Genomic DNA, 69,886 nt, shown 5'->3' with positions numbered 1-69,886 from the left:
AATAGTGTCACTGCTACACTGCACGCCTTGGTCCCACCAGTTCTGTCTACTGGCCAAAACAATCCAGAGTGCACCCTGGAAGGACAGCAAATTGCTTCTCTTCAGTGACAGCGTGATTGATGTTTATACTGTTCTAGCCTCCAGATAGAATTCACCTAAGTGAGAAGAATGAATAGGAGTGAATCCCATGTGACCGTAAAACAGCAGCCTAGAAAAGCAGCAAAAGACTTTTTGCTATTGAGTTTTTTGCTTAGCCTTGTTTTGCTGTGCACTATTTCAGTGTAGCTATGTAAACTCTATGCTTGTGATTTTTGATAGCTAAGAATTCTCTTGTTGCTTTCTATTGGTGCTTCAGTAAATTATAAAAACTACCATTTATTCAATCTCTACAATGGGACAGGCACATTACTAGATATTTTATATATATTATCATATTATCTCACGAAATTACTATAATTATCTCATAGAAGACATGTTTCCGTTATAAAGACAATAAAACTGAGGCTCAGGAGGTCAGGATTCCAACCCACTTTATTTGACTCCTAAATTCAAGTTCATAGTCCTTCTACCAGTTAAACTATACATGAGTCATTGTTTTTGGAAGTCTCTTAGAGACCATCCCCCGCCTTCCCCCCACCCCCCGCCCCACACAGCGGCCTGGGGTATTGCCAAAGACCTCTTCGTTTCATAATATTCACCACATATGCCCATTTTTTCTTATCCCACAAGGCCTCTTGCTCACCCATCTTTGTTTTTTCCATCAGGCTGGATGAGTCATTGCTTCAAGTCACTGTGGCAATTCTCTATGTTCCTCCTACGGAAACTTTTATTCAGCACCTTGGGTAATTTTTTTCCCTTTTACCCAACTTGTTTGTCCTTTGTCTTCCAAGAAAATTTCTGATCCTACAATTTAGAGATTAGAGGGAGTCCAGTCTACTCTAATCTTGTTCTTGGGTTAAGACAGAGATGACAATATCTGAGAAATTTCAGAAGTCCTAGGAGTGCTTTTTAAGAAGGGAATTTACTTTCATAGTCCTTTGTCTCAACCCTATCCTCATTATCAGAGCCTTTGCCCCCTTTTAGAGGTTTCTTCCCTCTAGGTCAAATGCTAGAGGCCAAATGCTGCCTTGGGCTGCCCAACAGAAGCCTTGCTGGCATGCATACCCAGTGCTCTGGCCTCTTCCTCTACCCCACACATCCTGGTCCTATAGTCAGGTGTCTCCAGGAGGCAGCAAGTAACTTGAAGACTGTGTTTGTCAGATGGACTCTGAACAGCTCCTGGTCTTCTCCTCACCCTGAGGCCTAGAACTTTCAGGGAAAGAGAGGATGAATCTAAACTGAAATCTAAAAGCACTACCAAGAACATGATGATGGTAGAAAGTGGTGTTGACCCCATGTCTGCCCCATGGAGTGGCCCCAAAATAAGTGCTTGTGGTGAGGATGAAAGGATAAATGGCATGTTGGTGAGAACCAGGAGAATTATTGCCTTGCTGGGCACTCACTCTACAGTCCTTGCCTTGGAAGCAGGGTAGGACCTCATCTTTGGGGCCAGGCAGGAAAGAAGAGAACAGAAGATGCTTGGTTCTTGGGGATGTGGTTTAGAAGGGGCCTGGCAATCTCTCTCCGGGCCTCAGTGCTAAGGGGTTACTGTAAGAGAGGTGCTAATTAAAACAATGGAATCATTTCTGTTATGGGTTAAATTGTGTCTTCCCAAAATTCACATGTCGAAGTCCTCACTTCCTAGTACTTCATAATGTGACTGTGTTTGGAGCTAGGGTCATTGCAGGTGTAATTAGTTAAGATGAGGGCATACTGGCATAGGATGGGACCTAATCCAACATGACTGCTGATACGGTTTGGCTGTGTCCCCACTCAAATCTCATTTTGAATTGTAGCTCCCATAATTCCCATGTGCTTGTGGGAGGGACCTAGTGAGAGATAATTGAATCATGTGGGCAGTATTCCCCATACTGTTCCCATGGTAGGGAATAAGTCTCATGAGATCTGATGGTTTTATAAGGGGTTTCCCCTTCCACTTGGCTCTCATTCTTTCTTGTCTGCAGCCATGTAAGACGTGCCTTTTGCCTTCTGCCGTGATTGGGAAGCTTCCCCAGCCATGTGGAACTGTGAGTCCATTAAGCCTCTTTATCTTTATAAATAACCCAGTCTCAGGTATGTCTTTATCAGGAGCATGAAAATGGAGTAATAAAATTGGTGTCCTTAGGAAAAGAATGGAGAGACACAGTGAAGAGATACACACGCGCATGTGCGCACACACACACACACACACAGAGGGAGAACACCACGTGAGGATTTCAGTTATGCTGACGCAAGCCAAGGAACTACCAGAAGCTAGTAGAAAGGCCTGGAGCAGATCCTTCCCTGGTGCCTTCAGAGGAAGCATGGCCCTGCCAACATCTGGATCTCAGGCTTCTAGCCCCCAGAACTGTGAGGCAATATAAATGTATGTAGTCTGAGTCCCTCAGTTTGTAGTACTTTGTTAGGCAGCTGTATAGCAAATGAACACAATTCCCTTTGATGAAAATAAAAAGATGAACTAGGGTTAGTCTATTCATAGAAAGCTGAGGTTTCACAGCAAAAAGAAGCAGCAGAGTTTGGCCTAAATCTCAGTTTTTCTAGGCAATGTCCTCCCCTCCACACACTTGACAACGGTATCTTTCCACTGTCCCTGGATGGGCAGGACAGAAGAAGCCAGAAGTCGAGAAGAGGGAGTTTCCCATGCTTTCTTTTTCTGCCTTCCCCTCCCACATGCTCCGTCTTCCCACTTCAAATTTCTCCCTTTGTTTCCTACTCCATGAGTTTTTAAGATTACAGCTTTAATGAGACTGGATTGGGAGAGAAAGAACTAGGAGGCAGGACTCACTCTAGGACCTTAATTCCTCTGTTTTGCCGCTAACTCTTTATTGCCTCACTAACCAGATCAGAGCTCAAGGCGTCTTACTCTTCAGTTCAGAGAAATCCAAGCATCTGAGGTGCTGTGTCCCCTAGTTACCCCCACTTTCTTTCTGTGTCCAGACCAAAAATAACAGAGTGCCTTGACCACTCTGTGATCCAGCCAGCTACAGGTTTTCCCCAGCAGGCTTGAACCCAGCCTGGGGCCTTGAACATTCCCGGGCACTAATAAAGGTATCTAAGTTGTTGCCCAAAACACTGAAAGAAACCGGCCCCAGCCCTGAGCCAAATTCCTCATATAGACTCCATATCCTGACACCCTCGATGTGGACATACCTAGGTAGACCTTCCCTTTTCTCTCACTGTCCACCGCAAGCATTGCTGCAGGCCACTCTGTATATGTTTCCCCTAATAGATGCGTTGGACTCATCATCCTGGCGTTTAGTGCTTCTTTCTTTGGAATCCCTACCAGCCCCATCTTAGGATGGCTTGGGCCCTCCCTTGTGGGAATTCCCCTGCTGTGATGCTTGGGGCAACTCCAGCCCAGGTTTGGCCAGAAGAAACATGGGGAGAGAGACAAGCTGCCATTTCTTGTTTGAGTTGCTTGGTATCTCTGTGAGCTGATTAATTTCTCTTGCCATGCCTTCTCTCTCATGTGGGGCTCTGCCAGAACTCATGATACGTAAACTCTGGCTGGATGTGATGGCTCGTGCCTGTAATCCCAGCACTTCAGGTGAGAGAGGATTGCTTGAGTTCAGGAGTTTGAGACCAACCTGTGCAACATAGTGAGACCTCATCTTTACTAAAAATCAAAATATTAGCCTGGTGTGGTGGTACATGCCTGTAATCCCAGCTAAGTAGGCTAAAGCAGGAGGATCGCTTGAGCCCAGAAGGTTGAGGTTGCGGTAAGCCAAGATCATGCCATTGCACTCTAGCCTGTGTAACAGAGCAAGACCCTGCCTCAAAAAAACAAAACAAAACAAAACAAAACAAAAAAACAGATAGATATGTAAACTCTAAGGGAGTCTGTTCTTCATAGACCGACACCTTTGCACACTTGTTTTACCTTTGGCCTTCATCTTCATAGACTGACATCTTCATTATTGCCCAAGGCTCTACCAATAGCTTCAAAAGCAGCTTGCTTGCTTGCTTGCTTTCTTTCTTTCTTTCTTTCTTTCTTTCTTTCTTTCTTTCTTTCTTTCTTTCTTTCTTTCTTTTTTTCAGATGGAGTCTCGCTCTTTTGCCAGGCTGGAGTGCAGTGGCACAATCTTGGCTCACTGCAACCTACGCCTCCTGGGTTCAAGCGATTCTCCTGCCTCAGCCTCCCAAGTAGCTGGGACTACAGGCGTGCGCCATCATGCCCAGCTATGTTTTGTATTTTTAGTAGAGACGGGGTTTCACCAAGTTGGCCAGGATGGTCTCGATCTCTTGACCTCGTGATCTGCCCACCTCGGCCTCCAAAAGTGCTGGGATTACAGATGTGAGCCACTGTGCCCAGCCAAGCTTTCATTTTTCACTGAGGTAAGGGTGATAAGAAGGAGGGAAGAGAAAGCATGCATAAGAAATCTATTCTCATGAACATCATGCAAAGTGAAATAAGCCTCACACAAAAGGACACATATTGTATGGTTTCATGCATATGTGGTACCTAGAATAGGCAAATTCACATAGACAGAGAGTAGAATAGAGTTTACGAAGGGCTGAGTGGAGGAAGAGTTGGGGAGTTACTGTTCAAGGGGTACAGAGTGTCTGCTTGGAATGATGAAACACTTCTGGAGATGGATGGTGGTGATGGTTGTACAACATTGTGAATGCACTTAATAGCAATGAATTGTACCTGTAAAAAATGGTTAAAGAGGCAAGTTTTATGTTATGTATATTTTACCACAAATTAAAAGAAAAGAAGGGCCAGGCATGGTGGCTCATGCCTGTAGTCCCAGCACTTTGGGAGGCCGAGGTGGGCGGATCATGAGGTCGGGAGTTCGAGACCAGCCTGGCCAACATGGTGAAACCCCATCTCTACTAAAAATATGAAAATTAGCCAGGCATGGTGGTGGACGCCTGTAATCCCAGCTACTCTGGAGGCTGAGGCAGGAGAATAGCTTGAGTCCAGGAGGCGGAGGTTGCAGTGAGCCAAGATTGCACCATTGCATTCCAGCCTGGGCGACAGAGCAAGACTCTGTCTCAAAAAAAAAAAAAAAAAAAAAAGAAGAAAAGAAAATTCCAGAAATAAAATTATTATTATTATTATTGTTATTATTTTGAGACAAGGTCTCATTCTGTCACCCAGGCTGGAGTGCAGTGATGCCATCCCAGCTCACTGCAGCCTTGACCTCCCGGGCTCTAGTGATTCTCCTACCTTAGCCTCCCAAGTAGCTGGTACTATAGGTGTGCACCAACACTCTCAGCTGATTTTTTGTTTTTAGTTTTTTGTTATTGTTGTTGTTTTTTCTTGGCTTTTTTTTTTTTTTTTTTTTTTTTTTTTGTATTTTGTGTAGAGATGGGTCTCCCTAGGTTGCTCAGGCTGGTCTCAAACTCTTGGGCTCAAGTGAAAATTAGCATTATTTACTACTGATCCAACATAATTGTTATTCTGAGTTACTAAGATTAGCAACTTTGGGGCGGGCACAGTGGCTCATGCCTGTAATCCCAGCACTTTGGGAGGCTGAGGCGGGTGGATCACTTGAGGTCAGGAGTTCAAGACCAGCCTGGCCAACATGGTAAAACCCCGTCTCTGCTAAAAATACAAAACAATTAACCAGGTGTGGTGGTGCATGCCTGTAGTCCCAGCTACTCAGGAGGCTGAGGCAGAAGAATCGCTTGAACCCGGGAGGCGGAGGTTGCAGTGAGCTGAGATTTCGCTACTGCACTCCAGCCTAGAGGACAGAGATTCATCTCAAAACAAAAAAAAAGATTAGCACCTTTGGACAATCACGTTAGATAATTTGATTGATCTTTTTGTCAGTTGTTTTAAAATAGATTCTCATTTTTTCAAGAAAAAGAAGAAGCATTCCATTCTCAGACCCAGCTTCCTCCAACACCCAGAGAATTTAACTCTGTTGGATTCCAGAGCCTGTCTTTTCAGTTCCATCCCTAAAGAAAGTCAGACACACAGTGCAGGGTGGGGGTGTCCAGAGATCCAGTGCCGGAGGGGAACTGGGACTTCAGCGCACTCACTAAAGCCACCGCTTTCCCAAGTCTGCACATCCTCTTGCCCTATCTCCCCTCCTGTCACACTGCTGAGGCTCTCGGCAATGAAGGGAGCCTGGGTTGCTGACAATTATTCTCAGGCTGTGTCCCTGCAAATGCAGAGCACTGGGCAGACTGCAGGGGGGGCCACGGTGCTGACCTGGTGGGGATCAGCCAGAACCCCAGGTGACTTACCCAGGTGTCTGAGGTCAAGCAGCTCCACAGAGCTTTCTTTCCAAACAGTGGTTGAGACAATTATAATTATGCATTCAATTATAAAAGTAGGATGCTGAAGAGAAACCAGCATAGGAGGTAAAGAAAGGGTTGCCATGAAAGGTCTAAATGCTGGAGAGTGGGAGAAGGCAATACAATCAGAGAGTAAAAAGAAGTTTCCTCTAAACATTAGTGTTGGGCTGTCTTCTAGAAAAAAAAAAGAGAAATGTGGAGCAGGCCAGGGAGGGCTAACATCATTGATTTCAGGTATCGGAGACTTCAGAGAGTAAGAGCTGTTTTGATTCAGAACCAAGAAGTGAACCTGAGGAGCAGTGAAGAGGAATTGGATGAGTGAGGATTAGCGGTGGAGGAGATGCCAGCTAGACTGATAATGAAACCTGGGACAATGGTTCCTTTCAAGTGTGGCTATTGCATTCAATGGTTCCAAGCCGAAGATAGTGATGAGACTTAATTTATAATCACCTATCTTTACATAGCTTGTTCTCTGGGTAGTGTAATGCTTTTGTTGGGCTGAGTAGGTGTTGCTTTGGGGGCCTTTGTGGGCAGAGTAAAGCTGAAGAGCTCTGGATTCCTGGCAGAGCAGTAGGACCCTTATCCTTAGGGAGTGAATTTTCTTTCCCATTTCCTCCGGGTCTTGCTAAGCAATGGAATACTGAGTTTTCCTATGTGGGGCTTGACACAGCCTGATTTTCAGTGATGGCTAGAAAAAATACAGCGCCCCCTGCCACTTTAACCTAGGCCAGGCTAAGACTCCACAACCTTCAGAAAGCACATAGGCAAAGACCTGTACTATTGGTGGCTTATGCTTCTTATCCCCTTCCCTTTAAAAAATGCAAAAATTTGGGTATTTTTCTTTTCCTTTTTTTTTTTTTTTAGAGACAGGGTCTCACTCTGTCATCCAGGCTAGAGTTCCGTGGTGCAAGCATTGTTCACTGCAGCCCCGACTTCCCAGGCTCAAGGAATCCGACCTCCTCAACCTCATTGGGAGGGGAGCTGGTACTACAAGTGTGTGCCACCAATGCCTGGCTAATTTTTATAGAGATGGGTTCTCACTATGTTGCCCAGGCTGGTCTTGAACTCCTGGGCTCAAGTGATCCTCCAGTCTCAGCCTCCTAAAGTGCTGGGATTACAGGCATGAGCCACTGTGCTCAGTTATTTTTTAAAAAGCTTTACTGCAAGTAGACTGGCAAGGAGACAGGAGGCTAATGCTTAAATCTGTCTTCCTGATCTGGGGATGGGTCAAGCTTTTATGGCATTTCTAACTAGTCCAGGGTGATGCCAATGCAGCCGGTCTGCCAGGCTGCTGGTATTACAATTATCAGGGGTTTTTTGTTGTCTTCTCCTTCTCCTTCTTCTTCTTCTTCCTCCTACTCCTACTCCTCCTTCTTTTTTCTTTTCTTTTCTTTTCTTTCTAGATGGAGTCTTGCTCTGTTGCCCAGGCTGGAGTGCAGTGGCGTGATCTCGGCTCGCTGCAAGCTCCGCCTCCCGGGTTCACGCCACTCTCCTGCCTCAACCTCCCCAGTAGCTGGGACTACAGGCACCCACCACCACTCCTGGCTAATTTTTTTTGTATTTTTAGTAGAGACGGGGTTTCACCGTGTTTGCCAGGATGGTCTTGATCTCCTGACCTCGTGATCCGCCCGCCTCAGCCTCCCAAAGTGCTGGGATTACAGGCGTGAGCCACTGCGCCCAGTCTCTTTCTTTCCCTTCCCTCCTTCCTCCCTCCCTTCCTTCCTTCCTACCTTCCTTCCTTCCTTCCTTCCTACCTTCCTTTCTTCCTTCCTTCTCTCTCTCTCTCTCTCTCTCTCTCTCTCTCTCTCTCTGTGTGTCTCTCTTTTTTGAGATGGGGGTTTCTACCAAAAAACTATGTTGCCCAGGCTGGTCTCGAACTCTTGCCCTCGAACAATCCTTCTGCCATAGCCTCTTAAAATGCTGGGATTATGGGAATGAGCCACAATGCCTGTTAAAGTTTTGGTGGTTTTCAAAAGCAGCAGAAAGATAGCCACCCAACTATCTCCTAGGCAAGATAAATCTAGGCCAGAGAAGAAGTTTCATATAATAGGCTGGTGACCCCAAAGATAAAAAACGCCAACTGAAGAAGCAGAGAGACGGAAATAACAGGAGCACAGAGTAGGAGCAGGGAGGATGGCCTGGGAGTCTCCTAGACTATAACTACAGAACTCAGTCAATAGATAATAATATTAACTCCCAGTACACAATAGTAATATTAATAGTAATAACATACAACACTCATATAGAATGTTCTACATTTATTAATTTATATAACATTCACAACAGTCCTATGATGTAGCTGCTATTGTCATTTTTATTTTATACATGCAGAAAAATGAAGCACAGAAAGTTTTAAAATGTAAGCTTAAAAAAAGGATGTAGGCTCCAAGAGGGCAGAGATTTCTGTGCTTTTTATTCACAGTGCCTGGCACATGTTCAATAATTATTTGTTGAATTGACAGTTAACTGATCCAAGATCATGCAGATGGCATGACACGGCTGGGATGGGAACTGAGGTTTGATGTCTGTAGAATTCCCATTGTTAATTACTGAGCCATACTGTCCCAGATGCTGTTACAGGAGATGAACTTCATGTGTCTCTCAGCCTGAGCTACGTCTGCTTGATAAATCCTTACCCTCAAAGCTGGCTAGCTGAGGAAACACTTCCTAACTTGTTTTATGAGGCCAATATCACCCTAATACCAAGAGATAAAGACATTGCAAAAAAGGAAAACACAGACCAACATTGCTTATGAACCTGGATGCAAAAATTCTCAACAAAATATTAGCACATCAAATCCAACACTGTCTAAAAAGAATTATACAGCATGATCAAGTGGGATTTATTTCAGGTTTCTAAGCTGGTTCCACAATAAAAACCATTCAATGTAATCCACCACATCAACAAGCTAAAGAAGAAAAAAAATCATACAATCGTATCAGCTGACGTAAAAAAAGCATTTAACAAAACCCAATACCTACTCAGGATAAAAATGCTCAGCAAACTAGGAATGGAGGAGAACTTCCTCAATTTGATAAAGAAATCTACAAAAATCCCACAGCTTAAGTTCATCAGTTGTAACAAATGTACCACTCTGGTTGGGGATATTGATAACAGGGGGAGTTATGCAGGTGTGGGGCAAAGGGTAGATGGGAAATCTCTGCACCTTGCATTTAATTTTGTTGTGAACCTAAAACTGCTCTAAACAGTAAAGTCTGTTAAAAAATACATATTGCCTTGGATAGGGAGACTTGCTATTGTGAAGATGACAATTCTTTCTAAATTAATTATTATACCGTCCAATTTTTTTTTTTTTTTGAGACAGTTTCATTCTGTCGCCCAGACTGGAGCGCGGTGACATGATGATGGCTCACTGCAGTCTCAACCTCTGGGGCTCAAGTAATCCTCCCACCTCAGCCTCCTGAGTAACTGGGACTACAGGCAGGCTCCACCATGCCCTGCTAGGTTTTTTTTTTTGTATTTTTGAGAGATGGGGTTTGCCATGTTGCCCAGGCTGGTCTTTAACTCCTAGGCTCAAGCAATCCACCCACCTTGGCCTCCCAAATTTCCAGGATTACAGGTGTGAGCCACTGCTCCTGGCTCAAAGTTTTTAATTGACAAAATGATACTATTGCTCAACTGAAAAATAAACTTGAGCGGATGAATTAGAAAAGTTCTGAATAAAGAGTAATGAAAAGGGTACTAACTCTTCCAGCTATTATATTAAAATGCATCATAAGCAGAGTGTAGTGGCTTAGGCCTGTAATCTCAACATTTTGGGAGGCTGATGCGGGAAGATCACTTGAGGCCAGCAGTTTGAGATGAGCCTGACCAGTATAGTGAGACCCCCATCTCTACAAAAAATCAAAAAGAAATAAAAATAAATATAAAAAAACAAAAAGATGAAAAATTAAAAAATAAAAAACAGAAATAGGTAAAATAAAAATAAATAAGTAAATAAGAGAAAGAATAAAGAATAAAATGCATTATAGCACAATTACAAGTTTGAAAGGGCAGTAGTCACATGGAAATAAGCAACGAGCAGAATAAAATTTCCAGAAGATAAAAAAGTAAAACTAAACTAAAGCTAGCATCAGACTTGATGGTGAGTAACTGGACATTTACCCAAGATTGAGAACAAGGGAAAGATGTTCTCTCTCACCACTCCTATTCAACATCATATTGGAAGTCCTAGCTGGTGCAATAAGACAAGAAAGGGAAACGAAAGATACATAGATGGGGAAGGAAGAAATACAACTGTCGTTGTTGACATGATTGCTTATATGTAAAATTCCAAAGAACCGACCAATCGAACAAAAACCTCCAGGAATTAACAGTACTTCTCAGGATATAAGGTTAACTTATAAAAGCCAGTTGCTTTCCTTTATACCGGCAATAAACAATTGGAATTGGGATTTTTTAAATGATAGCATTTATCAAAATGAAGCACCACAAAAGTAAAATACTTAGATATAAATCTAACAAAATATATACAGGATCTTTATGGGGAAAACTATAAAACTCTGATGAAATAAATCAAAGAAGACCTAAATAAATGAAGAGATAGTTCATGTTCATGGATTGGAAAACTCGATATTATTAAAATGTCAATTCTTCCCAACTTGATCTGTAGACTCAATGAAATCCCAATCAAAATCCCAGCAAACTATTTTATAGATATTGACAAACTGATTCTAAAGTTTATATGAAAAGGCAAGGATGCAGATTCCAATACAATGTGGAAGAAGAAGTAAAGTTAGAGGACGCACTTTACCCAATTTCAAGACTTACTTTAAAGCTACGTAATCAAGACAGTATGGTGTTGGTGAAAGAACAGACACATAGATCAAAGGAACAGAATAGAGAGCCCAGAAATTGATCGACACAAATACAACCAGTTAATATTTGATAAAGGAGCAAAGGCAATTCAATGGAGAAAGGATGGTCTTTTCAACAAACGTTCAACATTTGGAACATATGCTAAGAAATGAGCTTAGACACAGACCTTGCACATTTCATAAAATTAACTCAAAATGGTTTATAAATCTAGATGTAAAATGCAAAACTATAAAAATTCTGGAAGGAAACACAGAAGAAAATCTAGATGACTTCACATTTGGTGATGAGTTTTTAGATATAAACCGAAAGCATGATGAATGAAAAAAATTGATAAATTGGACTTTATTAAAATTAAAATTTTCTGCTCTGCAAAAGACATTGTTAAGAAAATCAAAAGACAAACCACAGACTTGGAGAAAATATTTGCAAAACATATATCTGATAAAGGACTTGTATCCAAAATATACAAAGAACTCTTAAATCCATTTAAAAAGTGGGCAGGCCTGGCACGGTGGCTCACGCCTCTAATCCCAGCACTTTGGGAGGCCGAGGTGGGCGGATCATGAGGTCAGGAGATTGAGACCATCCTGGAGAACACGGTGAAACCTGTGTCTACTAAAACTACAAAAAATTAGCTGAGTGTGGTGGTGGGCGCCTGTAGTCCCAGTTACTTGGGAGGCTGAGGCAGGAGAATGGCGTCAACCCGGGAGGCGGAGCTTGCAGTGAGCTGAGATCGCGCCACAGCACTCCAGCCTGGACAACAGAGCAAGACTATGTCTAAAAAAAAAAAAAAAATGTGGGCGAAGTTGGGCACAGTGGAGTATGTACACTTGTAATCCCAGCTACCTGGGAGGCTGAGGTGGGAGGATCACTTGAGCCCAGAAGTTTGAATCCAACCTGGACAACATAGTAAGACTCCACCTCTTAAACAAAAAAATGGGTTAAAGGTCTGAACTGAAACTTCACCAGAGAATGTGTACAGATGGCAAATAAGCATATGGAAAGATGCCCAACATCATTTTTTGTTAGAGAATTACAAATTAAAACAAGAATGAAATTCCGTTATATTTATTAAGATAGCTGAAATACAAAAAACTGGCAAAACCAATTGCTGGCAAGGATGCAAAGTAACAGGAACTATCATCCATTGTGGCTAGGAATGCAAAATGGTGCAGTCACTTTGGAAAACACTTTGGCAGTTTATTTTTACTTTTACTTATTTTTATTTTTTTTAACAAAGCTACACGTAGTCTTACCATACAACACATTATGCTCCTTTGTATTTAATTGAATGGGTTGAAAATGTATGTTCACACAAAAACTTGCACACCTGCACGTAAATGTTTATAGTAAACTTATTTATAATTGCCAGAACTTGGAAGCAACCAAGGTGTCCTTCAATAGGTGAATGGATAAACTGTGGTGCGTCCATACAATAAAACATTACTCATTACTAAAAAGAAATGAACTCTCAAGCCATGAATAGACATAGATAAACTTAAACACATATTGCTAAGTGAAAGAAGCCAGTCTGGAAATGCTATATGCTCTCTAATTCCGTTATATGACGTTCTGGAAAAGGCAAAACAAAAAACAAACAAAAAAACCCAAAATATCAGCAATGGTAAAAAGATCATGGTTACCAGGTAAAGCACCAGGGTTTCTCACAATGGTGAAACTATTCTGTATGATACTATAGTGGTGGATACATAACATTATGCATTTGTCAAAAACTATAGAACTTTACAGCACAAATAGTGAACCTTAATGTATGTAAATTTTTAAAAGTCATGTTGAAGGTCAGAAATAGAATGCAGAATGTGACAAAATAATCTAATTGTATTACAAATATATGAAACCACCTAATTGAAGGGATTGGGGGTAAAGCTACTGATTTAAGTAACTTTGGGAATGAACAGAGTCTGTAAAATTAAAGGCAAAATAAATTGTGCAAAAGCATTGTACTGCAGTTGATAAAGTTGCTTCATTTTTCTATATGGTTTGTGTTAAGAATTCAGATGCCACAATAATATATACTGGAACTGGGCAATTAAGTAAATAGATGGTGGATTATCAGAGCCAGATTTCTCACTGTTGGTGTGGGAGCTTACAGATAAGCAGGGTGGAAACCAGAATGATCCATGTAATAATGGATTAGAGTTGGAGACATCAGTATGAACTCATGTTTAGTTTAATTTAGATACAGGTGGTTACATATAAAAATATTGAAGATATGTGTATATATGTGGGTCAGTATACACACATATATTTCTTTGCTCTGTCAGCCAAGAGAACAGAAAAGCACTAACACCCCAGTAGCAACAAGCATACCTAGGGTCCAGATCTTGGTTTCTCATACCATTCTTCAATAAAAGGAACCAGGACTCCTTGGAGAAATGGTTGATTCTAGGGCTGGGGCAGGGAATATACAAGATAACCTGGAGCATCTTGCAGTTGCAGAGAGTAAAGAAGTGCAAAAAAAAAAAAAAAAAAAAAAAAAATCCCCAAAAGACCCCAAACTCAAGAAACAAACAAAAAATTCAAACCCTACCATAATGGGGACATGCCAAAGGACACAGGAGTCAACTGAAAGGGTTCCCAATTGTCAAACCTGGAATAATTTGATCAACAAAATAAAGTAATATATTGTATTATAACACTCCAAAATAAAACACATTTCCTTAGAATAAAATAAGTCCATATTGATATAAATACATGAGAGAAAAAAGGGAAATCTCCCCAGCAGAAGAAATCTGAATGATTTATGCAGACACTCCACTGTCAAGTAAGTGGAGCATAACTCCTCACTCCTTAAGTGTGAGCTGTGCACAATGACTTCCTTCAGAAAAGTACCATTAGGAAAGGGGGACATAGTAATGTTAGTGGACAGATCTGAAATACACTACCTTAGCCAGGTGCTCAAGATCACCATCAACAGTGATAGATATACCATGTTGATAGTATGTACCCTTAACGTGATGTGATGACTCAGGAGTTGACCCCAAAGCCCCAGGTATGATGTGATGAAAATGGTACTTTACCTCTTCAGTCTTCTTCTCCCAAATCCATAACCCCAGCCTAATCATGAGAAAAGCATAGATCCTGGTTGAGGGACATTCCACAAATACCTGACTCCTCAAAACTGTCCAAGTCATCAAAAACAAGCAAAGTCTGAGAAACTGTCACGGCCAAGAGGAGCCCCAGACATGACGGTTAATGGAAAGCAGGCTCCTGGATGGGATCCTGGAATAGAAAAAGAACATTTGGGTAAAACAGAAAATCTGAAGATAGAATGGGCTTTAGGTAAGAATAACATATTTACCATTAGTTTATTAATTATAATAAATGTACCATACCAATGTAAGACGTTAATAATAACAGGAATCTGGTGTGGGGCATATGGGAACTGTCTGTACTATCTTTGAAGTGTCTCTGTAAATCTAAAACTCCTAAAAAATAAGATTCATTGAAATAATGTTTACTTAAAAACAAACATCCCAGAGTCAAACCATAGAGGTCTTAAAAAAAAAAAAAAAGAAAAAGAAAAAAGAAAGAAAATGAAAGAACAAACTGCAGCTGCCTCCCCAGATCTTCCACCCCATGCAAAGTGGGGCACAGTGGGGTGAGGAAAGCTTCTGGGAGCGCAGAGCTGGCAGATCTCATGGAACAGACGAACTTCAGGTTTCCAGTTTCCAGTTATCAGCGTGAGTGTGAACATTGCAGCCCTGAAGCAGCACCTTCCCCACACTGGCAGGGTTGATGCACAGGCCGACCCGAGGAGGAACTCTCCAAGGGCGGTCAGAGGTGCACGGTGGCTGCAGGTCCTGGTGGCTCTGGGCTGAACTCTGCACAGCCTGCCCTTCACTTCCCCACAGACTTCCTCCTGGCCTCCTTAGGCCCTAGGCTCTAGCCCCTGAACAACCTAGCTCTGTTGGGAGTTAGTCTGGGGAAGTGCAGATTCAACATCCCGCCTCATCTACCCTAGTCCTGAGAGAAATATGAGGCAAGATTGAGCTCAGAGTTTAGAGGCTCATGGTGAAAAAGAGGGGGAAAGGGAGGGCTCTTCTGTGCCCCCAGTTCAAAGTCACGGTTGGGAGGGTGTGCGCCTTCCTCCCTCCTTGGGGCGTTCCGAGGGAGGGATCCGGGTGCTAGCCTCCTAGAAGCTGAGCAGGAGACTGCAGGGATTTGCGGGGAGGGAGTTTTGGTGTCAGAGCAGGGGCTGGGCTGGGAGAGTAGGGTAACTGCATAAAGCTTTACGGGGGTGGCGCGACTTTAGCGTGAGGGTCTGAAGTTTAGAATTTTCAGGGAACTCGAAGATCCCCCGTGTTTTTGTAGCAAGGAAATCACTTTGACTTTAAGGTGGGAGGCACAGGCCGCCAGAGAGCTGTTTTGGACAGGTGGCGCGTGCGCTCTGGAAAGCTGAGGGCTGGCAGGAGACGGCGCTTTCCGGATACAGAGAAGGGGCCCAGGATCCCACAGCCTACGAAAATGCACCATAGGGAGGGGTGGAAACAGCCTAGAGCTGGTGTTACCTCCCACAACAGGTGCCTAGAGCCCAAGACGAGGTGTCAGACCAACGACAGCGGGTCTCTGCGCTGGCCGCGCCCAGTCCTCTCCAGCTTTACGCACGGGCTTGTCTCGCCCTCTGGTCCCTTGAGGAAGGCAGGGGAACTCCAGCCGCCTCTCCTGAGGACAGGACTTTCCCTACAGACACGGAACTTTCTACCAGGGACTCCTAAGGGCAGAAGAAGCCAGCGATCAGGGCTCTACATCAGGGCGAGGGAAAGGCTGGAATGGCCATGGCTGGCCCCGGAGAGGGGCGCACAGCCTGTTGGCGGGTGGCAAGACCTTTGAGTTAATGTATAATTGTGAGCAGATGGCGGGGGCTGGCGGCAGCCCGGGGCCTGGGCCCAGCTAATGAGGGACAATTAGCCCCAAACCCGGTGGGGGTAGTTGAGAGAGTCAGACAGTCAAGGCAGATATTTGCTCCTCAAACAGTCTAGCGCGCTGGGCAGAGGGCTGAGTGGCAGAGCCTTTGGGCTCGCTAGGCCCCCCTGCCAGGGCCCTTTACCACTTTTCCCTCCCCCATCACCTCTGGGTCGAAAGCCTCTGTTTGTTCAGACCCAAGAGCGCGTCATAAAGGCGGAGGGAGAGGGTAGTTTATGGGGTAAATCGCTGCCACCACCATCTGCCAGGGCTTGTCCCTGCTCCCCCTGATACCCCTATCTCCACCCTCATGCAGCTGTCTATAGGAATAGCCGGTCAGGACATGAGCCCGGAGCCCTTAGATGCAGGGGCAGATCTAGGGGGGAGGGATGAGGCAGGAATTGGGGACTAAGAGCAGGGCTACCACAGGTCTTCCTGGGGACCTCTTCCCACCCAGGCATGGCTAAGTAGAGTGACCAGCAGTCCCCAGCTGCCCGGGAATGGAATGGGCTGTAAGGACACTTGGGCAAATGCTGTCCTGCCCGAGGTCCTGAAATCACCCTCTGCAGTCTCCCCTGTACCCCAAGACCAGCCTGAGGATGCCGGAGGAGGGTGGAAGAGGAAGAGAGTATGTGTCAGGGTGAAGTGGAAAACTCACTTATGTGGTATTTGGCCTCTGAGAGCAAGAGTTCCCAACCTTAGGATCAAGCTGAATGCACAACAACCACTTTCATCCCTAGAACTTCAAAACATTTACCCATGAAATAAGTCTTCCATTCTTTGATTTCTGGGTCTAGTCCTATTGCCCTACACCCTGCTTACTTCCAGTCTGACTTTTGCAATGGCTTCAAAGACTCTGAGGTGTGGAATGGACCCAAAGACCATCTGCCCAAGACCCTGATGACTGGCAACAAAACTTCCATGCACTAGAGGCTGTGTTTCACTTCCAGCATCCCACTCCACAGGCACCACCTGCCCAGCTACCGATGCCTCTTGCCTCGCCAATGACCCAGATAACCTGTGGTGTCTTTTGTGGAAACAACAGTGCCATTACTAACTTAGAGTGTAAAAGCACCAAATCCCTAACAAAATGGAGTCTGATAACATCTAAAGAGGGAAGAAGGAAAACCCTGCTGCAAGTCTTCTTATAAACACCCATATGCATCTCTGACTATCCCGAGGCTCACTTCCACCACCACTACCATTGTCAGTGTTCTTAAGTCCAGGATCCTCCATTTCCAGGCAAGAATTCACCCTTGGTGTCACCTCAGTCAAGGAGTCAATTGGAGAATTGGTGAGGATACTCTCTGGGGACAGCTGGTGCTAAGCGACACACACTCTTCACACTCTTCTCCATTCACTCTCATTATCTCAGAGTGCTAGGAGCCAACTCAGTCAGTATTTAGGCAATAGTCTGTATACTCATTTATCTTTTATAGCAACACACATAACTCAGGAGTTGACCCCAAAGTGCAGGCACGTGCATTCTGGCTGGGAAGGTGTGTTGGTGTTTTGGGAAGGCATCTTTTGTTTCTGTACATTCAAAGCCTTAAGGACACAACCTGAAGTTCCCCATCTTCCATGCCCAGCATACCCTTCAGGAGTACTGGTGCTTGTGTGGGTGCACTTTTGCCTGCATGAGAATGGCTCTGTCCCTGCTTCAGGGTGGTAGGTGGACACAAAGTGGGCTCTGAGGATTCCCCATGGAAGGACACAGTGGGTCATTGGCTGTGGTTTGCCCTGCCTCAGGGCTGGTGTCAGTCAGCCCATGCACACCTCCCTCCTCCTCTCTCCTCTGCTCATGGCCTGTGACATCATTGGCTACTCCCAGAAGGCTGCCCTCTGCTCTTGAGCACGGGCTCTCTGTAGCTCTGGACCCCCTGGCAGGACTGAAGCAGGAGCAGAGTGGAGGCTGTGACCAAGACCAGACCATCACCACCCCTGAAGCCTGCAGGGGTCTCAGAAGTTGAGACTCCCACTGAAGCTCCCACCTCATTTCCTCCACAAAGGTAGTTCACCTGCAGGCTCATTGTCTGCCCTGCCCCTTATGCTGTCTCCATGCCTCTGTGTGGCCAAACCCAACTTCTCTCCCACTCTGTCTTTGTGGCTACCACCCTCCTGCCCCTTCCACCCGCTTTCCTGTTTTTCCATCTTGCAAGCACCAGTTATTTTTTCAGACATATTAGTATGAATGTTGGGAATGTGTGGTGTGGCTATTGGGAATGGGGTTTCTGTTTGTGAGTTGGGACATAATGATTTAGGTTTGAAGATTATTTAGGTGGATACTGAACCTGCATCCCTACTGCTCCTTTGAATTCTGGTCATGTAGGAGAACTGAATCCTATCAAGGATTTAGGGTTTGGCTGATATTTTGAGCTCCTTCACCTGTCTTGCCACAGCCCTTTACAGTCCCTGCTTGACTCTCCTCTCTCCATTGTTTTTGCGGCAATTGCACAAACATGAAGCAGGAGCGGGAGCAGAGAAAGAGAGCCCAGGATTAGGAGCCAGAAATTGTAGCCTCTGGTGAGGAACTGACTTCTGAACCTTGAGTTTTATTCTCTGGACAGCCCCTGACTTGTGGGAATGCCAATCTGTGCCTCAGGTTTCTCTTTGGAAAACCTCTGCCTTACTTCCCAACCTTTTGGAAAGATGAGAATCTGAAGGGGTCTGTGCCTCCACCTACCTAGAAACAAGTGAGTAAAAGCCAATTTAGCTACTGAACTTAATAAGTAGACTCTGGATTCCAAACTCCTTGTAATTCTTTGTTTCACCAGAGCTAGTCTCCTTTCTCCAGTTGCTCTGTAATCTGTTGGAGAGCAAAGACTTTACCCTTTTCTGTTTACTGCCTTCATCCTGAACAACCAGCAATGTGCTCATGCTTAATATCTTATTCAGCATATAACTGCAGATGAATTAACTGAGCCCAGATGGCACACTTATTACAAGAAAATTCTATGCATAAGTTGTTCCTTGGGGTGACCTCCAGCACTACCAGGGTTCCAGGCATGAAAGGAGGCATCTTCAACTCCCATTAATTACTGATGAAAGTAGAAGAGGTATGGTGGCCTGTGGGACCTGTGTCCCTTGCTGCTCAGAGACTCTCTTGGGCTCATGACGGTTTCTGTATTCATCAGCAGACAGTCCTCTCCTGCTTCCCATTCCCTTCAATATGTCTTTGGTAAATGTTAGTTGAATGAATGAGTGTCTGATACCATAAAGGTGGTCTCTGAAATTGAAGCTTCACTTTGAGATCTAGAACTCTTCCGAGTTAACAGGAATGAACAATCTCAGCAGGTTAGAGATGCTAAGAGATGTGCGTCCTAGGAGAAGCCGGCTCTTCAGGCATGTTCATCTCTATGCCCAGTGTGTAGGACGAGAGCCTCAATGCCTGGGGGGTAGAGCTGAGTCCCAGTTTCTTCAGAGCTTCCTGGAGAGTATAAAAAAACAGGAGCAAGTCTTTCTGAAGTGCAGCATTTGGCTGGGCATTTTGGAGAGCCCAAATGAGGACTGCCTAATAGTGAAGGTGGACCCCTGAACTTGAGGACCCCAGAATCTCTGGCTCAGGTGTGTCATCCAGGGCTGAGAAACTTAGCAGCAGTTGGAGACAACAGCTGTCCATTTGGAAAGGGGAAAGCTTGAGCCTTTGAAAGCATCATCCCTTTCTACCTCCCCAACCTTTTGTAATGAATGTGTGGGAAATGAGAACCCTCTCAATCCTCCCAGCCCCTTATCAGGACTTCAAGAAAGATCCAGTCCTCAGCCAACCTGCAGTGTTTTAGTTTTTATCACACAAAGGTTTAAATTAAAGGAATTAGAATTTTCTAATTTTAGCCAAGTCACTGGCAAATTTTAGAAACCTGACCCTCTATCACAAAACACTACCTCCCAGGACCATTTCAAGCAAAAGACCTCACCCAAATAACCCCCCGTTATTGCAGAGAGCCCCCAAGCTGAAAAAGGAGCTCCTAGAAGGAACTTCCCTTCCAAGGCTACTTTGCTGGAGTCTCATCCTTCCGAGGAGGGTCAGCCTGGAGCATGCAGCAGGACGGTGAGGAGCCTGGGGGAAGTGGGAAGACACGGAGGACGACAGAGACAGGGGAAGACCTCAGGGCTTTGCTTCCATCAACTGTTTCATCTGCCATTGGCCAATGTTCTGGAGAAGTTTTTTCCAGTCCCTCACTTCCTGCCCTGTCCTGCTTCCCTTAGATCAGGAGAGTCAGAGGTTATGGGCAAGGAACAAAGACTCACCCATGAGCCAGCTCTCAAAGAAAGTGGCTTGCGTTGACAGCCTGGGGGCAGCAAGGATGCAGTCTCCCAGGAGAGGATGCACTCAGCGTTGGGAAGCCAGGCTGGAGGGGCCTGAGTGACCCTCTCCGCATGTGGGCAGGGCAGTGGGAGGTGGTGTGTGGATACCTCTCTCTCACGCCCAGGGATCAGCAGCATGAACCAGCTTGGGGGGCTCTTTGTGAATGGCCGGCCCCTGCCTCTGGATACCCGGCAGCAGATTGTGCGGCTAGCAGTCCGTGGAATGCGGCCCTGTGATATCTCACGGAGCCTTAAGGTAATGGGCCAGCATCTTTACCCAGTGATGGGGACAGGAAGCAGGGAGAAAGGGCTCCTCTGAAGGCAAGAGCCTGGGGCTGTTGCAGGCTCTGAGGGCTTTTGGGACTTGGGTCACTTCCTGGCAGACCCTCTTGGAGGTTGAAAAGGGGAACTTCAGACCCTCAAAGGTGAGGCTGGACTCCCAACTCCATGGCCTGGTCCAGTAAGTCTTGGCTTTGTCTTGTAGCCTCCTCCTGTCCCAGGGACACTCTCCCTCCTTCTGCCCATTGTGCCTCACCTGTCCCTGCTTCTCACCTGACTCAGGTATCTAACGGCTGTGTGAGCAAGATCCTAGGGCGTTATTACCGCACGGGTGTCTTGGAGCCCAAGGGCATTGGGGGAAGCAAGCCACGGCTGGCTACACCCCCTGTGGTGGCTCGAATTGCCCAGCTGAAGGGTGAGTGTCCAGCTCTTTTTGCCTGGGAAATCCAACGCCAGCTTTGTGCTGAAGGGCTTTGCACCCAGGACAAGACTCCCAGCGTAAGTACCCTTCCCTTCCAACAATGGGGCTGGAAAACAGGCTTTCTGGGGAGACAAATAGCCTTTCTTATTTGGCAATGAGGGCATCCCAGGCTGGTGACAGGGCTCCTGGGCTCTTCTGACCCATACGTTTTTCTTTTGAAAAGTGGTGGTAATAAGATAATTGGGAAGGAGAAAGCATAGAGAGGGAGATGAGGCTGCCCTTAGGAACAATGTGTGGGTGGAGACAGACAGGAAAAAGGATATTAAGGGGAATGTCCTCAGGGTATAGCCCTGGGTCTGAGCACCATCTCTCCACTCAACACCCCGACACTCCTAGGTCTCCTCCATCAACCGAGTCCTGCGGGCGCTACAGGAGGACCAGGGACTACCGTGGACACAGCTCAGGTCACCAGGTGAGTCTTGGAGTTGTCCCCAGGGCTAATCAGAGCCGAATCTCCAACATTTTATGGTTCTCAAAGCCTTTTCTCGTTCTTTCTTGGATCATCTTCACAACAACCCAATAAGGAGGACCAGGCAGTGAGTCTTATTCTCTCCCAGCAGAAGAAAATTGACATCCAGAAAAGTGAAGTGACTTACCCAAGGTCACCAGCTAGTTGATGGCAGGCCCTGGAACAGAACCCAGGTCCCCCAGCCCCTGGATTCACAGGATCTATTGAAGAAGAGGCAGGACTGAGTCTCATACCCTCCCTCTGCTCTGTGCATAGCTTCTTAGAGCATCATTCATGTTCTTTGGGACCACACACACCTGGCCCAAGCCTGCTACTGGTCCCTCCAAAGCCCCGCACATTAAGCATACACCCCACCATGGTATTGAGAACCCTTTCCACCAAGTGACCCTGCAGTGACCTCTAAGTAACTGTGAATGCCCCGCCAACTTGGCTCTGCTCTTCTACCCATGGTGAGACACCCAGCTGCAGCCCCAGGGACTTAGGGACCCCATGTGACCAGAGGAATCAGCATCGCAAACCACCACAGACTGTTGTCTTCCTTTTCAGCTGTTTTGGCTCCAGCTCTCCTCACTCCCCACAGTGGCTCTGAGACTCCCCGGGGTCCCCACCCAGGGACCGGCCACCGGAATCGGACTATCTTCTCCCCAAGCCAAGCAGAGGCACTGGAGAAAGGTGCTGGGCTGGGGCAGATGGAGGGTCAGAGAGTCCTCGGTGTGACACAGGGACAGTGGCCCTGAGGTCTGTGGGCAAAGGCTGAGAGGTGCAGGCTGTGAGTGACCCTGCCTTGAGGAGGAAGGTAGTTTGGGATTGTAGCAGGTGGGGAGTGTTGCCTGAGGGGAGACCCATGTCTTGCTCCTCTTTGTGACCTTACTTTGTGACCCTCAATCTCCACAGAGTTCCAGCGTGGGCAGTATCCTGATTCAGTGGCCCGTGGAAAGCTGGCTGCTGCCACCTCTCTGCCTGAGGACACTGTGAGGGTGAGTGAGCTCTGCAACACTGTGTACAAACCACAAGGAAGAAGAGTCTGTGCTGGCCAGGGCTTTGGGTTCCAATGAGGTGGAGAGGGGAGGTGAGAAGGTGGAAACAAACTTGTTTGGAGCAACAATCAGAGACGAGACCCTCCTTGTTCACCTTCTGCTGATTGCCCTCCTCTCTTCCCCAACCCAAACCTTTGAGTTGAGGAAGGGGCCAGAGAGCAAAAGCTAGAGCATGGAGGGAGGATGTCAGGCCCAAGGAAGGGCCAACATTCTGAGTTCGGGCTAGGAATATGTGGTGAGATCAGCAGGTGACAGGCAGCGTAAAGTACATCCAGCTGCATTGTCCCTGTCCTCGCTCAGGTCTGGTTTTCCAACAGAAGAGCCAAATGGCGCCGGCAAGAGAAGCTCAAGTGGGAAATGCAGCTGCCAGGTGATTTCTCTACACCATCATCCATCTGCCTGCTCATTCATCTATCCATCCATCCAGCCAGCCAGCCAGCCATCCCCCATTCATCCATCCATTTATCTATCCACCCATGTATCCATCCATCCATCCATCTGTCTATCCACACATCCATTCATCCATGCATCATCCACCCAGCCATCTACCCAGGTACCCATTTATCCACTCATCTATCCATGCATCCATCCCTCCATCCATCCATCCATTTATCCATCCACCCATCTATCCATCCATCCAACCAGCCAGTCACCCACCCACCTGCTCACCCACCTATCTACCTATCCATTTATCCATCCATCAATCCACCCATTCATCCATGCATCTCCCCATGCATCCATCCATGCATCTGCTCATGCATTCATCCATTCATCCGCTCATGCATCCATCCACCCACTCATGCATCCATGCATCCATCAATTCATCTTTCCATTAATCTATGTATCCATCCACCCATCCATCCAACATTTACTCAGCATCTCCCAAGTGCCAGACCATGTGCCAGATGCTGGGCACACACAGTCCCCGTTCTTAAGGCTGCACTGTCCCCAGTACCATCACTGGAATTTAATCATTCTTCTCCAGTTTCCCAAGGACCTGTCTTGGGGAAGAGGACAGTTTTGGGTTAAAATATCCATCTCCTCCCACCCCTTCTAGAAGTGGTTGTTTCCTGGCATCCAACCTTCCTGCCTGTCACCACACTCCTCCCGTACCCGGCCCCAATTCCTCCTTCTGAGTGGATTCACTCTTATTTTATAGGTGCTTCCCAGGGGCTGACTGTACCAAGAGTTGCCCCAGGAATCATCTCTGCACAGGTACTCGGGAGGAGAGGGGAGTCTGTGCCGTGGGAAGACTGAAGGGCTCATGGGCTCTCCCATTTCTGGCCTGAGTCAGGATCTCTGGCTCTCTAGGGCCCCACAGAGTCCATGTTGAGAAAGTACTATCCCCAAAGTCTACTATGTGAACGGTGCCTTCTGCTGTTGTGCAGGATACAACCTGGGTGGCAGGCAGCTCTGGGGTCCCGGCGTTCTCTACTGGAGGCATCACTGGAAGCTGAGGTTCTTCTCTTGCTTTCTTTTAGCAGTCCCCTGGCAGTGTGCCCACAGCAGTCCTGCCTGCCCTAGAACCGCTGGGTCCTTCCTGCTATCAGCTGTGCTGGGCAACAGCACCAGACAGCTGTCTGAGTGACACCCCATCTAAAGCCTGTCTCAAGCCCTGCTGGGGTAAGAATTCAGGCCAGGCCTCAGTCCTGCAGGATGTGGGGGAGGGCTGACTGATCCAACCTCCAGGAGAGCATGGATCTCCACTGGGGGTCATCAAAGGAACTTCAATACAGCTTTTCTTATTCTATGCATGGTACACAAAGTTAGGGAGACTAGTAACCCTTGAGTCTATGGTATCACTGACAGCCATAGCAGGTAAGGGTGTGAGATTGGGATTCAAGTGTGTATATGCAGGATGGGAAACTGATGTCTCAGTCTCTCTCCCACAGCGACTTTGAGAGGTGGGATGGGAACAATAACCCCAAGCTCTCTCTATTTGTCCCCACAGGCCACTTGCCCCCACAGCCGAATTCCCTGGACTCAGGACTGCTTTGCCTTCCTTGCCCTTCCTCCCACTGTCCCCTGGCCAGTCTTAGTGGCTGTGAGGCCCTGCTCTGGCCTGGCTGCCCACTACTGTATGGCTTGGAATGAGGCAGGAATGGGAAGGAGATGGCATAGGGAGGATCTAATACCATCCTGCCCATTGTCCTTACCATCTTGCCCATATAGACTGTGGCTCCTTCCTCTTTCCTGTGATTGCTCCCTCCTGTGTGGACCTTGCCTGGCCCTGCCTCGATGCCTCTCTGGCATATTACCTGATTGGAGGGGCTGGTGAAGCAACACCCACCCACTTCTCACACTGGCCTTAAGAGGCCTCCACTCAGCAGTAATAAAAGCAGTTTTTATTAGCAGTAGTTCTGTTGTCCATCATGTTTTCCCTGTGAGCACCCCTATGCCCACTCTAATATTTAACAATTATAGACAGTTTGCCCTATCATTTATTTACATCTATGTATCTTATCCTCCAATCTATGCATGTATGTATGTATGTGTGTAGGCTATATATGTATCTAAACAATGTATTTGTCAATGCATCAATTTATCTACTCTATTATGTATGTATCTATATGTGTATTATGTATGTATCTATCTTGGTGTTTGGGGGCTCATATGTCTACGTGTATGCACAAGTGTGTGTGTGCACACACACACACACACTGATATTATATCATGGCATTTTATTCCTAAATCTTCCAGCATGCATCCCCAAAAAACAAGAAACTTGTCTTACATAATCACAATATTATATCCGCATCTAAGAAAATTTACTGTAACTCCTTAATCTAAGAAAATAGACATTCATTCCCTAATTGCATATGTATTTTTGTCATAGCAGCAAGCAGAGTGAAATGCCATTTTTCATATTTTGCTTTCCATTTATATGTGCTTCATTTATACATGCTCCAGGGGCATGTTTGCTTCGTTCTTTGGGCAGTGAGTTCTAAATCTTCTCAATTCTGTCCCTTCAAATAAAGGTCTAGGCCCTTCCTGAGAAGTCTCAGGATGTGGAGAAACGGAGGAATATGGGGGAAAGGAGGTGAAGAATGGGATATTCGAAAGGAGGATAGGCTTATCCTTCCAAGTTCTTTCCCTTTTGAAAAGCAGGGAATGGATAATGATGGTGCAATGCTGGTGGAGGTGGGGGGGTGTTGTTTACTTCTATCTGGGATAGGTACTGATCCAGAAGATGTCATTCAAGAGGCCTCTTCATTATCAAATACCGTGCTGTGCTGAGCTGTGCTGTTCTGAGCTGTGCTGTTAAATAAGTAGCCACCAACCACATGTGGCTATTTAAATGTAATTCACATTAAAAAGAAGAAGAAGAAGAAGAAAAACAATGCAGTTCTTCACTCACACTAGCCACTTTCCAAATGCCCAATAGTTACATGTGGCTTGTAAAGACTATAGAGCATTTCAGTCATTGCAGAAAGTTCTATGGGACTGCACAGCTCTAGAATGAAATTTTGAGGGTAATAGAGCACATCCTGCCCCTGTCTTGCCTTCTCTACTTTCCAGCTGGAGGTCCTGCTAGGCAGAACAGAAAGAGATGAGGTTGACAATCTGCACAGTGCAGTCTGAGAACAAGCATTCATTCACTTCAACGACAGGACCGACATCGGTCACTGAAGGAGCTGTCTCAACTGAGGCCTCATGGTTGTGATGGTAGTGGCAGCCCATCTTGAGTCACTGCTGTGAAGATGCTGGCTTCAGAGGGGGAAGCACGGCTGGGGTTGTGCACTCTGCAGGGACAGCGGGAACCCGGAACAGGCAGGAGCCATGCCCCCAACAAAGTTGGCAGGGTGGGAGCCCAGTGCTCCTGGACACAGCTGCAGCTGCCTAGCCATAGATCCAAACCCAGGCATCCCTGCATTCTCAGGGGCCCAGGAAGCCCCTGCCCCACAGGCTCAGAAGTGCCTGTTCCTACTCCCTGTCTTCTCCTTGCCCCCAGAGCCCACTCGGGTGTGGAGTAAAGTTGTGGCTGCACCTGGGTGCTGTCACGACCTGGCTGGGTGTGTGCATGCTCTGGGTGGTACAGAGACACACCAGCCCCCCTACCACCTTGGCCCCCTCCAGACTTTGGGTGCCAACAAGTGCAGGAGAAAGGCCAGAGGGAGGGGACCGAGGGCATCTTGGTGTGGGCCTGCAGGCACCCCTTAGGACAAACAGCCTGGGTGCCATGGATAGCATGTTGATAGTGGGAGGCAGGCAGTTTCCTAGATGGAAAGGGGCAAGTCCCCAGTGAAACCCCAGTTTTAAGCCAGGAATGGCCTGAAGCCTGGGGGCCAGGCTGCCAGTTCTGGGTGAAGTAGGAGGCCCAGAGTGAGGACTTCACTGATGACCCTTTGGCCAATCGGATGGTGCTTTTTCCAGACCTACCCATGGCCACCTATGGACCAGTCAGCACACACTCCTCTCTTCTGAGCCCATAAAAACCCCAAGACTCAGCCAGAGTCACACAGACATCGGGACTACCAGCTATGGGAAGGAGCTACCCATTTCAGGTGTCCTCAACTATTTGGAATGACCTGCCAGCAGAAAGGAGCTACCTACTTCCTGTTCTGGAAAGGAGCTGTTCTGTTGCTCAGTGAAGCTCCTCTCTACCTTGCTTACCCTCCAGTTGTCCACATACCTCATTCTTCCTGGACATGGGACAAAAACTCCAGATCCACCAAATGGTGGGACTGAAAGAGCTGTAACACAAACAGAACTGAAACACTCACACACACACTCTCACCATGTTGTGGGTGATGAGAAAGAGAGAAGAGCTGTGGCCCTTCAGGGACCCCAGACCTAGGGGCTCCCCAGGCCAGGGCTGTGATACCCTCTTTGGGGCCCTGCAGTTCCTGGCATCTCCAAGCTTCCAGGCACCACTGCATTCTCCAGCACCTGCAGTGGATGCTGCTTGTGGTCCTGCTGAAGCCTTGCACAGAGCCGGCATCTGTACCAGCACCTGGAGCTGCCTGCCCCCCACAGCCAGGATGTCTGACTGTGCACAGTGGCTACACCCCCCACTTGTTCACATAACCCTCACTGCTCCACTCCTGGCTCATTCTGGGCAGGTGTGGGATCCAGGACAGTAGTACAAGCTGAGTGCAGCCTGCCACGCCGAGTTTGTGGAATGAGCCCAGCAGCCTGAGCAAAACTCAGGCAAAGGCACCACCAACCACAGAGGTTTCCAGCCAGAAAAGCAACACCTGAAGTATCCTGTGACAATTGGCCATGTGGGGAACAGGGCATAAGATTGTGTGTGTGTGTGTGTGTGTGTGTGTGTGTGCCCATGCATCTGAGTGTGTACAGTATTCCCCCCTCTATCCATGGTTTTGCTTTTTGGGTTTCAGTTACTTGTGATTAACTGCAGTCTGAAGATATTAAATAGAAAATTCCAGAAATAAGCAACCCATTGATTTTAAGTTGCATGTCATTCTGAGTAGCTTGAGAAGTCTTGTATCTCCATGTTGTCTGTGCTACCTGCTCACTAGTCAGTGGCAGTCTTGATTATCAGATAATTGTCTTGGCATTGCAGTGCTTGTGTTCATGTAACCCTTATTTTACTTAATAATGGCCCCAAAGTGCAAGAGTAGTGATAGTGGCATTTGTGATAATCATTCTATTTTATTATTAGTTATTGTTTACTTCTTACTGTGCCTAATTTACAAATTAAACTTTAGGTGTGTATGTATAGGAAGAAAGAGTGTATGTATGATATGGTACTACCTGTGGTTTCAGGTATATGCTGGAAGTCTTAGAACACATCCCCTGCAGGTACCTGGGGGGATTAGAATGCTGAGGGAGAGATTCGGCATTAAATGACCTCCAAGGTCCTATCGCTCTGAAGAGTGTATCCCACTGCACATATGTGGATATGAAATTTCAAGGTTAATAGAGCACTATCTTTTTTTTTTTTTTTTTTTTTTGAAACAGGTTATTTCTCTGTTGCCCAGGCTGGAGTGCAGTGGTACAACCTCAGTTCACTGCAGCCTCAACCTCCGGGCTCAAGCAATCCTTCTGTCTCAGCCTCCCAAGTAGCTGGGAGTATAGGAGCACACCACCATGCCCGGCTAATTGTTTTGTTTTTCGTAGAGACAAAGTCTCCCTGTGTTGCCGAGGCTGGTCTTTAACTCCTGGGCTCTAGTGATCCTCCTGCCTTGGCCTCCCAAGGATTAAAGGCGTGAGCCACTGCATCCAGCAAGTGGCCTATTCTTAATGCTTTCTAGGAAAGGAAATGCCCTGAACTCCAGTGTTCTACTTTTCACTTACCTCACCTATTACTGGACTGAAATTAAAAAAAAATTCTTTTATATCTCTTGAGGGGTGATATAATTACAAAAGATAAAATCATTTTCCTCTATCCAAACTGAATCTCTCTCATGTTCCAGTTTCAGCCTTCTGTTGTCAACAGATTTAAAAATCATTCATTCATTATGGTATGGGGCAAATTTTCCAAAGTGGGGAATAGGCAGCACTGTTGGTATTTAAGAACACTTCAGGAGGCGTGTGTATGTTGATTCAAATAATATTGAGTCAGAAGTGAGAAAATTATTCCCTTTTCAACCCCCTTTCAATTCTGATTGTATCAAGGAGAAAGTTTCACTTTGGTCCTAGTCTTTGGTGTCACTTTAACAGTTGTTGGCCGGGCGTGGTGGCTCATACCTGTAATCCCAACACTTTGGGAGGCGAGGTGGGCTGATCACTTGAGGTCAGGAATTTGAGACCAGCCTGGCCAACATGGTGAAACCCCATCTCTACTAAAAATACAAAAATTAGCTGGGCATGGTGGCAGGAGCCTGTGGTCCCAGCTACGTGGGAGGCTGAGGCAGAAGAATTGCTTGAACCTGGGAGGCGAAGGTTGTAGTGAGCCCAGATCGTGCCACAGCACTCCAGCCTGGGTGGAGTCAAAAAAAAATAAAAATAAAAAAGTTCTTCATCTCTTTTATTAGTAAAGGGTAAAGGGAAAAGGAACCTCAGGCTCTGAGCCTTGGGCAGGGAAGAAAAGTTTAACTAGGATTTGGTATCATCACTTTATTTTCATTACACAAGTGCACCTCATTTTAGTGCACTTTGACTTTGCTTTAGTGCATTTCACAGATACTGCTTTTTTATTTTTATATTTTGTTAAACAAATTGAAGGTTTGAGGCAAGTCTGTTGGTACCACTTTCCTAAGAGCATGTGCTCACTTTGTGTCTCCATGTCACATTTTGGTAATTTGGTAATTCTTGCAGTATTTCAAACTTTTTCATTGTTATCTGTTATGGTAATCTGTGATTAATGATCTTCGATGTTACTATTGTAATTGTTTTGGGGCGCCACAACTCACATCCATATAAAATGGTGAACTTGGCTGGGCTTGGTGGTTCACGCCTGTAACCTAGTACTTTGGGAGGCTGAGGCAGGTGGATCACCTGAGGTCAGGAGTTTGAGACCAACCTGGCCAACATGGTGAAACCCCATCTCTACTAAAAATACAAAAATTAGCTGGGTGTGTCGGCACGTGCCTATAATCCCAGCTACTTGGGAGGCTGAGGCAGGAGAATCCCTTGAACCCAGGAGGTGGAGGTTGCAGTGAGCTGAGATTGCACCACTATACTCCAGTCTGGGTGACAGAGCGAGACTTTGCCTAAAATAATAAAATAAAATAAAATAAAATAAAATAAAATAAAATAAAATAAAATGGTGAGCTTAACTGATAAATGTGATGTGTGTTCTGACTGCTCCAGGGACTGGTCCTTCCCACTTCTCCCTCCCTCTCCTCGGGCCTTCCTAATCCCTAAGACAACAATATTGAAATTAGGCCAATGAATAACCCCACAATTCCCTCTTAGTGTTCAAGAAAGGACAGCCACACATCTCTCCCTTTAAAGCAAAATCTACAAATGATGAAGCTTAGTGAGGAAGACCTGCTGAGAGCTAAGATAGGTGGAAAGCGAGGCCTCCTTTGCCAAACAGTTATTAGCAAATTGTGAATGCAAAAGAAAAGTTCTTGAAGGAAATTAAAAGGGCTACTCCAGTGAACACACAAATGATAAGAAAGTGAAATAGCGTTATTGCTGACAGGAGAAAGTTTTAGTGGCCTGGATAGATCAAACCAACCACAACACTCTCTTAAGCCAAAGCCTAATCCAGAGCAAGGCCCTAAACTCTCTTCAATTCTATGAAGCTGAGAGAAGTGAGGAAGCTGCAGAAGAAAAGTTTGAAGCTAACAGAGGTTGGCTCATGAGGCTTAAGGGAAGAAGCCATCTCCATAACATAAAAGTGCAAAGTGAAGCAGCCAATGTTGATATATTATAGAAGCTGCAGCAAGAGCCAGAAGATCCAGCTAAGATCACTGATGAAGGTGGCCATACGAAACAACAGATTTCAATATAGATAAAACAGGCTTCTATTAGAGGATGCCATCTGAACTTTTACAACTACACAGAAGTCAATGCTTGTTTCAAAGTTTCAACAGACAGCTGTTGACTCTCTTGTGAGGGGCCACTGCAGCTGGTGACTTTAAGTGGAAGCCAGGGCTCATTTATCATTCTGAACATCCTAGGGCCCTGCAGAATAATGCTAAATCTACTCTGCCTGTGCTCTGTAAATGGAACAGCAAAGCTTGGCTGACAGCACATCTGTTCACAGTGTGGTTTACAGAATATTTTAAGCCAGCTATTGAGATCTACTGCTCAGAAAAAAATATTTATTTTAAAATATTACTGCTTGGCCGGGCGCGGTGGCTCAAGCCTGTAATCCCAGCACTTTGGGAGGCGAGACGGGCGGATCACAAGGTCAGGAGATCGAGACCAGCCTGCCTAATACGGTGAAACCCTGTCTCTACTAAAAAAATACAAAAAACTAGCCGGGTGAGGTGGCGGGCGCCTGTAGTCCCAGCTACTCGGGAGGCTGAGGCAGGAGAATGGCGTAGACCCGGGAGGCGGAGCTTGCAGTGAGCTGAGATGCGGCCACTGCACTCCAGCCTGGGCGACAGAGTGAGACTCTGTCTCAAAAAAAAAATAAATAAATAAAAAATAAATAAATAAATAAAATATTACTGCTCATTGACAATGCCTTAATTGAGAGGTCACCCAAGAGCTCTGATGGCAATATATAAGGAGACTAATGTTGTTTTCACGCCTGCTGTCCTAACATCCATCCTGCAGCCTGCAGATCAAGGAGTAATTTTGACTTTCAAGTCTTATTATTTAAGAAATACATTTTATACAGTTATACCTGCCTTATATTAGTGATTCCTCTGATGGATCCAAGCAAAGTAAATTGAAAACCTTCTGAAATGGATTCATCACTCTAGATGCCCATTAAGAACATTCATGATTCATGGGAGAAGGTCAAAATGTTAATAGTAACAGGATTTTGGAAGAAGTTTATTCCAACCCTTACGGATGACTTTGAAGAATTCAGCACTTCATTGGAGGAAATCACTGGAGATGTGGTGAAACAGCAAGAGAACTAGAATTAGAAGTGGAGCCTGAAGATGAGACTGAATTGCTATAATCTTGTGATAAAACTTGAACTGGTAAGGAGTTGTTTCTTATGGATGAACAAAGAAAGTGTTTTTTTGCTTTTTGTTTTTTGTTTTTTGAGGCAGAGTCTTGCTCTGTCATCCAGGCTGGAGTGCAGTGGTGCTATCCCGGCTCACTGCAAGCTCCGTCTCCTGGGTTCACACTATTCTCCTGCCTCAGCCTCCTGGGTAGCTGGGACTACAGGCGCCCGCCACCATGCCTGGCTAACTTTTTGTATTTTTTGTAGACACAGGGTTTCACCGTGTTCGCCAGGATGGTCTGGATCTCCTGACCTCGTGATCCACCCACCTCGGACTCCCAAAGTGTGAGGATTACAGGTGTGAGCCACCACGCCTGGCCAGAAAGTGGTTTCTTGAGATGGAATCTACTCCTGGTGAAGATGCTGTGAACATTGCTGAAACGACAATGGAAGATTTAGAACATTACATAAACTTAATTGACAAAACAGCAACAAGGTTTGAGAGGATTTATTCCGATTTTTAAAGAAGTTCTGCTGTGGGCCAAATGCTATCAAACAGCATCACATGCTACAGAGAAATCTTCCGTGAAAGAAAGAATCAATCAATGCAGCAAACTTTATTGTCGTATTTTACGAAATCACCACAGCTACCCCAACTTTCAGCAACCACCACCTTGATCAGTCAGCAACCATCAACATAAAGGCAAGATCCTCCACTGGCAAAAAGATTATGACTCACTGAAGGTTCAAATGATCATTAGCCTTTTTTTTTTTTTTGAGATGGAGTATCGCTCTTTTGCCCAGGTTGGAGTGTAATGGCACCATCTCAGCTCACTGCAACCTCTGCCTCCTGGGTTCAAGTGATTCTCTTGCCTCAGCCTCCCAAGTAGCTGGGGTTACAGGCATCTGCCACCACACCCAGCTAATTTTTTGTATTTTTAGTAGAGACGGGATTTCAACCATGTTGGCCAGGCTGGTTTTGAACTCCTGACCTTAAGTGATCTGCCTGCCTAGGTCTCCCTAATGCCTAACGTTAGGATTACAGGCGTGAGCCACTGCGCCCGGATGATCATTAGTATTTTTTAGCAATAAAATATTTTAAAATTAAGGTATGTACATTGTTTTTAAGACATAATGCTATTAAATACTTAATAGACTACAGTATAGTGTAAGCATAATTTTTACATGTCTGGGGAAACCAAAAAATTTGTGTGACTTGTTTTATTGCCATATTTGTTTTATCACAGTGGTCTGGAACTGAACCCACAATATCTCTGAGGTATACTTGTATTTATTTTTATACTCATTTTCCACTTAAGGTAAGTGATTCTGGTTTTCCATTTTATGATAGTGAAAAAATATTCCTTTCTAAATAAATGTATTTAAGAGTCTATGTCAATAAGAACATTAATAGGGCAGATGGTAGGTAGATGAAGGCCAAAATCACAAAGACAGTGTAAGAATGACAGACATTTTGGAAATCCTGCTTTGATTGAAAGAATGGTGGACATTAGAGTTAGATTTGAGTCAGAAGTCTAGCTGTGTTGTGATTAGTCATGAGACCCTGGGCAAATAACTTTTGCTATCTGCGAAAGGTAAGAAGTCTGCCGGGTGTGGTGGCTCATGCCTATAATCCCAGGACTTTGGGAGGCCGAGGCGGGTGGATCACCTGAGGTCAAGAGTTCGAGACCAGGTTGGCCAACATGACGAAACCCTGTCTCTACTAAAAATACAACCAAGAAAAGTAGCTGGATGTGGTGGCAGGCGCCTGTAATCCCAGCTACTTGGGAGACTGAGGCAGGAGAATTGCTGGACCCCAGGAGGCGGAGGTTGCAGTGGGCCAAGATCATGCCACTGCCACTGCACTCCAGCCTGGGCGACTGAGCAAGAATTTGTCTCAAAAAAAAAAAAAGTAAGAAGTGATGGAGGAAGTACCCACTTCACTGGAAAAAAGGTAATGATGGGTGGGCTAAGTTGGATAAATCGTGGTAGGAGGAGGTAAAGCGGCCTATACAGGCATAAGGTGTTATTACCATTATCCTGTGCCCACAGGATTAACAATCTTTCCTTTTTTATAAACCAAAAAGATATTTAAAGTCATAACTGGATTCTAAACCCTTCAGGGCAATGCTGGCTGCTCACGGGTTCACTGGAAAAAGTCTAGCAGTTCTGGACAGGGACAGGGAGGATCAGTGGAAGAACTGCTTGCCATTTGGTCTCTCCTGGATAGAACTTAGAGCAGCCTGGGGCCTCTGTTTCAACCCTCATCCAGACCCCTACTCTATACTGAGTCAGATGCACACAAGGATCTTGGGGGTGGCCTGTTGTGATGTATTGTTGCATAAAACAGGTGTTTTGCTAAACTGGGTAGGAAGAGTTGTAACAGATATTCTTCTCTTGGATCTTGACTCTGGGGTTCCTGTTCCATTTAGTGTAGTAGTTTTTCTTGGAGGATTTGGATTTTGGTAGGTGACATCCCATTGACCTGGAGAGGAAAGAGGAAATATAAATGGTCAGCAATCAAGTTAGTCATTTGCTGATCTCTGGCTTTTAGAATACTGGGTAAGATCCTGTGGGAGGAAAGAGAATAAAGTGATTTATCCCATTCTTGATGAGGGATCCACCCTAGATATATGTGAAGTTAACTTACAGGAAGAAGCTCTTGATTCCAGGTCTGCATGATGTCAAAAACAAAGCACTTTGCACAATAAGTCAGGAAAGTGAGGTCCATTAGGAAGGGACAGGACTAAGAGCAACAAGGTGCCCTGAAGAGTGTGAAAAGGGATTGGAAGGGAAGCAGCATGTTATAAAAGCAAACAGAGTGCAAATGAGATTGGATGTTAGAGATGAGATTGGATGGATGGATCTGGCAGCAGGAGGAGCCGTAGGCTTCGGGGGAGCCGTAGAAGCAGTGCTTCTGGAGAAAAGCCTGGAGCCAAGCGGTGGCAATGATAATTAAGAAGGAGCAAGCATGCAAGAGGCATTGTTAAAGAAGTAGCCAAGAATTTGCAGGGCTTGATGAAGGAAGTGAAAGAAAGAGTAGAGAGATGGTGCTGAGCTCTTGAGCCTGAGCATTTGGGAGGAGGAAATGCCCAAGATGGTCCTGGGAAAGGCAGGAAAACAGGATCACCTTAGGAAGGGAAGATGAGCAGGCTGATATCAACTATGTTGATTTTTAGGAACTGTCAGGATGAAGTCAAGTCAACTGTCTATCAGGAGGTTGGAGAGACATGACATTAGAGGTCAGGAGAAGGGTCGGAGCTGAGGACAAATATTCAAGAACTCCAGGGGTCCAAGAGGTAGGGATAGAAAGTGCAAAGGATAGAAAGCACATCTTTTTTTTACCTACATATATGATCAAAGTCGTCCATTTTCCCTAAAAATAGAGTGAAATTCTGCATCTTAATGAAGATAGAGATGTACAAGAATACCTCACCCTGTCCCCTCCAGGCATGCTTGCAAGCCCACGAGTCAGTGTGGCATAGCAGTGGGAAACTGTCTCCCCTCTCTAGCAAACCCAGGTTTATAAGCTCTCAAGAAATGGCACAGATTTGGAATAAATGTCTGGAGTTGATCAAATTATGGGACAGATGTCAGCCTGGGAGTGCATTTTGGTCTTCCCATCATATGCCTCCCCACCCATCTCCCATCTCCTCTTGCCCCATGGCTTCTGCTCCCCTAGCCCCTTACCTCTTCTTCTCCCTTACCTAAAATTCCCAGATACACTCTTTGGTAATGTCTTCGCTGTCTGCCAACAGGGTGCCGCTTTGGTCGGCTCGCATGTAGAAGCCATTGGGGGCCAGTACGGTGAGTAAGTTGCTCCCCTGAAGCTCGATACAGAAGTTGAGGGCAAACTTGCCCCAAGGGCGAAAGGTACCAAAGGATGTTATTGACCAGAAGGATCCCCCCTGTGCTGGAGAAGGAAGAGCTCAGGTTGGTAGGCCATTCATAGGGGAGTCCTCCAGCAATCTAGCCTTGGAGGGGCTTCGTGGAGGCATGCCACGCTCCCCTGGCTGCCCCATCCTGCCTGCATTGGCAGGTCCTTCTACGGAAATGCAGGAGGGCCAATAGGGATTCCACTGCTGTCTGTTCTGCCAACCCACCTGGGGCTTTGAAGTGTGAAAACAAACAGAGATCCTGTTTTTCCTTTTTTTTTTTTTTTTTTTTTTTGAGATGGATTCTCGCTTTATGCCCAGGCTGGAATACAGTGGCGCAATCTCGGCTCACTGCAAACTCCGCCTGTGCCATTCCTCCTGCCTCAGCCTCCCGAGTAGCTGGCACTACAGGCGCCCACCACCACACCCGGCTAGTTTTTTGTATTTTTAGTAGAGATGGGGTTTCACCGTGTTAGCCAGGATGGTCTCGATCTCCTGACCTCATGATCCACCCGCCTCGGCCTCCCAAAGTGCTGGGATCACAGGCGTGAGCCACTGTGCCCGGCCTGTTTTTCCTTTTATAATGAGAGGCCCTGGGTGGCAGGCCCTGAAGTCTGAGCTGGGGCTAAGGCAGGGACTAGACTGTGAACTCTCAGGCGGGCAAGAGGAGCCACTCACCCTGGAAGTGGTAGATACCCTGTCGGCAGGGTAGTAGGTGAATGCGGTCGGGCTGATCCTGGTTGCACTGTATGAGGTCATGGCCTGATGAGGAGCCCACATAGCCATAACGACCTCGCAATACAAGGAAGGGGCGATTGGCAAATAAAATCCCAAATTCCTCATTTGGGCCTGAAAGAAATAGGAAGGATTATCTGGATGGGCTGCCTTTAGGTGTTTTTCCCAGTGGAAGCAGGAGTGGGGGACACTAATTGCAGAAGGGTGTGGTCAATATTTTAACACTGAATGAACACCTACTATGTGTCAGATCTTACACTAGGTGCTTGTGAAATGCTTGTGAGAGCACCTAGCACATGCGAAACCCAAGAAGCTTTAATATTCTTCCTTCCTTTGAGGTGTGTTGATGTGTTTAATCCTCACAACAATTCTGTGAGGCCGCAGAATTGTAGACAATGAAATGTCCATTTTTATAGACGACAAAACTGAGGCTCAAGGAGGTGCTTTGCTCAAGTGATGACAAAAATTCAGTGACTGAATGAGTACAGACCCAAATCTTCTGACCCCGACTCTAGTGTTTTATTTTTTTGTTTTTGTTTTTTTCCTTTTTTGAGATGGAGTCTCACTCTGTTGCCCAGGCTGGAGTGCAGTGACACGATCTTGGCTCACTGCAACCTCCACCTCCCAGGTTCAAGCGATTCTCCTGCCTCAGCCTCCTGAGTAGCTGGGGTTACAGGTATGCACCACCACGTCTGGCTAGTTTTTGTATTTTCAGTAGAGATGGGGTTTCACCATGTTGGTCAGGCTGGTCTCAAACTTCTAACCTTGTGATCCACCCACCTCAGCCTCCCATAGTGCTGGGATTACAAGCGTGAGCCACCACACCCAGCCTTCAGTGTTCTTTTTAACCATCATATTCCACCTCCCTCTAAAGTTCTCTGTGACTTGGAATCATCTGGCAGGAAGGCTGCTCCACTCACCTGGAAGGGTAGCATTGGCCATCAGCAGGCCATTGGGTGCAATGCCCAGGAAGCGCCCCCTGCAGGACTGCAGGATGATCCTGCCACAGTTCCAGTGCATTCGGAAGAACGTGTCAGACTCCAGGGGGTGCCCATCAGCCATCACTGCCCTGTGGCGCCTCTGGAAAGAATGTCAGGAACAGAGATGAGGAGTAAGGACCGACAATCTCAGCTTTCTAGGAATAAAACCAGTTTTATTCCTAGACTCTCTTTCCCACATCCCACCTATCAGCCTTTTTCATGCTCCCAGAGTTGATGAGAATCCTTTTGGAAGATGTACTGTGGCCTCAGCTCTCCCCGTTCCCCCAGTCTGTGCTGTCTCCCAGAGCACAGCATAAAAACTAGGTCAGGATATCACAGGGAGAGAAATAAACCTCAGTCTTGACTCCAAAATCATTTTGAAGTAGATCATAGGCATAAAAGTGAAAGGTAAACTATGAAACATCTAGAAGAATACATAAGAGAAGTTCTTTGCAAGTTTGGGATAGGCAATGGTTTCTTGGGACAAGAAAAGCAGTAACCATTTTAAAAAACTGATAAACTGAACTTCACTGAAATTAAAAACTTGCTTCTCAAAAGAACCATTAAACAAATAAAAAGGCAAGCCCCAGGTTGGGAGAAAACTTTTGCAATACATATATTTGGCAAAGGACTTGGATTTAGAATACATAAAGAACTCTTACAACTCATTAATAAGACAAACAACCCAGTAACAAATAGCAAAGGATCTGAACAGATACGTTGCAGAGAAGATATACAAATGGCCAATGAGCACATGAAAATGGGCACGGTGGCTCATACCTGTTATCCCAGCACTTTGGGAGGCTGAGGTGGGCAGATCATGAGGTCAGGAGTTCGAGACCAGCCTGGCCAACGTAGTGAAACCCCATCTCTACTAAAAATACAAAAAATTAGCCGGACACGGTTGTGCATGCTTGTAGTCCCAGCTACTCGGGAGGTTGAGGTAGAAGAATCTCTTGAACCCGGGAAGTGGAACTTGTGGTGAGCTGAGACTGAGCCATTGCACTCCAGTCCAGGTGACAGAGTGAGACTTTGCCTCAAAAAAAAAAAAATTCTAAACCTTACTAATTATAAGGTAAATATGAATTAAATCCATAAATTACGCACCCACTAGAGTGGCTAAAATAGAAAAGATAGATAATCCAAAAGCCGGCTTTACTGTTGGTGAGGATATGGAATTCTTAGAACCCTCACACATTATTGACAAGAATGTAAAATAGTATAGTCACTTTAGAAAACTGACATTTTCTTATAAAGTTAAGCACATATCTATTATACAACCTAGTAATTCCACTCCTACATATTTACCCAAGATAAATGAAAATGTATGTTCACAAAAAGACTTGTACATGAATGCTTATAGCAACTTTATTCCTAATAGCCCAGACTAGAAACAACCCAAGTGTTCATCAACAAGTGAATAGATAAACAAATCACATTTATGAGCAGCATTATAGAATACCATTCGGCAATAAAAAGGAATGAACTACTGATACACGAACATTATGAACGAATCTTAAAAACATTGTGCCAAGCAGAAGAAACATATGTACCATACATACTGTATGTTTCCATTTATCAGAAATGCTAAAGTAGGTAGGCAAATCTAATTCACAGAGACAGAACACAGATCAGTGGTAGCTGGGAGAGGGAGGGCAAGGGTGGAGGGAAACTGCAAAGAAGAGGAAATTCTGTGGCGTTGAAAATATTCTCTCACTTGTGATATGCTTATGGCATGGTTGCATGGATGGATACATTTGTCAAAACTTACTGAATTTTACACTTAATAGGTGCATTTTATTTATAAAACATACATAATATGCATATTTGTATACAATATACATAATTTATACATATGTGTATTATATAATTTACATACATGCAAATTATACCTTAATACAGTTGATTTTTTTTTTTTTTAAAAAAAAGGAGGCCCCATTGGGTGAAAATGAATGTTTATCGACACGTGCCTCCACAGCCCACATCATCCTCTCACCATTTGCCTTGAAAAAGAAGGAAGTCTAGGCAGGGAGAGCTCAGAGCTTAAGGTTTCTCTTGCTCAGGAAGCCAAGGTCTCACCTGGGCTAGGTAGTAGCCATTGGCTGAACGAAGCTGCACAGTGGGGCTCTCACTGTCACATTCAAACTGGAACAAGGACATTGGGGTTAAGCGCTCAGAAGCAGCACGCACCTCATCATCTGCAGAAGAAGCGCACGTCAGTAAAAGCCTCACCCTCAGTCTTGGCCCCTTCTCCATGTTTTATGACCAGGGCTTCTGTCCCTCCTTTTTCCCTTCTCAACCTTCATCACTTTCTGTTGGACCATGGTAGGTCTGCACAAGACCCAGGCAACTTTCCCCTAAATCCCATACCCATGCTTTTCTGTCCTTCTCGACGGCACAAAAGATCCCCTTGGGACCCCAGGATCTTCCTTATTAGCAGACTCAAAAATCTATGCTGATCCCAAACACATTTTCCTCTTTTCAACAGCCAGCCCTTCCTCTCTCCATCGCTGTGTTGGGCCCAGCACTTACCGTAGATGACTGAAATGAACCGCCGAGTCTTTGACCTGAGTCTCACCCAGGTTGGGCAGTGCTGTAGGATGAACCACTCCTCACCCCTCACGGGGTTGCAACCCAGGCCCAAGAGCAGATGCGTGCCCTGTGGATATAACATGCCTCCTTCTCCATCACACAGTGCCACAAGCCCTCCAGGCCGCACTTGCATGTGAAAAGCTGTCTGTGATGAGGGTTGGGAGAACAGCCGGTCTACATGGGACAAAAAGTGGTGTGTAGAGGTCTCCAGGTGGTAGCATCCATCTCGAAAATGCAACAGGAAGCCACACTCCTCCAGGCAGGGAACTGCTGCATCCACCCAGATGCGGCCCATAGTGGGGTCAGCCCGGGCATAGCAGCGGTGGATGGGGCTGTAGAGGATCACGTGGACATGGAGGGCTGGTCGGGGGGTCCACATGTGGTAAGCTGAGAGGACCCGGGAAGTGCAAAACACGTCCTTGCCATTGGACTCCAGATAACGACCAGAAATTAGGCACTGGAGGGTCCACTTGCTGTTCCGGTGGAAACGCAATAGAAAGCACCCATGGTGGCTGGTCCTTGGGCGGCCATAACACATAGTGCCATCACACTCACACAGCAGGTAGAGGCCCTGCACACTCTTTAGTCGTACCACGGCCTGTGTCTCATGCTCATTGCTCACCAGGATCTCCCAGGTCTGGAGGCATCAGGAGGGAGAGGAGGGAAATCAGTGTCACCAAGTTACCAGACCAAGGAGCCCTGCAACTGTCATGGCTGGCATCATCCTGGCACCTTCATCAGCACCAACCACCTGCCCTTCCACATCAGCCCTGGTGTCTCCTTGCTGTCAGCTCTTCCACTTTCCCAATCTCCCCTCATCAAAAGATCTCTGGGCCCTTCCACCCCTGCAGCCAGATGGCAAGATCCAAAGATAAGTTCTTGATGTCCACCTCCTTCAGCTAACAGAAGGTAAACTTCCCTCCTTTCTTAATCCCACTCTTCAATATCTAATTTTTAAAGAAATGCTTTGGTATAAGTCTTACTTTTTTCTTCCTCACTGTTGTCCACAGAGAGCACCCTTAGCCAATAACTCCATCCCCAAAGGTTGCCTTCCAGCATAGCAAGACAGAAGCAAAAGCTCTTATAGGCAGGCCCTGGCTCCAGGGATGAAGATGGGAGCACGAACAGTTCAGATGCAACTGCCTGGTTCAGCTGTGATCAACCTTGTTATAAAAGGAAGAACTTCTCTCCTGCCTCACTCTGGCACCCATCCCAGAGGTGCCTACATTCCTCTCTAGAATGAAGACCAACACTGCTAGGGCTTCTGGAGTTCCCCTTTCTCAAACCACAACCAGAACAGAAACATAGGCTTTGCAATAACTCCACTGGTCCAACTTCCCCTGGATGCCCACAATTCCGCTTTCCCACCTGGGCTCTCCACTTCTCTTCTTTATGACACAACCACACTGTGCTGGGATGGGGAATAGGTGACAGTTAGAGCAGGACAAGGCAGCGAGGGCAAGGCTGAGGCTTCTTTTTGTGGAATAAGTTGAGAGGTGGGAGATGGGGCAATGGGGTCTGTGAACAAAAGCCTGGAGTAGAAAAGTCTCAGGGCTGGCAATGGCAGAACCTAGGAAAGTGATTAGGTTGAGAGTACATCCCACTTTCATATACAGGCAAGTGCATACACACATACACACACACAGACAGCTTGGCCACTCAGAAAACTGGTTCTAGTATAGGTTTGCTTTGTCACCTGTCTCCTGCCCAAACTCTTCGCAGTTGCAGTGACTGTATTCTTGCATGCCTCAAAGGTGAGGTAAGTTCCTGCCCAGCTGATGAGCCCAACCCTTAGGTCCTCAGCCTTGGGATGTCTGTGTATCCACTCCATCTCATCCATGGGGCCGACACCACAGGTGATGACTCCGTCCGGCCCAGCCCTCCCCCCCGTAGTGAGGTTCCACAGGCCATAGGGCCTGTAGTACCCACCAGATGTTCCCAGAAATTCCCAGGCAGAGGCTGGCCTGGGGCCCAGCACCTCTGTGACCCGGGAGCATTGTGACTGTGAGGGCAGCCTCTTATCCCACTGTAGTGGGGAAAGGGCCCTTGCCCAGCAGCATTAATCCACGGCCTAGAGGAGGCGGGTCCAGAGCCTCCAGTGTTTGCCTTCCTATTCCCCTCTGGGCACCGAGGTAGGCTGAGCTGAGACCAGGATCTGGAACTTCAACCTGTGAATTTAGGCAAGTTTTCCCCTTTCTTTACCTCTGTTTCTCATTCTAACAACAGGATAGAAATCAACCTCTTTCCTCCCAAGGAAGTGGGTTCTGCCTGGCTTCCTTGCAGCTCAGGTATTTTGTTAAGTAAAAGATATCTAAGAAAAATCTATCAACTTTTATGGCCCTTAAGAGGATGAGGTCAAAATGTTCCAGATGTTGCTTTGCAGGGAGTATGAGGAAACCCTAGTTAATCAGCTGACATCAAATAACACATATTCATCACGAAGGCTGGCTCAGGACCTGGGTAAGGAGAAGTGCATAGGTGGAGAGAGCACCAAGCAGCCCTCCTCAACCCCAGCTGCTCTGCTGGTGGGTAGGACAGCTGGCTGGGCAGACAGAGCTCCTGCAAGGATATCTTTCCCCTTCAAAGAATCTCCGAGTTATAGTCTCTTGGACTCACTTCCTGCAAAGCTTGAGGAGAAAACCCAGCTCAGAACCTGGAAAAAGTGACATGAAGGAAAAAGTGACATGAAAGAAAAAGAAAGGCAAAAAGAAGTGATGATGAGTTCTGCCTAAGCCTGGCTAGGATTCAAGGAAAAATGGGCAGTCAATCACACTTGGAGAATAGGCCACTCTCCTGGTTCCTTTTTTTGAGACAGGGTCTTGCTCTGCTAGCTAGGTTGGAGTGCATCTCAGTTGACCGCAGCCTTGATCTCCCAAGCTCAAGTGATCCTCCTGCCTCAGCCTCCTGAGGTGCTGGGACCACAGGTGTACACCTCCATGACCAGGTAATTTTTTATTTTTGTTTTTTTGTAGAGATGGGATCTTGCCATGTTGCCCAGGCTGGTCTTTAACTTCTGGGATCAAGCAATCCTCCTGCCTCAGCCTCCCAAAGTGCTAGAATTACAGGCATGAGCCACAGTGCCCAGCCACCCCTGGTTCCTTACACCTGCTTTCCTATTCCCCATAGGTGGGGTCTTCCCAGGTAGCAAGTCTCAGTGGCGAGCAGCAAGGAACTACAAGCCCCAGACTCCACCCATGTTTTATAAAATAAGGATAATAGACTATTAGTGGCAGAATCCTCTGGGTAATTTTATTTTTTATTTTTTTGAGACGGAGTCTTGCGCTGTCACCCTGGAGTGCAGTGGTGTGATCTCAACTCACTGCAAGCTCCGCCTCCTGGGTTCACGCCATTTTCCTGCCTCAGCCTCCCGAGTAGCTGGGACTACAGGCACCCACCACCGCGCCCGGCTAATTTTTTTATATATTTTTTTAATAGAGATGGGGTTTCACCGTGGTCTCAATCTTCTGACCTTGTGATCCACCCACCTCAGCCTCCCAGTGCTGGGATTACAGGTGTGAGCCACCGCGCCTGGCCTCCCCTGGGTAATTTTAAAGATTCATATTGTTGGGCATCAGACTAGTCCTGACGAATCACATTTTCTGAAATGTACCTCAGGATTCGCATTATTAACGCACATTCTCTCCCCCTCTAATTTTAATGTGCAAGGCAAACATTAAGAACTGCTCTAAGTAGCTACGAGAATGATGGGAATAGTTACGTGGTTCATGGAACTATGAAGGGAGATCCTGTAATCTTCAGCAAAGGGTCCTTGGAGCTGGGAAGGAATGAGACTTCCACCACTGGAAACCCTACAGTATTTCCAGCCCAATAAGGAGGGAGAAGCTGAGCTGAGGTATGTGTGGGTGGGGTTGCCCTGCAGCCTTAGCTGCTTTGATCCTCTCCCATGTTCTCTCTTGGTACCCAGTAACCCAGTCTCCCCGTTGCAGGCTATAGACAACACCGTGTACAAACCACAGCAAATTTATTACTCAAGATCCAGTGCCACATTATAGCACCACCCGGAACCCTCACCTTCCCCCCCAACCTGGCCCCTAGAGTACACCCAAAACAGAAAAAAAAGGAAACCCAGATCCCTGCTCCTCCTCTGGAAGAGGGGGCCTTGGCCAGGAAGCCCCTTCCATAGGTCCCAGCAGGCAGGAGAGTGGACCCCTCTGTGCCCAGAGAGCAAGGCTCCAGGCTCCAACAACAGAGAGAACATGCAGGCAGGAGCAGGAGCAGAGGCCTGTGGCTGTGGGGGAGGAAGAGTGGGAGGAAAGGGCACTGCCTGAGGAGTCCGGGAGTCTGGTCATCCCGGGGATGCACGCAGGAGCTTCCGGGCATCAGGGGCCTGCCCCTGGCTGGTTAGCGCTTTGACAGCTCGTGGGACAGCCAGTCCAGACCATCATAGAGACCTGTGCCTTGGGTGGCACAGGTGGCCTGGACATACCACTGTGGGGAAAAGGAAAGAAAGAGGTCAGCAACCAGGAACAAAAGGGCCTTTATATCCCTGTCCCAGCCTGTGGCCTCCCTAAAGAGGCAGGATTCAGCACCAGGTGGGCAGGACCCTTACCGTGCGGCTGCGCAAGTGCTGTAGCCCCAGCTTGTCAGTCAGCTCGCTCACGGGCATGGCGTTGGGCATGTCTTGCTTGTTGGCAAATACCAGCAGCACTGCATCCCGCAGCTCGTCCTCCTGCAGCTGAGAGGGGAGAAGAGAAGATGGGACCCAGGCTGTGTCTTCTTTACTGTGTGGGGAATTCCCTTTCTACCTCCTAGGATCTTGATTGGAAAAAAAAAATATTGTGTAGTCTGCCACTGAAGACAAGACATAGTTATAAATGAGCTTGAGGTGATCTGAGCCATAAGTCCAGAAATGAAAGACCTTTTCCTAATTTGAGTACTTGCCTAGGCAAAATGACAACATTTCCAAATGGAAAAGGCAAGAATGTAAAATGTTTCTCTTTACCACATATAAGTCCCATTTCCCCTGCAACTTCTCAGACTCAGATGTAAAGACATGAGAATGCAGCTGGGCGCGGTGGCTCATGCCTGTAATCCCAGCACTTTGGGAGGCTGGGGCAGGTGGATCACCTGAGGTCGGGAGTTCGAGACCAGCCCGGCCAACATGGTGAAACCCTCTCTATGCTAAAAATACAAAAATTAGCTGGGCATGGCAGAAGGCGCCCATAATCCCAGCTACTCGGGAGGCTGAGGCAGGAGAATTGCTTGAACCCGGGAGGCAGAGGTTGAGCCGAGATTGTGCCTTTGCACTCCAGCCTGGGCAACAAGAGCAAAACACCATCTCAAAAAAAAAAAAAAAAAAAAAAAAAGACACGAGAATGCACAGAAAGTCAGTCCCATCCAAAACGGTGAGATACACAATGTATCTGTCCATAAAGAAAAACTTGTATTTCTGGTCTTCAATGCTTGTTGGGGGCTCCCTGACTTCTATAGCACTAGAGAGATCACTCTGTCCCCAACCTGAGGGTTCAGTTCCCAGGGCTCTGGGTACTTACCATCTTCTGGAGTTCATCAGCAGATTCTTGGACCCGCTCCCGGTCATTACTGTCCACCACAAAGATGAGGCCCTGGGCAAGAAGGAAGAAAGGAGAAGCAATCACTCCTGCCTGGGACATACTGTAGTGTGGCCCTTTCTCTTCTCTTGCCGTCTGTAATTGTGTCAATCCTTCTCATCTAGTAAACGCTACAGAAGTTTACAGAACTCCATAGAAGCTCTACAGAAGTCCCAGCACAAACTAGAGACCCCACCGCAAAGAAGTAGTAGTTTATCTAAAGAAGTGCAAGGAAATAAAGACATGTGATGAGGGCTAAATCAGGCAGCCTGGCCCCAGAATCCTGCTTCTAAAGAGAAGTTCAAGCTGGTGAAGACTAAGGTGAGTTCTGAAGAGTGAGTAGAGGGTAGCCAAACAGAGGGGGGAGAAGCGGGGAAGGGTTTTCTCCTTGGCCTGGGGGCCCAGCCCAGGCCAACAATTCTGTTCTCCCAGCCCTAACACCTTTTCCCGTGGGGTTAGAGTCCCCTCCCAACACTCCACCTGAGTGTTCTGGAAGTAGTGCCGCCACAGAGGCCGAATCTTGTCCTGGCCTCCCACGTCCCAGACTGTGAAACAGATGTTCTTATATTCCACTGTTTCTACATTGAAGCCTGCAGATAATTGGGAAAAAAAAATATGAGAAAAACTCCTGAAAGGAGGGAACTCACTGAAACTACTTAGATCTCAGCAGGGACACAAAACCAGAAGGCAATGATCAAGGCCCAGGGGAACAGAACCCCAGAACTGCCGGTCAACAGGGCGGGGCTAGGTCACATCCACCCCGCCTCCGGTATCCACGTAGAGATACCCTGACCCACTTCTCAAATAGCTGTATCTGGTGTCAGGGTCAGCTCCAGAAAAGTGGCAGAACTGGGAGCAGACCCCGAGAGGGCCAGCCGCGGCGCTCCCGCTCCCTGCTTCGTCCCCGGGCTCACCTATGGTTGGGATGGTGGTGACAATCTCCCCCAACTTCAGTTTGTACAGGATTGTGGTCTTGCCAGCCGCATCCAAGCCAACTGCAACGGAGAGGGGCACAGGGATGGAGATGGGAGCGAGGGAGCCCCCTAGAGACCAGGGAAAATGAAGAGGCCACAACAGCTGATGGTGACGGGGGCGGAGAGCGGGAGCGCCTCCAGGTGCGCGTCGTTATCTACCTTCGGGGCCTGGAGGGCAGTTGGGTGGCGTGAGCCAACTCCAAAGAGGGCGCGGCGCGGGAAAGGGCTGGGATGCAAGGGGCACGGGGGGTAGGCCGCGCTCCTTTTAAAAGTCGTCTCCAAGGGCGGAATCCTCCCTTCTTATCAGCCGGGCAGGGGCGGAGGGAGCTTCACCCCACCCAGGCCCGCAGCTCCGGGTGTCAGGCCCCGGGGTCGGCGCTGCAGACCTGGACCCGCCCGAGAGCTGAGGCCCCGGGGCGTTAGGAGGTGGGTGACTCGGGGCCAGAGACCCAGGTGAGCGGGGCTGGAGGGACGCGGGGGCGGAAGGGCTGCGCCGGGGCCGGCGCCCCGGTCCGGGCCGCGCGCTCGATCTGCCTCACCCATGAGAATCCGCATCTGCTTCTTCCCGAAGATCCGCGAAAAGAGCGCGGACACGGTGAGGCCCATGGCGGGGCCCGGGGAGGGGGCGCGGGCACCGACGCGGGGTGCGGGCTGGAACTGGCCGGCCGCGGGGGGATGGGGCGCAGCAGCAGCAGGAGGAGGCTCCGCCACCGCCTCCGCGCGTCGCTGCCCTCCCGACGTCACAGCGGGCCCGCCCCCACCCGGGCCCCGCCCCCGGCTCTGGGCCCCGCCCCACCCCGGGCCTGGCTCCTGGGGAAGCCGAAGCTCCGCGAGTAGCCGCCTCTGGCCTGGGTCCCGCGCCGCCCTTATTTGGGAACGGGTCTGGGTCTCCAACGTGCCTGTCAGGCCTATGGCCGCCAAACCGGCAGCCCGAGCGCGGCTGAGGAAAGGCTTCATCGCTCCGCATCGGCCTCTGCCCCCATTTTCAGTGGCCGGCCGCTGGGCTTTGGTTTGTGGCGTCCAGGCCGCTAGGGCTCCGGTTTTAGCTCTTGGGAACCAGTAGCACTGAACGTGCGCACCACTCTCCTTTGGGGAGCGGAAGATGCGCTTAGGGGTCTTGGTCCTCCCTTTACCGCCTCATCTTCCACTGAGGATCTTGCGCGTAGGAGGTGGTCGTTTGAAGAGTGCGCCGGAGGTAGGGGTAGGTGCCCAAGTGCTAGCTAGCTTCCATGGTTCCTCAAAACGCCTACTTCGTAATTCCCAATCAGCGGAACCAGTGTAAGATTCCCGGCCTTGGGCGGCGTGGTCGCAGACCCACTCCTGGGCTGTTGAAGTCCACCTTCGCTTAGATCGCCCTGCGGGCCCCGCCTCTCAGTCCAGGCGCTGGCCGCTTTGCTGAAGGGCCTCATTTTGCCACAGACTGGTGGACCTGGCTTATTCTTGCACACCCATTCAGGATTTTGTGAGGATCTTGACTCCCTAGACCCAAAGAGCTTCACATGTCATTTCCCTGCCTCATTTTAGCATCTGAGAGGAGAATAGCAAAATAGGAATGAAATTCTTCTGCGGTGGAGACTGGCTCAATGCCATGCATTTAATATAGGCCTAACAAATGCTTGTTCAGTTGAACTGGACTGATAGATTCCCAATGGAGCAAGGGCAGTTGTTATGCCTACTCTGGGTTCCCAGTGGGCTTCTAGGATCAATTGTTTATGGACTCGAGGTAAACTGAGCTGGGAATAAAAAACCCTTCACTCATTCATTTGCTTTTTCAGCAGATATTTACTGTGCACCCACCACATGCCAGCACGTGGTTTCAGGCTTTAGTTCAAATCTTAATTCTGCCATTTCCTGAGGATTTGGCTTCAACACTCCTCATAACTCTTCTGTTATTTCGTCATCTATAAAAGGAGACTTGTTCTAACTTAAGGGGTTATGGTGAATATTAAAATGATGAGATAATGTGACTGAGTGTTATGTATAATACAGCTTGATGTTATTTGGGCCACTGAGAAACGGGGTCTGAACAGACCTCCAGGTCCTGCCCCATCCTGACCTGCAAAGTCTATACCAAGGACAGACTTCGGGAAACAGATAGGAGTGAGTGCATGACTTTCCTTTTTCCTTCAGTCATAGATTTGCATCACTAAGAAGGCTTTTATGAGGCTGAAGAGTACATTTTAGAGAGTTCCAATATAATAACAGAACTAGTGTTCACCAAGTTAGATCAATTCTACATTTAGCTCTTTTATCAGCCTCTTTGTTTCCATCTCTGTTATCACTACCTTCTCTTCCCCCATGACTGAGTCTCCTCAGAGGTCTCCTTGCCCCTTGTTCCCTCCAACATGTCATACAAGTCTTGATGACATCCCACTGTTCAGATTAAAATCCATTTAGGGCCTTACTATAACCCAAGATAAAATTTAAATGCTGTAAGTTGAGCCCCTACCTATTGTGCCAGCCCCTCTGTTGTCATCTCCTTCACATACCCTAAGCTACTGAATGCTTTCTAGGTGAGTCAAACTCTGATACCCTACAGGTCTTTGCATTTTTTGCACCTACCTGGAATGCTAGTTTCCCTGATCTCTGGTTAGGTGGACAATCAGGACTCATTCTTAAAATCCCGAAGTATTATTCCCAAGAGCCTTCTATGCCTCACCTAGACAGGCCTCTTTCCTCTTAACTTTCATGCCACTTTGAATATACTCAGACATACTGGTGTGATAGCAGGACATATTTGTATATCTGGTTCCTCACTAGATTGTGAGCTCCCTGAGGGCAAGGTTGTGTCTCTTAATGGTGTTACCATCTAGCACAGCACGTGATATGTTGAGAATCAGACTGATTAGGATAGAACTCCTAAACTTACTAGCTGTGTGACCTTGGGCATGTTACGTATAACCTTTCTGCCTCATGTTTTCATATCTGTAAAATATTGCTAATGAGTATAGTGCTTACAAGAATTATTGTAAAGACTAAATAGCAAAACTCTTGTGAGCTCCTGGTATATAGCTGGCACTCAGAATAGACATGGCTATAGAGTGCCCTCCATAAATATTTGTTGAATCAACTCGGCAGAACTAAGGAAGGGTACTATTACGCTGTATGCCTACTAGGTACCAAGCACTGTGCTAGAGAGGAGTGCAGTTTTCGTGGTCTAAATGGGAGTCTTAATTGTTGCCTTTTAGGGATATGGGTCCTGAGCTCCCAAATCGTTGGATGTGTGGTTCACCTGGGTGTTTGTTAAGAATGCAGTGCGACGTTGCCCTCTGTCGCTCGCTGATCGTAGCCCGAGGTCAAGCTTGGGCGCCCTCACAAAACCAGTACCACTCTGGTGTCTTCGACTTTGCTGGCTTCACCCTTCCCAAACCTGTTGTTTGCCGCTCGCGGCCCCACTGCACATTCTCAGCGGGCCGATGTGGCCCCGCCTACCTCGCGCCCACTGGGGGCGGAGCCTGCGGCGCATCGCTGACGTCACTTCCAGCGGACACGGAAGCGCCGTTGTCGGCAGATGTAGTTAGGAAGTCGTGATGGGTCAGCGTAAGCCTCTGGCCGACGTGGGCCGAGGGGGCCGGCCCGGGCTGTTGTGACCCAGACGAGCGGAGAGTGCGGAGCGGCATTTCGGCCAGCGCTGACGAGCCCTGGCAGTGCGCGCGCCTCTGGTGCCAGTGTCGCTCCGCCTCCGGGATAGAATCCGCCCCAGCCCTCTGGGCCTGGGACCCGGCGGCCGCTTTCTCCAGTCCTTCCCGCCGATCCGCATTAGGTCCGGGATAACTGGGTGGAGTAGGTGTGCGGCCCGCCGCCGGAGAGCCCGCTAGCTGTTTCTTTAAGCCCACCCCTGCGTCTTCGCGGCCCTCTCCCGTTCTGCCGGAAAGCTGACGTGGGGCAATCCGTTCAGAACCTCCATGGAGAAGTTTGGGATGAATTTCGGAGGCGGCCCGAGCAAGAAAGACTTGCTGGAGACTATAGAGACGCAGAAGAAGCAGCTTCTCCAGTATCAGGCACGGCTCAAGGATGTGGTCCGTGCCTATAAAAGCCTACTGAAGGAGAAAGAGGCGCTAGAGGCCAGCATCAAGGTGCTGTCGGTATCCCACGAGGCAGATGTGGGCCTCGTAGGTGTCCAGCTTCCAGGCCTCACATTTCCTGACTCTGTGGATGACCGGTGCTCCACTCACAGCGAGGATAGCACTGGGACCGCCACTAGCTTGGATACTGCGGCCAGTCTCACCAGCACCAAGGGTGAGTTTGGGGTAGAAGATGACAGACCGGCCCGGGGACCACCACCTCCAAAGTCCGAAGAGGCCAGTGGGTCCGAAAGTGGCGTTAGCAGTAGCAGTGGGGATGGGCCATTTGCAGTTGGGGAGGTGGACAAAAGACTGCACCAACTGAAGACTCAGTTGGCTACTTTGACTAGTTCTTTGGCCACAGTCACTCAGGAGAAGTCCCGCATGGAGGCTTCTTACGTGGCTGACAAGAAGAAGATGAAACAGGACTTAGAGGATGCCAGTAACAAGGCGGAGGAGGAGAGGGCCCGCCTGGAGGGAGAATTGAAGGGGCTGCAGGAGCAAATAGCAGAAACCAAAGCCCGACTTATCACACAGCAGCATGATCGGGCCCAAGAGCAGAGTGACCATGCCTTGATGCTGCGTGAGCTCCAGAAGCTGCTGCAGGAGGAGAGGACCCAGCGCCAGGACTTGGAGCTTAGGTTAGAAGAGACCCGAGAAGCCCTGGCAGGACGAGCATATGCAGCTGAACAGATGGAAGGATTTGAACTGCAGACCAAGCAGCTGACCCGTGAGGTGGAGGAGCTGAAAAGTGAACTGCAGGTCATTCGAGATGAGAAGAATCAGCCAGACCCCCGGCTGCAAGAACTTCAGGAAGAGGCTGCCCGCCTTAAGAGCCATTTCCAGGCTCAGTTACAGCAGGAAATGAGAAAGGTAATTATCCACATCTTTTTCAAACATCAGTCATTGACCTGAAGTGAGAACTATTAGGGTTTTTTTCCTCCTTTGCTAGTTAGAGCTAAGTGTCTACAGTGTCATTTTTGATGCTGCCTGAGAAGTTCCACTAGAGAACCTGGGAAGTCCTGTTCTATGTGGTGTTGACGTGTGTGCTTCCAGGAGGATGTGGAGCTTCTCAGTGGAGGCTGGGTTGAAGCCAGACAGCTCTGCACTTCTGGGCATTGGCATCTTACCAGCTGTGGTCTATGAAGCAGTATAGCAGCATCTGTACAGTAAAAGGTAATGTGTCCAGTAAAAGGTAGTGTGTCCAAATGTTCTCTTGGTATGTGCTTCTAGGGAGGGTGGCTGAAGGCAAAGGGGATTTTCTCAGAAGTAACCTCTTGTCATTGCCTTTACTCAAGATTTACCTGTTTTGGAGAAGTGCTATACCAGAACAGGTATTGAAAGGGTGCCTCCTTTCAGTGTGGAGAGGGAAATCCGGCTCAGTTTTGAACTTCCAGGAATATTGGATAAGGAAAAGAATGTTGTATGATTTCTTAATAGGATTTGAGGAAGCACCAGAAAAACAACAGTAACACACATTACATGTGAGTTAGGTGGAAAGCAGAACAATAGCAGATATACCAAGGTGCTTAATATTGTTCGGTATATGTGTTTTGCAGAACCCAAGCAGGTAATAGGAACTTTTGTTAGCTCCTGAAGCAACCGAAAAATCCCTAGTTCACATTCTTGCCAGGCCATCCCAAACCTGTGACCCTTTTGCTCCCCTCTCCTTCGAAACCAGGAACTGGTTTCTCGAAGTTTGCTGTGGGGCTTTTGTGGATGCATTTTTGTCTGTTCCCTTGTTTTCCAGACAGCTCTTGCAGAGGATCAACTCCGTCAGCAATCTCAGGTGGAAGAACAGAGGGTGGCAGCCCTGGAAAATCAAATATCCGAGGTGTCTGAGCTGCTAGGCACCTATGAGAAAGCCAAGCAGAAGGACCAGCTGGCCATTCAAAAGCTGAAGGAGCGCATTCTGCAGCTGGACCTGGAGAACAAGACACTGGCTCTAGCAGCCTCCAGCAGGTCCCCTTTAGACAGCCATGGAGAGGAATCCAGTCTGGATGTCAATGTCCTGAAGGATAAGATGGAGAGGCTGAAGAGGTTGCTGCAGGTTGCAGCCAGGAAAAGCCAGGTGACCCTGGATGTGGAGAAGCTCTGTGACCTGGAGATAATGCCTAGCTCGGAGGCTGCTGATGGGGAGAAGGCTACTGCACTCTATTACCAACAGGAGCTGAAACAGCTGAAGGAAGAGTTTGAGAGGTACAAGATGAGGGCCCAGGTCGTCCTCAAAAGCAAGAATACCAAAGATGGTAACCTGGGAAGGGAACTAGAGGCAGCCCAGGAGCAGCTTGCAGAGCTGAAGGAGAAGTATATCTCCCTGCGGCTCTCCTGTGAGGAGCTGGAACAACAACACCAGCAGGAGGCTGAAGACTGGAAGCAGGAGCTGGCCCGGCTGCAGCAGCTCCACCGGCAGGAGCTGGAGCGGTGCCAGCTGGACTTCAGGGACCGCACACTGAAACTGGAGGAGGAGCTGCACAAGCAGCGGGATCGTGCCCTGGCTGTTCTCACTGAGAAGGACTTGGAACTGGAGCAACTGCGTTCTGTGGCCTTGGCCTCTGGGCTGCCAGGACGCAGAAGTCCTGTGGGTGGTGGTGGTCCTGGGGACCCAGCTGACACATCATCCTCTGATAGCCTGACCCAAGCATTACAACTTGCAGCGGCCAATGAACCCACTTTCTTTCTGTATGCTGAGCAGCTGGCCCGCAAGGAGGTGGAGATCACATCACTGCGGAAGCAGAAGCACAGGCTGGAGGTCGAGGTGCATCAGCTGCAGGATCGGCTGCTGGAGGAGGGCGAACGGCATCGCGAGGAGGTTGCAACCCTGCAAAGCCACATCGAAAAGAACATCAGGGATCAGAGCAGAGAGGGAGCCAATCTGGAGTACCTCAAGAACATCATCTACCGCTTCCTAACCTTACCTGACTCCCTGGGCCGCCAGCAGACTCTCACAGCCATACTGACTATCTTGCACTTCAGTCCAGAGGAGAAACAAGTGATAATGCGACTCCCAGCCAGTGCCAGCTGGTGGCCTTCTGGCAAGAGATGATGCCGTTTTCACGAACTCCTGGAATTTCTGTGCCTCTTTTATGTGGGAAAGGGCGGGTTCTGGTTTCTGCTGCCCCTTCTCTTACATTATCATTTATTTCTTCACTGTGTTGAGCTGGGAGGAGTCTTTAATGTGGGATGGGATTTTCTGCCAAATGCCATTAATGCTGCTTTATCCTTAGGCCCTAGAGATAACTGAAAGTGCTGGGGCAGTATCTTCTGATGGTGTGCATGTGAGGAGAAGATGAGGTTAGGACTGAGAAGTGCAAAAGTTGGAACAGTGGTAAGGCTGTTTTAAAATAAGATGTTTTGTTTTAATAATATGCTCCTGGCACAAAGCTAGGAGTAAATGTGACTCCAAAGGGAGTTCAGTTAATCTCTGAAATGCACAAAACCCAGCTATTTTCTCCCTCTCATCACAATCTGAGTCTGGTCCATTGCTGCCCCAATTCTCTGGGGACATAAAGCCAGGCTGGAAAGGGACCAGAAAGTTTGAAATAGTGCCACATCATCCACTAGTCCCAAGGGCTAAGGAATAGTGAGTTTATTCTGGAAGGAACTGGGAAGCTTAGTCTAGTTAGTGCCTGGGAATGACCTACGCAATCACACTGCTTATGACCATCCTAGAGAGGGCCCTGAGTACCAGCTTGATCTTAGGGTGTTCCTGAGTAACCTGCTTTTGGCCTGGATAGGGTTAAAATAGACCTCTCTTGCCTATCCCTGCCTTAACCTGTCTGCGTGAGGTTGGCCTGAGATTGTGAGTCAACGACTTTGCTGTCTTTTCCTCAGTGTTGAACTTTCATTAAGAAATAAAGTCCTAGCTTTTTACAGAGAGGGGTCCAAATGGTGAACATTCATCCTGCCTGGATAAAAGGAATTAGCTCAGAATTGGCCCCTAGCTTTTCTGCTTTTGTAGGGACAGCAAAAGGGGAAAACTTGCTGCAGAAAATTCCAAAAGATTGCTATAGCTGTCACAGGGAAGTTGTAAAGATCAGCTAAAGTTGGGTTGGGGTGCTTTCTGCCCAGTGGGTCTTGGCATAAGTAGATTAATCCTGCTCTTATAAGGAAAGGCAGCTTATTCAGGCAGTCTGGAAAGGGGGTTCTCAGAAAACTCAGTTTCTCTGTTCCTTCTTTTCTCTCATCTACTCTTACTGGTTTTAGAGGTCTTTGGACTCTAAAGACCAATGTTTGGCCACTAACTAGACTAATATGTGTCTCTCTGTGATTTCATCATAGAGGTCTGTTTTGTGAGGGTTTGGGGTGCAGAAAACTTTGATTAAATCTTCTTAATGGGAGGCTGGGTGACCTGGATTATCTACAGTGAGCAGACTTAAATGAACAGAAGTTTATGTGTCCAAATGATGGAATCATTAAACCTGAGTGACTTGACCTGTGTGGTTCCTTAATGGTATCTATATATCTAGACAAAAATAGATTGTGAATGTAAATGGTGAATGAAAAGGATGGAAATGATGTTTTCATATGTTAATCCATGAGCTTGAATCCAGGGAGGAATACCTCAGTGCTTTAACCGTCTTAGTTATAACACGTATTTCTTAGCCTGGAATTGTGTGTGTATGTGTTTGTGTGTGGCCACCTATGCTGGAAAATGCTTTCTTACGGGTTTAGTGGGCAGGCTTAAAACTTCCATAATTACACTTCAAACTCTATAAATAATCTTTATGAATGCTTTATTATCCTTAAAATCCGAATTCATAGTATCCTGAAAAAGTGTCTCAGGACATCAAGCTAAACTAAAAAATAGTAATAAACTTGCCTAATTTTCTTACTTTATTCTCTCTAAATGTAGGATGTCTTGTAATTGTTATTTCTAGGTTGCTGTGGACAGAGTACAAAGATCCATAGTCACAGTTGCTTTCCTAGGACTAATAATCCCTGTGCTTTTGACTATTGAGAAGATACCAAACAGGAAAAGAAGCAAATCAATTTCTGATTAATAATTTTAAGAATCTGGAGATACATAAAGCTGTGAGGGCTCCCAACTGAAACGAAAAGACTCCCTTCCTACCCTTGACACAGCTTAGAAACAGACAAAATCGATGCAGACATGCCAAATTCAAAATTCCTTGTTTCCCACACCCTTCCCTGAGACAAGTTTTTCAGTTATTTGGCTGGTTTGCCTGTGACAGATACTCTAAGGAAGGAAAGGGAGAGCGAGGGTGAAAGAATTGAGATCAGAATTAGAGAAAAATATGTTATCCTTGGGCCCTGGTCCCAGAATATCAGACAGTATATGAGATGTGTCAGTAAGGTAATGAGACTGAGCCTTACGTGATTAACCATTACCACACAAGTCAGAGGAGGACTGCTGTGAAGAAGAGATAGATGGAGAATGTGGAGGGAAGGCATTCTGACCCCTTCTTGGGCACCTCCCATCTGGGGAATAAACATGTCCCTATATCATGCCCTGGATGTTGTTAAATCCCTGTCTGTTACCTAGAACTCGGGCTCTCAACCTTGTTTTGAGAAACTACTGCTACTCACTTTTGCTCATTCTTGTAGAGGGTCCTGGTGTCATGTTGAGCCGTTTACACCCATTTTTATCATTTACTCGTCCCAGGGACTGTTATCCCCCCATCTTACAGATGTTAAATTTGTGGAAGATCATGTAGCTAGTAAATGTCTGTGTCAGGTCTGATTAGCCCCAAAACCTGCTTAATCTGGGTATGCTCCTGCCTTCTCAGCCCTTGAGGGGGTCAGGGCCTCTCCCTAGATTTCTAGGGAGGGGGAAACTGCTCTGTAGGCTGGACTGGACTGGCTCAAGTGGAGAGAACGTCTCCAGCTATAAGTTGAAGCCAAGCAAAGTTGCTACGCTATAGGGTTGAACAGGCAACAGTGGTTCTTCATAAGAGCCCTAAAGCTGCTCTGTCCCCAGTTTCTAGATCATTGCTAACTTTAGAACTTGGGTAATTCTAACACAATAAAAGAGGACTGGGTACTAGCTGGTGTTACAGTATGTTCCAACTATCACCTCTGGAAAACCTGGGGAAACAGTTTTGGGAATTGGAAATAGAATCCTAATGGATGAGTCACTTTACTCTCCCCTTCCCACCTCATCCCCCTTTTCCCCCAGGCAGTCTGATGACCTCAGATGGATGGTTTTTGGAGCAAAAGAACCCCTAATTACATAAAAAGCCAGCATAGTGTCTGAAACAAGGTAGGTGCTAAAACACTCTTTTTATCTCCACCAGGAATGTTAAATAGCAGAATTAGCAGACTGAGACCTTCTGGATTTAAATCCAGTATTTCTTAGTCACAAGCGTGGCTGTAAACAAAAGGAAAAATGACGACTGTCTTTTATCCAAATGTCTGCTATGAGGGAGACTACTAACATTTCCCCTACCTTATTTAAATCACACAACAATCTGAAGCATCTGTTCTGCAGATGAGTGAGTGGAGACTTGGCAAGATGGGATGAATTGGCCAAGGCCCAGAGCCAGTCATGGCAGAATCAGGAATCAGACATGTTTATATGGACCAAAAGGCCCAGGCCCTTTCCGATGTCTGTGCTGTCTCCCAGCAGAGGGCAACGTGGAGCACTGAAGAAGTATTGCTCCCTGAGAAATTTAGGGGGCTGAGTTGCTGGCATGGGCTAAGGAAGAAGGGGTCCTTGTTCAGGTGGTCCTCTCTTCAGTGCCAAATGACTGCCTCCTAATTTCTTGGAAACCTACTTTCCTAGCAGCAGAGCTGTTACACACTGAAATTTATGAAATGGACTCTAGTTACAAGTCAGTTTTATGAGAATTTGAATAGTGACAGACTTTTTCCTGGGATCCAGATCTCCTGGATAACCTAAATATTGAAGGTGCTGACAAACTCACACTGCAGGGAGCCCATAAAAGCAAAGGCTGCCTAGAAGAAATGACCCTCCTAAGAAGAAATGCCCCGTCCCTTGACTTTAGCAAGGAAAGCATCTCTGGTTCAGTATAAATTCATCCATTGCCATGATCTACTTCCATATCTCACAGAAGGAATCTGAATCCTGATACAACTTTACATGAATGAGTTTTTAAATGTAGGTTTACGCATACATTTCATACTTTTTTTTTTTTTGAGGCAGAGTCTCCCTCTGTCGCTCAGGCTGGAGTGCAGCGGCACAATCTCAGCTCTTAGCTCACTGCAACCTCCGCCTCCCATGTTCAAATGATTCTCCTGCCTCAGCCTCCCGAGTAGCTGGGATTACAGGCATGCACCACCACGCTTGGCTAATTTTTGTATTTTTAGTAGAGATGGGGTTTCACCGTGTTGGCCAGGCTGTTCTCGAACTCCTGACGCCAAATGATCCACCTGCCTCAGCCTCCCAAAATGCAGGGATTACAGGCGTGAACCACCACTCCTGGCCCATACATTTTATATTAACTGAGGCTGTGCTGTCCACAGTTGAAATATATGAAGGGGTTGTATTTAGAGTAGAGTCCATTGTCTTTCCCTTAGTTCAACAGCTACTCGGCTTTTGAGCATGAGGGAAGTCTCAGTCTAAGCAATTTCACAGGCCCCTTGCGGGTATTCTGCCCTGGTATCCTGTTGACTCCACTAGAATAGCTGCTCAAAATGGAACCTGAGCCAGCTGAGATGAGATTTGAGCTAAGTCTGGAGGCCAAGCTTCTTTGGTGTTTTTGAGTGCCTGCATTGTATTACCTGGCAAGTTTAAATTTTTCACATCTAGAATCCTCAGGCACATTGTTCCCTCTGCCTTCAAAGTCCTTCCTCACCCCATCCCAAACCTTTGTAGTGTGATCTTATCCTTTAAGACTCACCTGAAATGTCACTTCCTCCATCCTGACTTTTCTGATACCCAGGGACTTCATCCTGTGAGGTCCTCCAGCACTTTGCTCATGTTGACCTTGGACACAGAAGTGATTTCTTGTGCTTTCATTTTTCAAGTTACTTCTCTGTCTCCTTGACTGCCCTATAAATCCCTCAAGGTCACTCCCATGCCCCATTCATCTTTGTGCTCTCAGGACTTTTCATATCTTGGCACATGGTAAGTGCTCAATAAATAGCTGAATGAATCAACAAGAAACTGAAAAATATTAACCTTGTGCCTTCAGAATGAGAGATTTAATTTTTGCTAGTATTGCTTTCTCCTACTGGGCTGCTTTCCTGCTAGTTTTTTCGTTAACCATATTAGTGAATGTGCTTTGTTAATGTAGGTCTCTGGGAATATGACTAGAATTGATGTTAAGTAAAATAGTTTCCTTTGGTTGTTAGAGGACTTGGGGAGCTAGTCCTGGTCCCATCAGGGAATTCTCTTCAGAGCTAATTGGAAGATCACTGAGAAAAGGAGAAAATAAGATGTGGTAAGGACTCTAGGCTCAGGCACATAGCCAAACTTTGGGTCTCAGGTCTTATTATTTTTTAAATTTTAATTTTTTATCCCCATACCTGGAGGATGATTTTTTTTTTTTTTTTTTCCTGAGGCAGGGTCTTACTCTGTTGCCCAAGCTGGAGTGCGGTGGCATGACCATAGCTTACTGCAGCCTTGAACTCTTGGGTTCGGGTGATCCTCCTGCCTCAACTCAGCCTTCTAGGCAACTAGGACTTCAGGTGTGCACCACCATGGGTGGCTAATTTTTTTTTTTTTTTTTGAGATGGAGTCTCCCTCTGTCCCCTAGGCTGGAGTGCAGTGGTGCTATCTTGGCTCACTGCAAATTGTACCTCCCGGGTTCAAGCAATTCTCCTGCCTTAGCCTCCTGAGTAACTGGGATTACAGGTGTGCACCACCACACCAGGCTAATTTTTGAATTTTTAGTAGAGACAGGGTTTCACCATGTTGGCCAGACTGGTCTCGAACTCATGACCTCAAGTGATCTGCCCACCTTGGCCTCCCAAAGTGCTAGAATTACAGATGTGAGCCACCACGCCCAGCCTTTGCCTAATTTTATTTTTTAGAGATGGCGTCTCGCTACATTCCCCAGGCTGGTCTAGAACTCCTGGGCTCAAGCAATCCTCCCACCTTGGCCTCCCATAGTGCTGGCATTACAAGTGTGAGCCATTGTACCTGGCCTCTCAGGTCTTACCCTTGATGAGGACTCCAACAATAAGCTTTCCTGATGGGGAACCTGTATATCAGAGGCCCCTGGACTTGAGGACTGTGTAGAATAAGCACTTCCATTACCTGATCTCTCAAGGGATTAGGGATTGTCCCTTCTTGGCTTTCTATGACTGTGGCAAACTTCTGGACAAATGGAATTTTATTCTGTCTCTGATACCTAGGCTCAGTCATAGACAAAAAAAAGTTGATATTTTTCTGTGAGCTGACACTTGCTCTTTCAGACCAGTACCCAACTTCTGAAGAGGGACCAGGTGAGATACGCTTCTCTGGCATGAGGTAAGAGTCAACTGTGGTGTGCCCTTTCTCTTCCAAGTCTTACCAGGGCACTTTCTGGGAGCCCTTCTAGTGCCTTGGTCAGTATTTGTGAATGGTTGGTGGTCAGTGAGTTCCCTGGGTACAGAAGGAAATGGTATTTTCAGTGGTTAGTGAACCATACTTTTGAGACACCTCGGGCCCAAATCACTCAAGGCAGCAGCCCCTGGTCATTCAGCCCTGAGGTTGACTCTGGCTGTATCTGGATGTATCTTTCAAGTTGTGGTGGCTGACTGGGCCAACAGCCCCAGGGAATCAGAGCCTGATTTCCCAATGAGAGGAGATTTGCTAACCCAGTATGAGTGATGCAGCTGTACCCGTCTCTCCTCCTCTCTCCATTTCAACCGTGTTGCTTCTTCAATATAAATCATAATTCCTTCCCTGAAGTTGTTTACAGTCTGTGGAGGGTCACAGCATGTGCCTCCAGGCTGCAATCCCAGGAGGACTCTGTATGCTGAGAGTGGTTGATCAATGGATCATATGAGGGTGAGGAGGCAGGGAGTGATCCAGGGTGATGAAGAAAGGCTTCAGGACATGAACCTGGCTGTGAGTGATGATCTGATCTGCATAATATGGCTTAGATGGGGAAGTGCATCCACCACAGTGGAAAAGCATGGACGAAAGGCCCAGACTGTGCAAGCCCATTGTATTAATAGATTGGATATTAAGGGAGAATAACATTTATGGAATCACAGGATGTTAGATCTGAAAGGGATATTAGAGCATGTTTGATCATGCCCCTCTTTTAAAAAAAGAGGAAACCAAGACTCACACAGGACAAATTGGCTCTATCACTGATCTGGCTTAGGAGTAGAGTAGAAACTCTTGTCCAGAGTGATGGGTCGTGGCTGGATGGCTAGCGGAGTAGGATGCCAGGTTCGTGGGGGGTTTGTGCACTGTCAGCCTGGGTGAGCAGAGCAGCAGTAGGTACAGAGGGAGAGGGACAGCAAGGCAGCAGCTCCATTGATGTGCCAGCCTTCCCTTTCCTCCCCTGCCACTGCTCCTGGGACTCTTAACGAGATACAAGAAGAGAAGCCAGGTGTGGTGGCTCACGCCTGTAAATCCTACCACATAGGGAGGTGGAGGCGGGTGGATCACTTGAGGCCAGGCATTCAAGACCCGCCTGGCCAACATGGTGAAACCTCATCTCTACTAAAACTACAAAATTTAGCTGGGCGTGGTGGCGTGCACCTGTAGTTTCAGCTACTTGGGTGGCTGAGGCAGGAGAATCGCTTGAACCGGGGAAGTGGTGTGAGCCAAGATCGTGCCACTGCACTGCAGCCTGGATGACAGAACGAGACTCTGTCTAAAAAAAAAAAAAAGAAAAAGAAAAAAAGAAGAGAAAGGAGAAAGGGGAAAAGGGGAGACACCAGAAGGATGATGCTATTGATTTGGCCAACTAAGGGTAACCTATCCAGGAACTCCCACCTGTGAGGGCTAGTGTTTGTGGGCCAAAATTTTAACCCTATAGGTGGAGCCTGGAACATTTAGGTTATATAGTCATGTGTTGCTGAACGACTGGAATGTGTTTTGAGAAATGTGTTGTTAGGCGATTTTATCATTGTGTGAACATCATAGAGTGTACTTACACAGCCTAGATGGTATAGGCTACTGCACACCTAGACTATATGGACAACCCGGTGGTCCTAGGCTCCAAGCCTACATGGCATGTTACTGTACTGGACACTATATGCAATTGTAACACAAGTCTAAGTATTTGTATATCTAAACTTGGAGAAGGTATGGTAAAAAACACAGTACTAAAGGAAAAAAAAAGTTATAAGATAAAAATGGTACATGTGTATTGGGTACTCACCATGAGTGGAGTTTTTAGGACTGGAAGTTGCTCTGGGTGAGTGAGTGAGTGAGTGAGTGAATACGAAGGCCTAGGAATTATTGTACGCTTTATAAACACTGTATACTTAGGCTACTCTTAATTTATAAAAATTATTATTATATATATTTTTTGAGATGGAGTCTCCCTTTGTGGCACAGGCTGGAGTGCAGTGGCATGATCTTGGCTTACTGCAACCTCTGCCTCCTGGGTTCAAGCAATTCTCCTGCCTCAGCCTCCCGAGTAGCTGGGATTACAGATACATGCCACCATGCCCGGCTAATTTTTGTATTTTTAGTAGAGACGGGATTTCATCATGTTGTCCAGGCTGGTCTTGAACTCCTGACCTCAAGTGATCTGCTCACCTCAGCCTCCCAAAGTGCTGGGATTACAGATGTGAGCCACCATGCCTAGCTTATTCTTTCTTTAATAATAAATTAACCTTAGTTTACTGTAACTTTTTTACTTTATGAACTTTTACATTTTAAAAACTTTTTGACTTTTTAATAATAATACTTAGTTTAAAACACAAACCCATTGTAGAGCTATACAAAAACATTTTATTTATTTTTAGAGACAGGGTCTTGCTATGTTGCATAGGCTGGACTCAAATTCCTGGGCTCAAGCAATCCTTCCAAGTAGCTAGGACTACAGGTGTGTACCACTACACCTGGCCTTTTATTTCTTTATATCCTTATTCTAAGAGCTTTATTTTAAAGCTCTTATTTTAAAATTTACTTATTTTAAAAATTACTTATTTTTTTACTTTTTAAATGTTCTTGTTTAAAACTAAGACACAGGCCAGGTGCTGTGGCTTATGCCTGTAGTCTTGGCACTTTGGGAGGCTGAAGCAGGCGGATCACTTGAGGTCAGGCGTTTGAGACCAGCCTGGCAACATGGTGAAACCCTGTCCCTGCTAAAAATACAAAAATTAGCCAGGCCTGGTGGCAGGTGCCTGTAATCCCAGCTACTCGGGAGGCTGAGGCAGGAGAATAGCCTGAACCTGGGAGGCAGAGGTTGCAGTGGGCTGAGATCGCGCCACTGCACTCTAGCCTGGGTGACAGAGCAAGATTCTGTCTTAAACAATAAAAAAGACAAACACACACATTAGCCTAGGTCTATACAGGGTAAGGATCGTCAAGATTACTGTCTTCCACCTCTGCAACTTTTCCCACTAGAAGGTCTTTGGAGCAGCAACACGCCTGGAGCTGTCATCTCCTATGATAACAATACCTTCTTCTGGAATATTACTTAAAGAATTGCTGGAGGCTGTTTTACAGTTAACTTAAAAAAAAATTTAAGTAGAAGGGGTATACTCTAAAATAATGATAAAAAGAGTAGCATAATAAATACATCCACCAGTAACGTAGTAATTTATTATTGTTATTCAGTGCTATGTACAGTATGTAATTGTGTATGCTGTACTTTTATATGACTGGCAGCACAGTGAGTTTGTCTATACCAGCATCACGACAAACATACATGGTGGTTTGGCATTGCTATGTCTGTGACATCACTGGGCAAAAGGAATTTTTCAGCTCCATTGTCATCTTATGGGACCACTGTTGTATAAGTGGTCTATGGTTGACCGAAATGTCCTTATGTGGCACATGACTGTGTTACTGTTTATTCATCCTATTCTATCCTGGGCACTATTCTAGTCACTAGAAATGCATCCTGTCAATGTTTAGCCCAGGATATAGTCTCAAAAAGTAAGGATTATAATTCAATGTGGCAAGTGCTATAATGGAGGAATACAAAGAAGGGACAGTACATGAAATTCATTCGGCAAGGAATCAAGAAACTCAAGTGAAAGTTACACTTCATTTTGCAAGCTTTGCAAGACTAGGCCCAGCTGGCATTAGCCACATGGACAGGCAGAGGTGGTGACAATGGGCAGGGGGGAATGTAGCAGATGGAGTAGATTAGCTCTTCCATTTGTTCCAGTTTCTTGTGATTCTGTTTTCCTGGATTGCAGAGACTAGCACATCAAGAACAGTATCAGTTGCTTTTGCAACTCGGCTTCCTGAGGTAATTGAAGCTACATTGGAGATTAGAATCAGGAACTGATTTGAGTGGGAGAGAGTGGGTCACAAGCGAGGCTTCCATTTTTCTGGTGTGGCTCCAGTGTCTTCCTGTTCCCCAGATTGTGGCAAAGAGAGTGCAGCTCTCTTTGAGGAACCCAAGCAGCTGGGAGGAGAATGGTGCCCATTTCATAGAAGAAAGAAGATGCCTTTAGGATGGGGGTACGTTTCACCCAGGGCACATTTGGGTGGAGATGTCTAGAAGTGAGTTGAAAATAGAGTTTGGGAATTCAAGAGCACAGGTTGGAGTAGAGATAAAGATAGTTGTAGTGTGTGATGTAGGCATTAGCGTGGGTGAGATTACTCAAGGAATGTGTAGCATCTGGATACAAGAGGGCCAAGAGTGACATCTGCCCCCTTTGAGAAAAACTTTTTGGAAGTAATTTCACATTACTGCAAAGAACACTAATATATTCTTTACTCAGATTCATCTATTGTTAAAATTTTGTTCCATTTGCTGTATCGTTTGCTCCCTCTGTGCACATATATGTATTTTTCTGAACCGTTTGATAATAAATTATATATGTCATGGCTCTCTGCCCTTTAAATCTTCAGTGAATATTTCCTAAGAACAAAGATATTCTCTTACATAACCACAGTATAGTTATCAACTTCAGTAAATTTAATATCTACAATTGTATTGTAGCAGGACAAGCCGCAGACAAGAACCCCTCAAACACCAAGTTGTGGAAGGAAAGGGCTTTATTCAGCTGAGAGTGTCGGCAGACTCAAGTCTCCAAAAACCGAGCTCCCTGAGTGAGAAATTCTTGTCCCTTTTAAGGGCTTACAACTCTAAGGGGTCCACGTGAAAGGGTCGTGATCAATTGAGCAAGCAGGGGTATGTGACTGGGGACTACATGCACTGGTAATCAGAACAGAACAGAACAGGACAGGATGTTCATGATGCTTTTCCATACAATGTCTGAAATCTATAGATAACACAAGCAGTTAGGTCAGGGGCTGATTTTTAACTACCAGGCCCAGGGTGCTGTGCTGGGCTATCTATCTGTGGATTCCATTTCTGCCTTTTAGTTTTTACTTCTTTCTTTGGAGGCAGAAATTGGGTATAAGACAATATGAAGGGTGGTCTCCTCCCTTATTCGTATGATCTAATCTACCATCTGCATTCTAATTTGTTAATTAACCCAATAATGTCCTTTGCAGGATTATTTCCCTCTCTAGTACAGAATCCTGTCTAGGATTACATACCGCTTTTAGTTGTCATGTCTCTTTAGTTGCATTTAATGTGGAATGGTTTCTCACTTTTTCACTGTCTTTTATGATATTGACATTTTAAAAATAATACAGCTTACCCCCTCCCTTTTAATAGAAGGTTCTTGATTTTGGGTTTGTCAGATGTTTCCTCATGATTAGATTCAGGTTATGTATTCCCTGCTGGAGACACTGTGATCTTCTTAAGGTATCACATCCAGAGGCAAAGTATATCCATCTGCTCCTCATTGGGGATATTAATTTTGATCACTTGAACAAGATGTCTGATTTCTTGACTATAGTTAATATAGTCTGTTTTGCTACTAATAAGTAATATATGGGGAAACACTTAACTCCATGCAAATATTCTGCTCCTCATCAAAGTTCCCCCTCTAAATTTAGCATCTACTGATGATAATCCAATCTTTGCTATGATGGTTGCAAAATGATGATTTTTCATCTTTAGCATTGCACTGCATTGACCTTTTAGTCCTTGGCATCCTCTAAGCAAGAGCTCTGCCCTCTCTTCCATCCATCCATCCATCCATCCATCCATCCATCCATCCATCCATCCATCAATCATAAGTGTGGACTAATAGTTTCTCAATGGTTTGCAGTTTGTTATTTTACTTAATTATTTTGTGCTCAAATTTCCCTTTAAAATTGCATTTGGAGAACAAGAGTCCCTTCAAACTCTTGTGTTCTTGTGATATACCTCCATCATTTTTTAGAGTACTGTCTTACTTTCTTGCATAAAAACATGTTTCTGGAGCCGGGTGCAGTGGCTCACTCCTGTAATCCCAGCACTTGGGGAGGGAGAGACAGTTGGATCACCTGAGGTCAGGAGTTCAAGACCAGCCTGGCCAATATGGTGCAACCCCATCTCCACTAAAAAATATACAAAATTAGCCAGGCGTGGTGGCAGATACCTGTAATCCCAACTCCTCAGGACGCTGAGGCAGGAGAATTTCTTGAACCCGGGAGGCAGAGGTTGCAGTGAGCCAAGATCATGCCATTGTACTCCAGCCTGGGCAAAACTCCATCCAAAAATGAAAACAACAACAACAAAAAACCCCAAACAAACAAAAACATGGTTCTGGCTCATCTTACGCCTTCTGTGTCCAAGCCCTAGAATCAGCTCTTTGCCCACAGATTTCTGCTTCCTTTTAGTGGTGACTAGTATTAGAGACCAATATCTGGATGGTTATGTGAGCTCATGGCTACTGGGGTGTCTTGTTCCTAGGTTCCTATAGCAGACAGAGGTAAGAAATGTCTGTGTGTATTGTATGTAAGTATATAATACATATGTATGCATGTAACTATACATATACACATACACATTTTAGAAATCATGAATTTATACCAATATCTCCAATTCCAGTTCATGTTCACAGGGTTTTTCCTTACCACCTCCCATTCCATATTTGTATTTCTTTTCTTCTGTTGCAAGAACCCTGGGATGGAGCTCTTTCAGTCTTTCATTAGTGTTAAATGTCTCATTAACATTTGAAAAGTAGGCAGTGAGAAGAGCACACAGAGACAGACAAGAAACAACAAGGACCAACCAGAAAAGGAAGAGAAAATCAGAAGGATATTAAAGAAGTCCAGGGAGAAATGCATTTCAGCCTTATCAAATTTTATTTCCACTAAAATAAGGGACAGAGGAAGAAGGACACATTTTAGGGAAGATTTTGGCCATACTGAGATCAATCTTGGGTGTATCAAGTTTGAGAATACTGAATTTAAGACCACTGTGGGGATCCAGGTAAAGTTGTCTAGAAATAATGCTCAAGGATAGATTTGAACTCAGGAGAGAACTCATGGCCATGAATGGAAATTTTGGAGCCTTCATTCTTTTCTTTTTCTTTTTCCCTCCCTCCCTCCCTCCCTCCCTCCCTCCCTCCCTCCCTCCCTCCCTCCCTCCCTCCCTCCCTCCCTCCCTCCCTCCCTCCCTCCCTTCCTTCCTTCCTTCCTTCCTTCCTTCCTTCCTTCCTTCCTTCCTTCCTTCCTTCCTTCCTTCCTTCCTTCCTTCCTTTTGAGATAGAGTCTCGCTGTGTCACCCAGGCTGGAGTGCAGTGGCACAATCATGGCTCACTGAAGCCTCAACTTCCTGCGCTCAAGCAATCCTCCTATCTCAGCCTTCCAAGTAGCTGGGACTTCAGGCAAAATCATCACTCCTGGCTAATTTTTAAGTTTTTTGTAAAGACATGGTCTCACTATTTTGCTCAGGCTGGTTTCAAACTCCAGCCTGGAACAGGAACAGGCCTCAAGTGATCCTTCTGTCTTGGCCCTCCGAAGTGCTAGGATTATAGGCATGAGCCACCATTCCCAGCCTTTATTCCTTCACTGGTCAAATATTTATTAAACATTCACTCTGAAGCCGCTGTGCTGGACCTTTGTGACACATCGAGGGGTAAATAAGGCAAGGACACTGGCTGTCATGGAGTTAATCTATTGCAAGGGTTGGTGGTGGGATAGGAAGGGAAACAGACCATAAACGTATAGGTAAATATGTGAGATATAACTTCAGACGGTGATACTGTGAAGAAAATAAAAAAGAACATTTAGTAAGGGATAAATTAGGGATAAATGGGAGGATTGGGTATTTACTTGGTTAAGGAAAAAATATTTTTTGAAAAAATTTTTTGTTTTTTACTGCTTTGTATCGTGTGTGTGTGTGTGCGTGCACGCGCATGTGTGTGTATTAGTACCATAGTTATTGAAAAAATTACTGAGTATCCTGTGCCAAAACTGTGCTGGGCACTGGGCATACAGCAGTGAAAAAAGGAGACAGAGTCTCTCTCAAGTTGACCGTACAGTGTTATGGGAGACACATATATTAAACAAATTATACATAAGTGTATAATTATCATAGTGCTATTAAAGAGGACAGGTTGTTATGCAAACATTTAGTTAAGAAATTCCTGGTGGACATTTGTTGTTTGCCTCTCCAGGATTCATCCTCAGACTTCCTGTAATTCTGGTTGGGGTTTGGCAACCTCACCCCACACATAATCTATCCATTAGTGTCAGGGAAGACTCAGTCCTGTTTGGTCAATCAGATCATTACATTTCCACAGCACCAATGGTTGATTCTAAAACAGGACTGTGCCCAGAGTGAAGTCACCCAAGCTAGTAAGAATAAGCTGTGGAGCTTTTTTTGGAACCCTCTTGGAGAAATAAATCCATTCTTCATGTTAGATTTGAATGTGAAGGAGAAAGCTGGAGACATGGCATCATCTTACCACTATGGAGGTTGAGCTTCTCTGAGGATGGAGCCAACACAGAGGAAATCGGGCCAAGAGATGGAGAGATGAGTAGTCCTGGTAACACTTCTTGAGCCCTGGATCAAGCCAGAAGCTAACTCTGGACTTTACAGTTACCTGAACCAGTTTGAGCTCTCACTTGTGAACAAGGCAATTTGGAACATAAATGAGTCAGGGAAGGTTTCCCTAGGGAAGGCATGTATAATCTGAGACCTGAGGGATGAGTAGGAATTAAACTGGTCTGGAGCATAAGCAGAGAATCAAAGCAGAGGAAACAGCACCACATGCCCAACAGGCATGAGCAGGTGAAGCAGCAGAAAGTAAGAGGAGCAAAGAGAGAGCCTGAGTGCAGGGAGAGGATGGATCCCTTAGAAGCCTTTTTATACAGAAAACTTCAAATGTATTTAAAATAAAGAGAACAGAATAATGAACGTCCACATATCCATCATCCATCATTGACCATTATTATCTCAGGGCCGCTTGTTGTTTCATTTACACCTGCATCTCTTACCCCTCCCTGATTCTGGATGGATTATTTTTAAGTAAAATGGAATATGTTTTTGAGAACATGACAACTGAATTAAAATGTAAATATTTGATTAGAAGGAAGCAGCCCTTTGAAGATTTTCAGGAAGGAAAGATTTCCAGGCAGAAGAAAAAGTTGGTACAAAACCCTTGATATTGGAACAGACTTGATTTTTTTGTTGTTGTTGAGACAGATCTTGCTTTGTCACTCAGGCTGGAGTGCAGTGGTATGAACATGGCTCACTACAACCTCAACCTCCGGGGCTCAAGCACTCCTCTAACCTCAGCCTCCTGAGTAGCTTGGATTATAGGTATGTGCCACCACACCAGGCTAATTTTTGTATTTCTTGTAGAGATGGGGTTTCACCATGTTGCCCAGGCTGGTCTGGAGCTCCTGAGCTCAAGGGATCCACCCGCCTTGGCCTTCCAAAGTGCCAGGATTACAAGCATGAGCCACCATGCCTAGCGGAATTCTTTGACAGACACAAAATTGGACCAGACTGGCCATAGTGGAAGGAAAGAGGAGGAAGGGAATAAGAGATGAGTCATATAAGTAGACTGTGTCAGATCATGGAG

General features: G+C 46.5%; 4 protein-coding genes across 6 annotated transcripts; 2 read left to right on the top strand and 2 right to left on the bottom strand.

The window, feature by feature from the left end:
- Positions 1 to 17,944: 17,944 nt before the first annotated feature.
- On the top strand, positions 17,945 to 25,009 carry PAX4 (paired box 4). 2 transcript variants are annotated; one of them, XM_077997242.1, is made up of 12 exons: positions 17,945 to 18,123; positions 18,682 to 18,807; positions 20,053 to 20,162; positions 20,545 to 20,675; positions 20,981 to 21,196; positions 21,516 to 21,591; positions 22,195 to 22,320; positions 22,543 to 22,625; positions 22,986 to 23,055; positions 23,845 to 23,900; positions 24,167 to 24,308; positions 24,637 to 25,009. In XM_077997242.1, the coding sequence occupies exons 3-12, from the start codon at positions 20,150 to 20,152 to the stop codon at positions 24,777 to 24,779; spliced, it is 1,056 nt and encodes a 351-aa protein (XP_077853368.1). In that variant the 5' UTR covers positions 17,945 to 18,123; positions 18,682 to 18,807; positions 20,053 to 20,149; the 3' UTR covers positions 24,780 to 25,009. The 2 variants fall into 2 exon arrangements, with proteins under 2 accessions (XP_077853368.1, XP_014990338.3); XM_015134852.3 differs by having other exon boundaries at positions 20,053 to 20,675.
- Positions 25,010 to 32,659: 7,650 nt separating this feature from the next.
- On the bottom strand, positions 32,660 to 42,291 carry FSCN3 (fascin actin-bundling protein 3). Its single transcript, XM_001089987.5, has 8 exons — positions 42,045 to 42,291; positions 40,289 to 40,985; positions 39,836 to 39,954; positions 37,697 to 37,856; positions 36,720 to 36,890; positions 35,874 to 36,079; positions 34,022 to 34,651; positions 32,660 to 33,072 (listed from the first exon to the last, which is right to left on the bottom strand). The coding sequence occupies exons 1-6, from the start codon at positions 42,186 to 42,188 to the stop codon at positions 35,874 to 35,876; spliced, it is 1,497 nt and encodes a 498-aa protein (XP_001089987.3). The 5' UTR covers positions 42,189 to 42,291; the 3' UTR covers positions 32,660 to 33,072; positions 34,022 to 34,651.
- A 2,024-nt stretch (positions 42,292 to 44,315) lies between these two features.
- ARF5 (ADP ribosylation factor 5) lies at positions 44,316 to 47,561 on the bottom strand. Of its 2 annotated transcripts, XM_015134850.3 has the most exons (6): positions 47,432 to 47,561; positions 46,833 to 46,913; positions 46,399 to 46,508; positions 45,862 to 45,933; positions 44,919 to 45,044; positions 44,316 to 44,797 (listed from the first exon to the last, which is right to left on the bottom strand). In XM_015134850.3, the coding sequence occupies exons 1-6, from the start codon at positions 47,496 to 47,498 to the stop codon at positions 44,711 to 44,713; spliced, it is 543 nt and encodes a 180-aa protein (XP_014990336.1). In that variant the 5' UTR covers positions 47,499 to 47,561; the 3' UTR covers positions 44,316 to 44,710. The 2 variants fall into 2 exon arrangements, with proteins under 2 accessions (XP_014990336.1, XP_077853367.1); XM_077997241.1 differs by lacking the exon at positions 46,399 to 46,508 and having other exon boundaries at positions 46,834 to 46,913.
- Positions 47,562 to 50,382: 2,821 nt separating this feature from the next.
- On the top strand, positions 50,383 to 55,382 carry GCC1 (GRIP and coiled-coil domain containing 1). Its single transcript, NM_001265763.1, is given in 2 exon segments — positions 50,383 to 51,829; positions 52,707 to 55,382. Coding segments are annotated over 2 exon segments (2,328 nt in total). The 5' UTR covers positions 50,383 to 50,797; the 3' UTR covers positions 54,003 to 55,382.
- Positions 55,383 to 69,886: the final 14,504 nt, after the last annotated feature.

This window comes from Macaca mulatta, chromosome 3 (genome assembly GCF_049350105.2).
Source record: "Macaca mulatta isolate MMU2019108-1 chromosome 3, T2T-MMU8v2.0, whole genome shotgun sequence".
NCBI lineage: Eukaryota > Metazoa > Chordata > Mammalia > Primates > Cercopithecidae > Macaca > Macaca mulatta.
This window is presented reverse-complemented; position numbering and strand designations above follow the sequence as displayed.

Bases quoted from the DNA above. Each gene is read 5' to 3' on its own strand.
- PAX4 (XM_077997242.1), top strand. The intron at 21,592-22,194 runs GTGAGTCTTGGA...CTTCCTTTTCAG, and splicing joins GACACAGCTCAGGTCACCAG to CTGTTTTGGCTCCAGCTCTC. The intron at 22,321-22,542 runs GTGCTGGGCTGG...CAATCTCCACAG, and splicing joins AGCAGAGGCACTGGAGAAAG to AGTTCCAGCGTGGGCAGTAT.
- FSCN3 (XM_001089987.5), bottom strand. From the start codon at position 42,188: ATGGATGAGATGGAGTGGATACACAGACATCCCAAGGCTGAGGACCTA. The intron at 36,891-37,696 runs GTGAGTGGAGCA...TATTTCTTTCAG, and splicing joins GGCCAATGCTACCCTTCCAG to GCCCAAATGAGGAATTTGGG. The intron at 36,080-36,719 runs GTGAGTGGCTCC...TTCCTTCTCCAG, and splicing joins GGGTATCTACCACTTCCAGG to CACAGGGGGGATCCTTCTGG.
- ARF5 (XM_015134850.3), bottom strand. From the start codon at position 47,498: ATGGGCCTCACCGTGTCCGCGCTCTTTTCGCGGATCTTCGGGAAGAAG. The intron at 45,934-46,398 runs GTGGAGTGTTGG...CTTCTTGCCCAG, and splicing joins ACTACTTCCAGAACACTCAG to GGCCTCATCTTTGTGGTGGA. The intron at 44,798-44,918 runs GTAAGGGTCCTG...TTTTCCCCACAG, and splicing joins AGCACTTGCGCAGCCGCACG to TGGTATGTCCAGGCCACCTG.